Source organism: Engraulis encrasicolus, chromosome 16, assembly GCF_034702125.1.
Source record: "Engraulis encrasicolus isolate BLACKSEA-1 chromosome 16, IST_EnEncr_1.0, whole genome shotgun sequence".
Lineage (NCBI taxonomy): Eukaryota > Metazoa > Chordata > Actinopteri > Clupeiformes > Engraulidae > Engraulis > Engraulis encrasicolus.
The window spans coordinates 27,355,628-27,427,716 of record NC_085872.1 but is presented as its reverse complement, the minus strand read 5'-3'; the positions used below and the strand labels follow the sequence as shown (position 1 = coordinate 27,427,716).

Here is a 72,089-nt window from a genome sequence, read left to right as displayed (position 1 = left end):
ATTGCCCAGGATCGCCAACCAATCACAACGCGAGATTGGGGGTTCCCCCGTTACGCGTCACTCATGTATCGTTACCTCTCAGCCAATGGATCACATTCACGTTTGTTTAAATAGCTGTCACTCATTCTGTTCTCTGCTTTCCAGTTAAGCCGATTTCGAAGCCACCACCACCCCTCCGTCCACCGTCACCAGAGGTTCCCGTCTGTTAGGGGGCAGGCTACGCCCGCCTCCATCTCCGCTGGAGGATATGCTGTCCTATCCCGGAGTTCAACGCGAAGACGGGAACCTTCGCCAAACTGATTCATGCATTTTATCAAGTGTTATTGTTCGCCAAACTTTTATGCATTCCTGTATCATGTCTAATGTTCAATAAATGTTAATAACGTTCGTTTGCCTCTCGAGTCTTCATGGTAGAATTTACCATCCTTTGGGCTCTTTATGTCTTTTCAGATCAGTGCTGAATTCAAAAGAATCACCACAGCCCCCCTGCAATCCAAGCAACTGCTGCTGAATTGGCTGATGTAAGTTTCTGTATTTTTTGCCTGTCTACTTGATGGTTCCTGAGCAGAAAGCCTTTTTTACTATTAAGTTACACCCCTGCATGTTATAACCCCATAGAGAGGATCATGATCTGCCTTAGTAGTCATGGTACCAGTACATTCATATGCCATGTTTCTTTTGGTGGCAGTCAGCTTCCCAATGTTGATGCCATTCATAGAATCTCAAAACAAATCAGTCCCACCACCATTTTCGACCGTAAACATGGGACTATTTTCTTTATACTTCTCCCTTGGCTACTATCACACATGCTTGAAACAATCTAAAGCAAATGTGTTCATCATGGTTTCATCAGAGACAAACAGACTTCAGATATGGATTGCTGGAACCATGTCCTCTGGTCTGATGACACCAACATGAACACATTTTTTCGGATGGTGTCAAGCATGTGTGATCTTAACCAAGTGAGTAGTACAAAGTAAACTGTCCCATGCTCATGGTCAAGTAGTGGTAGTGAGACAGACATGGTTTTAGGCTGGATGCATGGCGTCAATATTGGAAATCTGAATTTCACCAACATGTACCATGACAATTGAAGCAGATCATGATACAGTCTGTGATTTTAAAGGTGCAGAGAGTGATTTTTTCAAGTAATTTATTTCCAGAAGTCATGGTGCACAGGTTACAAATGTTCTCCTTTCTTTCTTTCTTTCTTTCTTTCTTTCTTTCTTTCTTTCTTTCTTTCTTTCTTTCTTTCTTTCTTTCTTTCTTTCTTTCTTCATTTCATTAAGTTGTACAAGATGCACCATTTCTGAGGACTTCTGGCACAGTGGCCTGCACTGTTTAAAGTTCGCAAGGTAAGACATTCAATTCGGATTGTCTTTAATGTTTTTTTGTGAATTACAGCGTTTTATCTCCTTTCTTGAATATGTGTGTGGCTTTCTCCTAATGTTAATGATTTGATTGTTAAATCCTTTGGGCTCTTTATGTCTTTTCAGATCAGTGCTGAATTGAAAAGAATCCCCACAGTCCCACTGCAATGGCCTGCACTGTTCCAAGTCCACAAGGTAAAGCATTCACTTTGGCCACAACCCTACCCAGTGCACCTTAACAACTTGACTCCTGCTTTAAATTAGCTGTTACCTGAAAGGGGGTGACTAAATATTCCAGTGATATAAGGAGCTGCTTCTCGAATTTTTATATTTAAATTTTGTCGTACTCTGACCAGTGAATATTAGATTATTGCTTAGTACTAGAATTGGAGTTATCTGAGACGAGATGATCTGATCTGAGAAGTGTTGATGACTACCTCCCTGGTGTTCCCACGCTCAGTGTGGAGTGTGACACTAGTTAGTTTGTATGCATTGTGCTATGCTCAACATGACATTGAGAAGCTTCAGTTGAAAGTGAGCAAGCTATCCCACGCTTTCCTTATTCCAATACACTTACTACACAATGCATGTGCAGCTAAACAAAAAGAAATATTAATATCTTCTATGTAGAAACAAAATGAGCACTACAATGAAGGATATAATATCTGAGAGCACTTTGTTGACACATGTTTTTCACTCTGATTGGGGGGGGGGTGTGGGGGGGGGGGGGGGGGGGGGGGGGGGGGGTAGAAATCAGAGTCGACAGAGTGCACCAGCTGTGTTACGCATTTCATTATATTGTCCATTGTATGTATGCCTAGAATATTGCACGTTTTATTCATTTATATCATCTTAAGTTATCAGGGAAACTTATTGAGATGGGGAAAACTATAAGAACTTCTTATTTCAGCCCCTTGACAGACAAGCCCTGCATGCCATATTACTGCACGCATGCACAAACGCCAGAGAGGTTCTCAATTCATCTCAGATCAGAGAGCAGAGAAATGCAGTAGACTTTTCCTTCAAAGTCTCCTCGCAAGGAACAGTATATACCGTATTATGCATAATGAAACTTGTTCTCTTAATTGAGACGAACTGATCCTTACATCTCTGTGCTCTGAAACACCTTAAACAGAGGATTGGCATCACTGGTTGTCTACTACAAGCTCCTTGTAGATCCCAGCGAAGGACACAGTAGACCTGGGGTGTTGTTCCATATGAGAGTGAACTTTTTCATTGGCCTGGGCCCACTGGTATTCCTGTGACACACCAAGTTTCATGTCAAAGTCTTGTCATGCTATGCAATGATCTTGCAGGCCACATAAAATTACTTCATGGGTCACAATTGGCCCTGGGTTTGAGTTTGACATCCCTGCAGAATGAAGGCAACTACACATCTTTGGCTCTGGTATTTGACGACCTCAGGACAATTCACACCAGCGTTAAATCATCATCCAGGTCCCACATCAGAATTAGAACTGAGAATCTTGACAGTGAAACAGAGGACATGCTTTGGACTTCGCAGTAACCTACTGCCCAGCTTAATGTTGATTTATTTGTTAATTCAAATGGCTTGGTTAATTTGTGTTTATTTACTTTTGTCTGCAGGGGTGATAGTGAAAAAAAATCCTGAGCCTGAACTTTTTTCCTGGTCGGGGAGGGGGGGCCGGGGGACGACGGGACATACTGCATATGAGACGTAATGTAGGCCTTATTATTATTCAAACACATTATTCAAACATTTAAGATAATGTTTTCATTTTTGCATTATTTCTATAGTGTTATTCACGAAAACACAGATCATTTCCCTGTTGGTAGGCTACAGCACTTGGCTGAAAGAAACTGACCACCACGTTCAATTCTAGCTGTAAAAACGAATACCAACGTATGCAGTTAGAAATGCATTCTAGGCTTGTGATGTTGCACTAAAGTTATTGAGGTGGGTATTGAACCAATGCAACATTTCAACACCAGAATGCATTTCTGAAAACATGGTGCATATTTTACCACATTGAATTAACTGAAAGCTACATATGTAGCAGCCATACCAAGACAGGTCAGTAGGAGGCAATACTACTCCAAAGTACAGTAACTACACTCTGTCCAAAATAGAGGAGGTGATTACCAATTAATTGAGCAATACTTTTAAATGACATGACATTTGCTGCAAGCTGATAAGTTTCATTTTCATTGGGACATTGCTCATATAACTTGTATAGGCTACTGGAGGGACATACGTTTAGATAGCCTACTCGTGGCCCCATGGTCTACCTATAACCACAGATTGTTTAAGGGCTGTGCTGCCTATAACCCCTGCCTTTCCGTTGTAGGGAAACGCCCTTTAATTACCGGTACATGATATTTAGGGCACAAGCGCATGATTGGCTACATGCAGGCCCACGTTCACATCGCATATTTCGACTCCACGGATGACAGAACCAGTATTACGGACAGGACAGTATATATAGCCTGTGTGACTACTGCGCGACTTTCGCATTGGGTTGTAGTCAATTAAAATACATGAAAATCACTCGCGTGTACACACGCCCATTACAATGTACGAGTTGAAAAGATAACAGAAAGCAACAAAAACAAAGACAGGACCGAATTAAGCTACATGAAAATAGCACAGGGCGTGAAGATAAGATGAACATTCACTGCATGTCTAGGTGACACCGTGGTGGCCACATGAACGCAAGCCAAGTATTTGAAGTTCATGAGAGTCTGATATTGACAATTGCCCCCTGCCCGAGAGTAGGGATTAAGTAGCCCAGAGCGTGCAGACAATACAACCTGTGCATCATGCGTGGAATAACTGGATTCGATTACGCAGAAGGGCTACGACAGGGAGCGCGCGAGAGAGAAAGGCTGTGTGAACCTGTGCGAGGCTGTAGAGCGCGTTGGTTTAGTCAGCATAACTAATATAAACATCTCCCTGAAATCAGTTTGACACGTGGTTTGTCAGGAATGACGCAAAACACCATCCCTCAATCAACAGTAGACCAAAACCCACGAACTCAGCTCACACTAGCCTACAAGGGGTGTAGGCTAACTAGGCTTGCCAAACATTAGCGATCCAAGCATTCCATTGTCTTTTGGACATGTCGCAATGGTAGCCGCTATTCCAATGCAGACCACATTTACGCACTACACCTAGAAAAAAAGTATCATGACGGGCATAGCATAGCCTACCGTTTTGAGCATACAGACTTTTTTTGAAAGAACGTCCATCTCCATCAAAGTTTGTCAACATTGCGCAGTCATTTAGCGCACATAAATGAGGAAAATAGACGAACCTATTTCAAACTCTCACTGAGCCCGTTTATGCGCATCAATAAGCCGTTTATGGTCAGGTTTTTGGAGTAACCTGCGCAAGGCAAAATCATTCGGGCCCAAGCCAACATGCCACAGTGGGCAAATTAATAACTAAATGGCCTTACCTTCAAACGTTTTCTTGATCACAGAATTTCACTAGTAGGCCTATTCCACTGACATCCACACGGTTCAACACACCCATCACAACTAGCAAGCCATGTGGATTTGTGCTAACAATAGTTGCTAATTTTTATCGGAATCCAAATGGTCTAGACTTGGCCTATAGTACTTTCTTCCGTTTCTTCAGTATAACGAGATGCCATTTTTGGATTTGCCTCCGTCGACAGTGAAAATATCTGAGAAGGGTAACCAGTAGGGGCCTAGAACTCTCTTTACTGTGCATACTGACAGCCAATCTACTTCTCCTTTCACTAGAACTAGAAGACTGCCGCCAGTGATGTGGTGAGTGACTCAAGAGCAAGACGTAACAAATTGATACATTTTTCAGTAAGATGTCGGGATGATACAAACAATTATGGGCTGCTGCTCATTTGGGTTCCTTTCGCGTCTCTTACAACATGCTGTTGCGCGCTCATTTATTTTCACCATACATTAATGAAGGCCTACGCGATAGTTTATTATTTTATTAATTTTGGGGAAATTATTATTTTATTTTTTTCTACAGCCACGCTACGCCGGATTTCCGGCGCGGCGCCGGACTGCTATCACCCCTGTGTCTGTGTTGAATAGGTCATGGATGAAGTTGCCGTAGACGAAGCAAATGAAGACATCACTATTGGAATCTGCTCTGACAGAAGATTGGGCATCCCACCCTTAGGACATTGTCAGTTTTAGTGTATGTCTGTCACACACGTGACACCCAATCGGAAAGGACTCTTTTTTTCAGCAACTAAAAAACTGTGAAATGTTTAAGTGAAATGTACCTTTTTTCTAGAGATGTATTTGCTTGTATGCACTTCCAGCTCATGGCTGGTTTAAGAATAGCACTTGAGTGTGCATATGTTTTGTACATATTGTGTTGATTTTGACCCAAACTAAAGACAAAACAAAATACCAAGACTTACTAGACTTAAATAAGACTGGGTAATGACACAAATGTGGTCACCAAAGAGGACAACCAAATGAATGGTGGACTGCCAGATGCACGTGCACATGCATACAGTATACGCGCATGAATGCACACACGCACACCTACTAGTGTGGACTAATGCACTTAGTCAATGAGCTAAAAGAACTGTATGTAGAGTGAATTTTATTTGTGTCCGATGTGTTCACATGAATGCTAATCCAGCCAGAGAGCACTTTTTCACAGCAACCAAACAAATCATTTTCTTAAAGGTGCACTGTGTAGGATGGTGACCAGAGTAGGCAACTATGCTGCACATTGAAACGGTGCTGCCTATTACCAACTTTGTCCTTTTCATGAATATTTACTTAGTAATAAACGAAAATGTGTTAGTATGACCAAAGTTCAGTAAGTTTACTAAAAATCTGTATTTCTAGAAATTCAAAATGGCAGCCAGTGGAGAAGATTCCTCTCTTTCCTCCTCCCCCTTTCATGTATGGAAAGAGCAATTTCCCCAGTCATAACGACAACTTAAAGTTTGGTGGTGGTAAATATTCATGAAAAATGCAACATTTGTGCATGGGCAGCATGAAATCTCAAAAATAAACTACTGAAAATAATACACAGTGCACCTTTAAAGCGAATTGGACTTTCTTTTTGTTCACAGACTCTGCTCGTTGTATTTCCTGCTCGTTGATTGGTGTAAGAGTAGCAGTTATTTGTGACTGTCCTTATGTTTTGTATATCTGTGTGCATTTTACATGCGTACAGTGAAAGTCAATACATTTAATCACAGAATCCTTTTTTTGTTTTTGTTTGCACATGCCTGTACATCAAATTGTGATCTGCAATGCATTTGTATAGCCTAGACCTAATATGTTTACCATGTTTTTTTTTTGGGGGGGGGGGGTGGATTGAGACTAAAGAATCATGTTACTGAAATGTAGCTGTATGCATGATTCCATCACCTTCAATAAACATGAAAAACATACTTTCAAACTATGTCAAAGTTTTGTGTTTTTCCAACATATTTTCTCGTTAATGGAATACCAATTAATTGTTTAGGATTAAAGTGATTTCATCACCTCTGATTTAGGTGAAAAAAACATTTTGTGACTATTTAAAAAAATCACATTGTTCCAACACATTTTTATGATGCTGGAACATCAATAAGTTGTGTTAGGTTGAGGTGATCCAATCACCTCCGTTTAAGGTGATAAAATCACTTAAACCTTACACAATAAAAATAGGGGAAGAAATCATGTTGACCTTACACAATTGGATTGTGTGGGACCGATGTACACATTAAAATCATGTAGATCCAACGAATATTTTCTTTCAGTGCTGCGGAGACCAGCGAGAGAGAGAGAGAGAGAGAGAGAGAGAGAGAGAGAGAGAAGGGCTGTGCTTATGGAACCTGCGCGTGTCTGTTCATAGCGAGTCCTTCGACTATGAAAGCAACTATCAAACTATCGTTGTCAAAACTAACCCTGAGATTGAGTTTGCAACGTCCAACAAAAAATAACTGACTTCATGTTAGGTGATGTTATGACCGTGGATGATCACATTGGGAGGTCCCTCGCCAAAAATCTCCTCTCACCACTACTCAGAGTAACATAAGGGCGTGTTGGTCTACATAGATACATGTACAACAAACTAATCAATGTCTCCTCGCAATGTTAACGGATTGATCCTTTGTTAGCGTTTATGCTCAGCAGGATTTAGCATGTCTAGGGTAGCGTTGTTTAAAAAGTTATTTGATGATCGATTCCTCTCGCTCCCCCTCTCCCTCCCAGTAACACAGGCAGGCACCCGGCATGCACACACCGTCTGTCTCGCTCCCCATCTTCAAACTGTCATTCAAACTAAGAATGTCTACGATTATGATTAATAATACAAAAAAGTCTTTAGTTGACTCGGCACGGAGGCATCCCAGAATGATGACTGTTTACGCACACTGCTTTGACAGTTGATATGAAGCATTTCGTTGCGCATTTCATTGATTTGAAAACTTGGTGACCATATAATTTACACATTTTTAAAACAACATTCAAAGAGGAAGATTCGCGACGGGAACTGCTGAAAGACTTACGAAGGATTCAGTGACCAGCTACAAACGTTCCATGTTGAATGGATTTATTGTGGAGAATGAAATAGTGAAGTAATGTGCCGTTCGTAGTCTGTCTACGAGCACAGTCCTTTAGGTGCATGTAACTTGTAAGATTATCACACTACAGCCTTGTGTGAAAGCAAAAAAAGGAGGCTATCTTGTAGAATTTTCTCCTCCGTGCTTTCGCGTGATGCAGAGCATCAAGTGGCAGTGGCAGCGCAAACAGTGGATGGAACATTCGGCAACAAATATTTGTAGAACGACACACGAGGTCAGGTCACCACCAGCAGCCAGTCCCAGTCTGCGCGCCAAAACTAGCCAACAAGGCAACATTTGAGAATGGGAAAAAACTCAGCTGCAGTGGGTTTCATTCTACAACATTTTGAAATTGGTAGTGCTAGGCCTATCCGTTCATCTTGAACACAGGGCATACTTGTTGCCTTTTCCAAACGAAGTTTGAACGGCAGCTTACATGGTCCATTGACCTGTCTGTCTGCCCAGTGCGTTGCTGATAGCAGCTGCCTGAGTCACAGTCATTACGAGCCAACTACAACTCTAGCGTGATTTAGTTTCCTTTTGATCATTGTTCATGTTTTGTATCCCATGTTTAATGCACGACTGGCCAGCTTACCTTCTGAATTTGTCCCGTCCCGTCCATTGGAAGTTAACTTCATCCGCTGCGAGGCTCGCCACAGTCGCCGGTTGATTCTTCTCTCAATGAAGTCCCAGAAAGCAATGCGCATTGCGGGCCTTAACCAATTTCAATAGCAAAGAAAATGGAATCTTGTACAAGAACGACCACTGGCTGGTGTGGCCAGGAGTGGCACTGCAGCTATATCATCCAGCCAAGTAAATAATGAATGGGTGCCAATGGGGCTGTACGCTTCTCATAGAACTATCTGCCCGTGTGATTTTTTCCCTGGAAACAATGAAGTCGCGTTCGATAGATATGAGTAAGTGAAAGCATTTGCCGGCACGTTTGCATCTTGTCAAGTGTTAGATTCGTGAAAATGACCGTTATTTCAACAATAGCAATGACATAACACGTGACAATCGACTTTACGGCACTACGCCATTTGTTTTGTAGTTTTAAGTCTGACTTCAGATGTCGATGTGTTTAAAGTTATGTTAGGATTGTTGCGGACACCTGTTATTTATTGCATTTAAGGTGGTGGAAAAGCGGCATGTGTACATGGGGTAAAGGAAATGACTGCGCTCATCCTTAAGAATTTGGGCACCTTCAATTAACATGTTGGACGGCGGTGGGGGGTTTTGAGGTGTGTGACCGTAGATGTCTCTGCTAGGATCAGTCAGAGTACGTCTCTCGTCAGCTCTGGTCGTGAATAGTCGCAGAGATTCCTCAGCCAGCAGGTATTAGCCGAATGCTAGCGTGTTGCAGGGCAAAACTAACACGTCTTTGGGAGAACAAAGCCATGTCAGGAACCTTTAACTTCACTTCTAATACAACTTCCATGATAAGGTACAGAATGTGCACACACCTTTACAAACCAGAGAACAGAACCGTCACAAATCCCTGCTGAGCCATTTAGCCCAATAGGCTCCCATTCATCTTTTACTTGGCTGCGTTCGCCAACGGGGCTATATGGGAGCCAATGAGAGACGCCTATCTCATAGCTTAGAGAATTTCTGTCAATAGGTAGTTTTGACAGAGACGGTTTGGATCATACTAGCCAATAGTATTAGTTACCGTGTTGGAATGTAAATTGGGTAAAGTTTAGTCATTTATAGGTAGTTTCGACACTAGCCATTAGTATTAGTTATAGCGTATGAATGCAAATGAGGTATAGTTTAGTCATTTCTCACCAGTACTAAGTCCTACTCCTTATTTATAGGTAGAGTGAGTATATTATACCCCTTGCATCAGAGTAACCTCAGCAACCTAATTTGTTGGGGTAAAAAATATCATTTCTTTGTCAGTGAAATGTACTGCCCCTCAAAATCCTTTTTATCAGTGTATACATAGTTTGTATAACTAGGTGTATTCTGGTATATTCTATGTGATTTGTATATTTCATTAGAATAGCTAGCCTGATCAGGGACTGAGGTTGCAAATTAGCTATAAACCTTTTATGTATTCACATCTGCAAGCTGTGTCATGGCCTTGCCTTGTCATGTTTGTAATAATGTGCACTGCATTGTCCCTGTTAAATAAACTACAGATATAAAAAAGATGGCTCATGACGGTCTGCTTTTATAATAAGGTTGACACCTGCACCGTGAATGTTACACTGTCAATTCAACCCTCAGAGACAATGTATCTTTCCCCACGTGTTGAACTAACACTGCAACATTGACCGTCCTTCTCTTTTTTGACAGTTTGATTTCTGATAATGATAACACAGCTTTCAAATGTGTTATTTCAAAACATGCACAGCAGGGTCTTTTGGATTTTTGCTCGTGGTTGACATTTTGCAGGAATGTAATCTCATTTGAATATAAATAAAATGTGTTTGCTCAGTATTTCAACACTTGTCATTGCATTCATTCATGTGTTGATAACTAGGGCTGCCTCTATAGCACAGTCATTGTGGGCATTTCTCAAAACCTAATATGCGCACTTCCAAGTGTATTTAGCCTAATTAGTCACGCCCAGTGATTGGATACTCTTTATTAGTCACACCCAGTGATTGGATACTCCATAGAGTTCACCAAAAAGTATCCAATCACTGGGTGTGAATTAGGCTGATACACTTGGAAGTGTGTGCACTAGGTTTTGAGAAATGCCCAGTGTGTTACCATCTGAGGGGCAGTTGTTGTAAAGGCTGAGAAAAAATGAGAAGCAACATCGACAGGAATACTGCAGTTCAGAGTTAGTTCTGTCCAAAGGGGCATCTTTGAAACTCTATCCAACTGTTAATGTTATATACAGTAACCTATTCACACACCATCCAACTGAAGAGCAATTGCCAAACAACTGCATTGTAATAAACATTATGTAGATGTGGTCCTCAACATTCAATTCAAGTTTGTGCTCCAGGTTTAATTGGCGTTCTGAATGATTTAGTTCGAGCCCTCATACTGTGGTATCTACACATGCTCCCGTTATGGAGTATGCATAAAGCTGACGGTGTGGAAACATTTTCTGTAACCTGTCAGAATATACAGCACGTCAACATAAGTAATGTGCTTACAAAGGCTGGCACAGGAAACCACAACAGCTTCTTGTCTTCTCTCCTGCAGACACACTCACTGCCAAAGTCACTCTGGCCGTTTCATTTTTGTAGATGTTGTAAAGATCTGTTTGGAAAACGAAAGTCAGGTGGTGATAGCCTGCGTTATGCTTTCCTGACACATTTTTCATGACAGTTGTAGTGGTAGGAAATAGTGACTAACTTGGTTAAAACCATGACACTCTAATCCAATGAATTCAATCTATGTTTATGTTCAGTTTGTGACAAAGGTCTTTACTCAATAGAATCGATTCAAGAGAGCCAAGAGAGCACCTTGTATTTCCAATGCCCATGCTCGTTGAACAATGAAATGGAGACATAGAAGAAACATGATTCTTTCTTAACCCTCCCTTAGGCCTACATGTATGAAAAACAACCGTGACAGATTGGGCTAGATGAGCACACAGCATAGTCTTCACAAAACATGAATCAATTAATTAATGTAATTAAAATAAAATGGTTAATATTGGTAGGCACTATTTTGTCTTCCCACAGTATTTGTCATGACATAAGGTTTATCTTTTCCGCCCCTTGGCCTTGCAGTGTATTTAAACCAGAGACGTTACAAATGTTAAAATTAAAGAATCTTAGTTTAAACTAATTCTGTATGAAAAGGGTTATATGGGATTTTTATACAGGTGTGCTATCCTGCATAGTATACAAAAGAGTTGCGAACAGGAAACTGGGGGTCTTCTCATCTCACTCCTGCTATGTCGTCAAAACTGTCAAAGTTCACAATTTAATTTCAGGAAACGACAAACTTGACTCTTTCAAAAACATGAAGAACAGTGACAGGGTGAGTTCTCTGTTACAATTGACAACCGTACATATGTATAGCCTATAACAGGGACATGGTGGTCTCTGTTACAATGGACAACCACACACATTTTAATAAACAGTTGTTTTGGTTAGATGCTGTTTTCTCCTATGAGTCTTTCCTTTGCACTCTGCCATGTAGGCTATTCATATGTTTGAATATTCTTTTTACCCTGTGTCAACACAAGTCATGTACAAAGTGCTGTCATGTCAGGACGGTCACTTCACATGCAAGTCAAATATGATGATGCCCTACAGCTAAGACAACAACAGGAAACCCACAAGCACCTCTGGTCATATGCTAGGTGTGTATGTCACAGGCTCTGGTGCGAACACTTTTAGCTGCTTGGTTTCAATATTATGCAGGCCACATTTTAAGACACTTAAGACTTAGGATGTCAACATTGTACATATAGTTCAAGAATAATACATGGCTTCCCGTGATCTGCACACTCAACAAAATTCCCTGTATAGGCTACATGATTTTAGGAAAATGTGTCTCAGAACAGGGTTTTCTGATTGTGGACACAAGACTGGAGTAAATTCTTAAATTCCTACAAGAAACAGCAACAGTAAATACATATCTAATTTAAATGACATATTGTCCACTCTAAAATGTGTGGCATGTGGGTAGGCCCTACTATTCATTTGTTCACCACAAGATGGCATGATGTATTATCAAAGAGCTTCTTCGAGGTAAGATTACGTTTCCCTCACACATTGTTGTTTCTGATCTGTACCTATAACAAATAGTGGTTATACTTGGTTAATTTAGTAGATTAGATATGGCAAAAGTATGAGAATAATCTGTCCCTCAGAGTAGAGCTTGTATTGTGGGTACAGGATGTAGGCCTATTCTCTGTGGATTTGTATGTGAATCTTTGCAGCTGTAAATGAATGCTAATGAATTTAGACAGAGCTCCAAAAAGGCAACCCGAATCAGAACTCTGCCCTGTCTAATGCAGTTGAGTACATTGTAATTAAGTCATTATTTCATAAATTTCATATCATTGCTCATGTCATTATTAGGACTTTAATTATTTTTGTAATATCGTGTGTGTGTGTGCGTGTGTGCGTGCGCGCACGCGTGTGTGCATGTGCATGTGCATGTGCACCTGTGTGTGTTGGGAAATGGTGCAACATGAATGCATTTTCATTTAGTGATTGATAATTATTAATTATTATCAGTCGTAATTGACGGTTCAATAATGATTAAAAAAAACTCTCAAAGTACATACACTAGGAAGTGTCCAAGGTGCTGAACATGTCATTTAGAAAACACAGAGAAGCAGAAACATTGAGAGGAAAATAGAATATTTGAATTTCACTGGCGATTAACAGGTCTGTAGTAGTCCATTTCAAGTTACAACAAAAACTTGAATGTTTTACTAGGGAAACTTGAGGTGAATTATCACAATAGCAAGAGTGATTCATGCAGACTTCAACAGCCAAACATACTGTCATGTCATTGATGTATGTATGTAGAAGGGAAAAAACACAGATATCTGTATGTGCATCTCTACTTTCACACCAGTGAAGGAAAACATTGCAGGCTACTGATAAGATTTCAAAGAAGCAATGGCCTGTTTATGTGAGATGTAATGGGGAGGGGAGGGGGTGCTACAAAGATACAAAGCATCACGATCGCACGATTTAGGCCGTGCACAGCAGTCATCAACAAAGGGGAAGGGTGTCATTTTGGACAGATAGCCCGTTGCAAGTTTGCAAAAACCACAATGTCCCCTTGCACTTGCAAAACCCACAAATCTTTCCATGTCACTGACACTCTTGATATAGCCTACTGTGTGTTGTGTTGCTCCATGCAATTTCAACATGATCAGAATGATGACAGCAGTTCCATCTGTTGCTTTGCAACATTTCATTTTACTGATATTTGTATTACTTTATTACACAACAATGTACATTACACAAGTTCAATTTCACAGCTTCAAACATTTATTTTTGCACAAAAATGTTACCCACCCCATAAATGTACTACGGTATAGAGTAGTAGAGTATTGAGAGATAGTCACATTGTTCTGAAGAAATGAAGAGAAAGAAAGTCCAACTTGTAAGTGCTTAACAGAACAGTTCTATCTAGACTATGTTAATTACATTTCCTGAATTTAGGCGGCTGTAGTAGCTTCATCAGGAAGATCGCTATAGAGTTACGTAGCCCCATAATGCACGCCGTTCCACCAGTGGAACACTGTAATGGTCATTGATGTCATTAATGCACTGCACTGCCACTTCACTGTCATTGTCATTTTGGTAACAGCAAATTTACAACACTGTGTTTTCACGAGTTAAAGGTACACTGTGCAGAAAATGGTCAAAAAAGGTACTGCAACTATACTGCTCATTGAAACTGGGTTACCTATTGGCAAATTTGATCTTTTCATGAAAGTTTATTAAGTAATAAACAAATATTTTCTCGTATGACCCAAGTACAGTCATTGTTGCAGCTAAAAATGTCTATTTCTGGATATTCAAAATGGCGGACCATGGAGAAGATTCCCCTTAATGTATGAAAAGTGCAATTTTCCCAGTCATAATGAATACTTATAGGTTGATGGTGGTGGTAAGTATTCATGAAAAAGGTAACATTAGCGAATGGGTAGCATGAATTTTGGAAATAAACAACTAAAAATCTTGCACTGTGTACATTTAAAGAAAAAATACAACACAAATACATAATGATCCAAACAATGCATTAACACTAAAAGGGTATGTGCGATATTATGACCATCATTCAGATTGCTCATTGAAACTCTGCTCCCATGCCAAATTAATTCATGAATATTTACAGTACAATACAATACAACCTGTATTTACGTATATATAATAGTGCAATATCACAACTAAAGTTGTCTCAAAGCGCTTTCAAACAATACACATACACATAGAGGCCTATGCTTTCCCACATTCACACACCAGCTCTGGAGGCTGCCGCACGGCGCCAATTGTCCGGGGTTCATGTGAGAAGGTGCATATGCATATACACAAGCAGACACGCACACACACACTTTCCCACATTCACACACCAGCTCGGCTGCCGCATGGCACCAATTGTCCGGGGCTTGTGTGAGAAAGTGCAACATACACACATGCACACACGCACGCAAAATAACAATATCTCTATGAAAGATGATTCTGGAAGTGTTCGTAACATAGCCTAATTTCATAACATCAAGTCCTAGCCTAGCGCAGGAAGACTGTAAGTCTTAATTTTACTTATCTGAAAGGTAAGTAAAATGATTTACTAAATAATAAACTAATATTACTAGCATGAGCAAAGTACAGTAAGTTTTGCAGCTTAAAAATGTGTATTTCTGGAAATTAAAAATGGCATCAGATCCGCCTTTTCATGTATTTCCCAGCCATAATGAATACTTCAAATTTGCTGGTGGTGGTAAGTATTCATGAAAATGGTAACATTTGTTAATGGTCAGCATGAATTCTGGAAAGAAACTGCTAAAAACATTGCAGAGCGCACATTTAAAACACTTCATTCCCTTTGAGTCCTGACCTCAGAGTAGGTGCTGAAGTCAGAGTTTTGATTTCTTTTATTCTTGGATTTTGCTCTGTTTGACTTTCGTATCTCCAGGGAAGCATAGCACAGGTCTTTGTCTTCGTCCTGAAATGAGAAGTGTAGTTTGAGAAAAGGTTATGGCCTAGGGACCTCCATGGCTGACCAAATTTCAACTACACCACTAGAAAGGTTCTTAGGGCCACAACTGACTAGAATTGGTTATACACAAAGGCTAACGCTGTGAACAGTTTCTACTCTAACTACAGCTTGACTGTATTTTAAGGGATTCTGTGGTGTAAAATAAAAATGAAACCATTAAAAGGTCATGGCAAGTCATATGCGCAGTGAGGATCAATCCTGGGCTAACCCGAAGCATTTCAAAGAAACCCCTTTTAGTTTTTCTTTTTTAAAAATATTTTTTTTGGGGTTTTTTTCAACTTTATTTACGGACAGTGAAGAGTGGGACAGGAAGCGGAGAGAGAGACGGGGGAGGATCGGGAAACGACCTCGGGTCGGGAATCGAACCCAGGTCGCCGTTGTAGCAATCCAGTGCCCAGCCATTTAAGCCACAGCCGGGCCCCCTTTTAGTTTTTCTTGGGAAAAAAAGGTAGTGAATTTATACATTTTTGTAATGCTGCGGACTAACACAGGATTGCAACTCACCATGCATATTGACTTGCCATGTCCTCTTTCAACTTTGACTTGACCCCAATCCTTTTGCATGTAAATCATTAGCAAATATTAGGCTTACAAGTAACAGCATCAAACTGAAGTAGATTACCTGTCCCCTTCTCTGGCTCGCTCTTTTATTGGAGCTCTCTGCTTGTTCCGGTGCTGCTGTGGATGGTGGAAAATACCAGTTATAAGGTAAGGAGGATAAGTAACAATGCTGTTAAGACTATTGTTTTTGTTGTTGATGTTCTTGTTTTTCACTCGTACAGTTTGTTATACATTGTGTGTTTTATACACTTTGAACCTCCACTACATGAATGTACAGTAGGCCATGTGGAGACATACCGGTTTTGCAGCATATGCAGTAGACACAGGTGGAGGAGATGAGGGCGGCTAGTAGAGCAGACACAGGACACAAGATGGCCAGCAGCATCCAACACTGACCAGCGCTCTCAGGGACAGCAGGAGGAGGAAGAGGAGGAGCAGGGTCTGTGGAAAATAGAAACACAGAAAAACAATAAGAATAGGGGAACAGGTTACAGTATATGGTAGACTATATGGATTATATCAGTAATTAATATTGGCTGTTCTTTCTGACTACAGCAAAAAAACACCAAAAAAACAATAAACCATTCTTGGTATTTTCAAACATAGCCTAGCTGTTGGGCAAATGGCTTACCTTTGAAGGACAACTTATAGGCGATATTTCCAAATGACTCATTCTTTATCTCCTGAATTACTTTATCTTCAATGACAGTTTTGGAAGTGACAGAGCAATAGTACAGTCCAAGCTGAGATTCAGTGATGTTCTTGACCACCAGATCATGGGAGCGACTTGAAGAGTTCCATATACCTCTGTAACAGGAGAGCGGTGGGTCTTTATTTTCACGCATTAATTGCTTCAAATTTAAGACAAGTGGAGGCTGGCCATCATGAGAGCAGTTTCTGTACCAGGTGATGTGTAATCCACTGGACCAAGTGCAGTCACAATAGAGGACAACATCCTCTCCTGGTTTGACTCGAACATCCACTTCAGCTCCCAGGACTTTCAGAAACGGCATCGCTCCTGACAAATATAGCTAAGTGAAAACTGTGAACATTCAGATTTAGTGATTAATTGATGAAGTATGATTAGCATTAGCAATTATTGATAAGCTGCGAGCGTATTCACTCTTTGCTGAAAGCACTCGACTACATCATAAAAACATTGCTATGACATTAGAGAAACTTAAATAACATACTGTATTAACATTTGGTCATTACAATTTTGTTGACAAAGGTTACAGCAGAGGCTCAGTGGGAAGGGGTTACAAATGACATACAAGTCACCAATGTAATGTAGGCCTATACTAGTAATATAAAATCACATGTATTTGGTTTATATTTTTAAGGAAAAAAAGAATTGCACTCACCGAAAACAGTGAACAGAGTGACCCTCAGGTAAGTCATGATAAAGATGTTCTTAAAGTCTTCAAAGTCTTGCCCTTCTTCTGTGGTTGACGTGAATGGAAAATCTCATGTCTGTGACCAGTTCTTTTCAACGAGAGCTATAGGGAGTGGCTATTCTTCACTCACAGATAATCCAAATATGGTGAACACGTGAGATTTCGAAAGAAGATGTTAGAAATTGTGATGAGGTGAGGAAGCTGGTACATCTTGTATTACATGTACGTTTGATGGTGTTTAAAGTGAAAGTGAAAGCCCATTGGGAAACTCCAACTCCCATTGTCATTGTGACACAGCACTCCACAGCACACAAGTGAACACCACTGCACACAACAAAATTGCATTTATGCCTCACCCGTGCAAGGAGGCAGCCCTCAGTGGCGCTCCATGGGGAGCAGTGCGGTGGGACGGTACCATGCTCAGGGTACCTCAGTCATGGAGGAGGATGGGGGAGAGCACTGGTTGATTACTCCCCCCACCAACCTGGCAGGTCGGGAGTCGAACCGGCAACCTCTGGGATACAAGTCTGACGCCCTAACCGCTCACCCATGACTGCCCATCTTTACTTAATATTACATATTACATATTCTGTAAATTCTGTGGAAACATATAAGACTGTTCTGAGTTTCTCATGGATGTTTCTGTTTGACAGTGCGGTAAGTTGAACTGTGATTACACTGTACATCAGTGGTCCTCCACCTTTTTTGAACAAATGCCCCCTAACAAGCCTCCAACGCCTAACCTGGTTCTCACGCAGATGGATATCCCTTAGTATCAAATAATACACTACAATTGCAAAAGGAAAGAATAGTGAGCGCTCTATAGTCTTTTCTTCAGGTTGATCAGGTGCATTCAGGGTGCATCTGGTTATTCCTTTTAGGGCTTGACAGACTTTTTAAATATATCCAAAGCACTCTCCTTTGAGTCAAGGTAGTTGAAGTATTAAAAAACCTTTATTTTACAACGGGGTAAACTAATAGTACCACCCCCTCTCAGCTTATCCTTCTCAACCTGAAGACGCACTGGTCGAAATGCGTTATTCGCTCCAAAAAATAAAGAGAAAAAAAGAACAGTATCCAGTGTGCAGTGTTTAATGAACTTTTCATATTGATCACGTTGTCCTGCCTAACACCTGCACCTGGACAGCGGAAGGGTTGTGCACAAGGACTTTCATGCACTTCCATCACAACAACATTGCTGTGACATTACAGAGAGCCTTAATATAAGTAACATACTAAGACATAGCCATTACAATTTTGCTGACAGTATGGTTATAACATAGACTGCGCTAAGGGGTTACTGTTCTATTATACGTCATTATTCTGGTTCTATAAATTGAATGCATTGTGTTATATTGTCAAGTCAAGTCAAGTCAAGTAGGTTTTATTGTCAATTTCTTTACATGCACTGCTCATACAAAGAATTTGAAATTACATTTCTTGCTTTCCCATGCAGACATAGACTAATCTAGACAAGGACATAGACAGTATAGACATAGACAGTACTCATACATGGACATAAGACAGTATGGACATAGACAGTGCTCATACAGACATTTAAAGTGCAAGACTGGACCACAGAAGACTTGTAGAGAACATACATTAAGAGGAGGTAGTTGTTGTGCTTTTCCTAAAAGTCCTTTATAGCGTTCTGACATAGTAATAGTAGCATTTTGAAGAAAAATAAATATTAAAATAGGTCTATCAAGTACACCAGCAGCTGTGTGTGTGTGTGTGTGTGTGTGTGTGTGTGTGTGTGTGTGTGTGTGTGTGTGTGTGTGTGTGTGTGTGTGTGTGTGTGTGTGTGTGTGTGTGTGTGTGTGTGTGTGTTTAGTGCAGGTAGAAGGTGCGGTGTGTGTGTGTGTCTGTGTGTATGTTTGGGTTTAGTGCAGAAAGTGCAGTGTGTGTGTGTGTGTGTGTGTGTGTGTGTGTGTGTGTGTGTGTGTGTGTGTGTGTGTGTGTGTGTGTGTGTGTGTGTGTGTGTGTGTGTGTGTGTGTGTGTGTGTGTGTGTGTGTGTGTGCATGTTTTGAGTTAGTGCAGGTTGAAAGTTCAGTCACAAATATAGTAGTGCAGGTGGAATGTTCAGTCGCAGATATGGTGGTGGGGATGAGGGGGGGGGGGGTCAGTGGCCTTGCTGGCTAGAGGCTGACAGGGGAGGGGGGGGGGGTTGAGGGTTCAGTATCTTGATTGCTTGGAGCATTGAGCTGCTTGCCACCTGCACTGAAAAAAGCCATATGTTGTGTATGTTAAATTAATCAAAGGGAAACATGTCACTTCTACCATGAATAATTATGTTTTGTGATTGGGCATAATGAAGTTATGTAACTTTAGCATGATGCCCAATAACCAACGACTTCCCAAATCCAGTAATGTTGTCACAACCTAATTCCTTTGGATAAGATGACCAATGGCTTTTACAACGCCAGAACAGATGGTGGCAGTAATACTAGTGTGCGGATTGTGTGTGGCAGCCGGAAACAACGAGCTTGCCGAGTTCTTTGACTGAATACATATCCGCGGACACTCTGAAGGCGGGTAAGTCAAAAAAGTAAACCACTGTAGGGCTGTTTGCATTTATCATGACTTTCCTAGAATCACATTTATATCACCCGTTTCGTTAGTGTACTTAGTTTTGGCATCAAGGCATACGTTTTATGAGCAAGAGAGTAAGCTTAGCTGGCTAATTCTCACCAATTCAAACTGGTTAGCGGCTAATTATCGATATAGTCTCCTTGTTTTAACTATTGTTGGGAGTTTGGAAGCTGTCACCCTTGTTGTACTGTATGCATGTTTGCATGTGTGACATTATTTTCGGTTACTTTGCGAGTTATAGCGAAAGAAACTACCTGGCAGCCCATAACGGGCAGCTAGCTAATTTATGCTAGGTGACAACAGCTGGTTCATTAACGTTGTATTAGTTCTAATAGCTATGCATTGACGTTGCGAGACCCGTGTGCGTCTGATTTCAAATGTATCCAGGACAGTCGTAGATACCATCAGTAGCTCTACACACATCAATGACACAGGGGAAGTAAAGTTACCGCTGATTTTTGGTATTGCTCCGTCTGACTGTGTGTGTACGGCCACAGTAAATGTTGATTAGCCGGTGGAACTTTTCGGTTTGAAAAAAGACGAGACGTGAGACTGCGTGACAAGGGGCTGTGTGCTTGTGTATGGGTGCGCGTTTGAATGGGTGCGTCGTGTGTAGAACTAGATGCTGCAGTTTGCAGCTGGTTTGATTCATGTCGTGGGTCACTTACCAATGTATGTAGGCCTAATTGGCTATGACCTTTGAAACAGTTGAAAGTAAATCCCAGTAGTATCTAGTGAAACACACATGCAAACGCCCTTCTGTCCCTCATTCCCTCAAACTCGATCTTCTACATTTGTTGTGTAAAAAGGACATAGCAAGTTTTTTGTATCAATGATCACTTTAGGATATTCCAGTGCATTTACATTCAATATATACTGTACCTTGAGTGAGGTAGAAATGCATATTGTTGCAAATATAAATACTGTTAATTTGTTATTTTTTGTAATTAATCATTTACTGAATTTCTTTGTAGAATATGTTATTTGGGTTTTTGTTCTCTGCATAACTGTCTCTTTCACCTATATTAATTCCTCAGCATTCAAGATGTTTGTAGGGTCCTCACCTCAGCTACCTCTCACAAGGTGCCCCTGAAAAAGGTGATGAAAGTTCTTGTGTAGTATCTAATCTATGACTATTAGCTCGTGTGTGTGTGTGTGTGTGTGTGTGTGTGTGTGTGTGTGTGTGTGTGTGTAAAATCTGTTGTAATTATTTTACATTTTTCTCTGCATAGCTGTCTCCTTCACCTATATTAGTTTATCTGTCTTTCTGGTCACAACAGAAATTCAAGACGTTTGGGTCCTCAGCTCAACTGACCAAGACCTTTGCTCATTGAAGGCATGAAGTAATTTGTGATGCCCCCACGATTGCAGTTTTTATCCAGATGGCTTGCTCTTTTTAACATGTGCGAGGTAAGTTATTTGTTGATTTTTGTGTGTGTTTATTTCCTCATTTTAGTAAGACCATCAGGCCTTTTTGTAACCTTTGTCACAAGTCTTAAGTTACAAGTATTTTGTAGGTATGTGTTTTGTGCCCTGTTTCAAGTTAAGTGCCAAGTTCAAGAGGATCATGACAGTTGGTTTGCTGTTGAATTTCTTCTCAGAGCTGCATGGTCTTTCAACAACACTGCTCCGGGTCTTCAGCAAGAAAGGTGCTTCTCATGCAAGGAAGATACAGAGGATCCTGGTGCCCATGACTCAGGTAAAACATGCACACTGCCATGCATCACAGTAATGCTAAAATTTCAAAATCTAATGTAATGGGGAGAAGTAGGGTGTCTTGGATCATATTGCATTTCTCCCACTAATTTCAATCCTTCAGCCAGTTTTGAACTCATTGTCTTCACCTCAGTTCTAACTACAGCTGGCTTTACACACAGCAGTCCTGGGCAATGATATAACAGTCTTTTGCAGGTCAGTTGATGTGGTTGCTGCTCTGTTTTATTATTATTTTATTTTTTTATTTGATTCTCATGTCTGTCTGGCTTGCGATTCCCATGAAATGATCAGGGGAATTAAAGGTACACTGTGTACGAGTTTTAGTTGTTTATTTCCGGAATTCATGCTACCCATTCACTGATGTTACCTTTTTCATGAATACTTACCACCACCATCAAATTCTAAGTATTCATTATGACGGAAAAATTGCTATTTTCATACATGAAAAGGGGGATCTTCTCCATGGTCCGCCATTTTGAATTTCCAGAAATAGTCATTTTTAGCTGCAGAAATGACTGTATTTGGGCCATACTAGAAAATATTAGTTTATTACTTGGTAAGTTTTCATGAAAAGGTCAAATTTGGCAATAGGCAGCCCAGTTTCAATTAGCAGCGTAGTTGCAGTACCTTTTTTGACCATTTCCTGCACAGTGTACCTTTTTAAGGTCAGACGTCACATTTTGGCATCACTTCAGTACGTTTGGAACCAGGGCGGAGTGCTGAAATGGTACCGAGTACTTGGGGCTAATGGAAGAGTGTCAGAGCTGCACCATGCCATATCAAACAGTGACGTACTGTACCACTTCACTGCCAGTACCAACGATACACTACGCTACTAGATAAATGAGATGTGTCCTTTGTTTAATGTGGTTGTACCTGTACTGCGTTTATTCTTCCTGTTGGTTAAAATGTTTTTCCTGCATGTTTGTTTCCTGGCATACATTGACCGGCCCTCATACGCAGACTGACAACATTGATGTGAAGAGGGAGTGCATGCTGAGGAGCTGACGGTCTACCTGAATGAAGAGCCAGACAAAGTGGTATGTTACAACTCGGCAGCTAGATCTGTCTTTTTCGTTATTAGGTGGCATAGGGAGATCGCACACATCAGTGGCCTGCGAGGCTCATTTTGTTGGGCTCTGGTGGGCTCCTCCTGTGCTACCTGACATGTCTCCTGGCATCTCATCCACGTTCTGGACACTGCTGGAGGACACACCAAACCTTCTTGCGTTGATGTGCCATCTTGGCCTCAGTTATGTGTTCTTTGCAAACACGAATCTGCCCAATTCCAGCTTTGCTAAAGCACCCTCACATCATCACAAACCCTTTGCCAAATTTCACGTTCAATCCAACACCAGTCATCTCTGATTTGTAGATCTCTGCTGGTCCCTATCTACCCATGAGGGTGTTGCACTTGCTGTGGCACATTGCGAAGGCTGCATTACTGAAGCAGCAGAAGTTATCTTAGAAGAAAACTTAAACTCAATATAGGTTTTAGTTCTGGAATACGATCATGCTGTAGGGTAATAGTTTTCTCATAGTTTCACCTTAGACAACTCCCCCTTAGGAGACCAAACTTTGAGCAGACTCTTTTGCATTGGATGGGTGGGGTTTGACATATCTTTCTCTCTCATGCAATTTTTGGTTGACAATGTGCCTAAAAGGGCCAATATGTTCAAAATACTAATAATTGTGCTGGTGGGGCAGCCATGTCCTAGTGGTTAGAGAGATGGTTTTTCAATCTATTGGTTGCAGGTTTGAATCTCCCCTGACCTATCACTACATCTCCATCCATGGCTAAAGTGCCTAAGGCAAGGCACCTAACCCCACATTGCGCCAGGCCCTGTAACCAATACCCTGAAAAGTAATAAATGTAAGTCGCTTTGAATACATGAAAGCGTCAGCTAAGTGTAATGTAATGTATTGTAACAATTTTGCACACTGTATACTTAGCTGTATGTGTAAAGTTTCTCACCAACACTCGTGAAAAGATCATGACCCTGTTTCTCAAAAGCACCGTTGTTAGTTAGCGACTTGGTATTTTGCCAATGGGAAATTGCATGCAAGCAACGTTTTTACTGTAGTTACCAATGATGCTGTTGAGAAACATACTCCAGAATGGGGTCATAGCCACACCAAAAACGAAGAGAGGTAATTGAACATCAGTTTGATCTCACATTCAATTGCCTAAACAGGCAGTGTGAGGGCACACAAGTCAACATCCTCCTCATACCTTTCATAAACTATACTAAATATACTACTATACTACTTTTCCCATCTCTGGGTGTGTTAGGGTGGACAGAAATGCCCCAAACTTGCGCCCACAAATACCGCTTACGGCTTCAATCATGGGTTTTGTTTACTGTTTTCCAGGATGTTGATCTGGACGGTCCAGCTGAAACGTATTGTCTTTGTGTGCGTGTGATCGGCAGAGAGTCCTCAACGACATTGGTAACGTACCTGTGGCCATTGCAGTGTTTGTTTTGGTTTATGCTCTTAATCTCTGTTACCTTCCAGAATGGAAGTACACTTTCAAATTTCTGTTTCATTCTAACCGTCTGTTTCATCAGTTTTTGCACTGCTTTTAAATGTACACTGTGTAAGATTCTTAGTTGTTTATTTCCAGAATTCATGCTACCCATTCACTAATGTTACCTTTTTCATGAATACTTAGCACCACCATTAGGGTGCATCAGTTGCCCCCTATGAAAAGATATGGCCTTGGCCCTATAGTAAAAATGTTCTACAAAACACCCAGTAAAAAACACACTGTGTAAAATATTTTGAAATTTGGATGAAGTCTACCGGGGCCACCAGCCCCATGAAAATAGAAAATAATGGTGATAGTCAAAATCTTGAATAGAAACAGGGCTGGACTGGCCATCTGGCATGGCGGGCATTTCCCGGTGAGCCCCGCACCCTCGTGGGCCCCCATTGTTTTATTTTTTACATTACTGAAAATAGGGGCCCATGAGGGTGCGGGGCCCACCGGTGAGTCAGTTCTCCGGCACTAATAATAATGAGGGGGCCCCCTTAAATCCGAAAGTGCCCGGGCCCTATTTATCGCCCAACCAGCCCTGAATAGAAATGGACATTTTGCTGCATAAAGCTACCCAATAAAAACATATTGCCTCAGCTGTGTGATAAAAAAAAAATTCTATGCACAGTAAAATCACTCTGTGGAAAATGTGTTGAAATTTAGATTAATTCTACTGGGTCCACCAGGCCCATGAAAATACAAAACAATGGTGATAGTGATGGGCAACCTGGATTCCAAAGTCCAGTGCCACATATTCCAAATATAGCCAATATACCGTAACGAACCAGCTGACCCACTGCCAGTATCAAGCAAGACATTGCGAAGTTGTATGACTTTTGTGTGCTTCACCTGTGGGCCTAGGATTGTACAGGTAGCTGTTAATACCTGGTGGAACATCTGTACTAAAGCTGTGAATGCTCCTTGGAATGACTTAAGTTTTTTCAAGAAATCCCTGCAGTAGTTCAATAGAGTACATACAATACAACTGTATGTGATGTTGGAAAGAGTGGCTTCCCAAAACCTGTACTTAAGTGGGCAGTCATGGGTGAGCGGTTAGGGCGTCAGACTTGCATCCCAGAGGTTGCCGGTTCGACTCCCGACCCGCCAGGTCGGTTCGACTCCCGACCCGCCAGGTTGGTGGGGGGAGTAATCAACCAGTGCTCTCCCCCATCCTCCTCCATGAATGAGGTACCCTGAGCATGGTACCGTCCCACCGCACTGCTCCCCATGGGGCGCCACTGAGGGCTGCCCCCTTGCACGGGTGAGGCATAAATGCAATTTTGTTGTGTGCAGTGTGCAGTGTTCACTTGTGTGCTGTGGAGTAATGGCACTCTTCAATACAGTTGTATTGACTGCCTTGTAGCCTAGGCATTCCAAGGAACATTCACAGCTTTAGTACAGATGTTCCTCCATGAATTGTAGGCCCACAGGTGAAACACGTAAGGGTTAACGTTCGGCGAGAAGGTCGCTACCGTGGAATAGCAGCACGACAGAGAGAATCTTTAGACCCCGACGCGGAGCGGTGTGCTGCTATTCCACAAAGCGACCGACTCGCCGAAAGTTAACCCGCTTATTATATGGATATACTTAAATGATTCACACATGGCGGGGACATTTCTTTAGGCCTATTTAATGTTAAGTCTATTATAGTTTTTAATGTTAAAAGATTGTTGCTGCGCAAAACAAAACAGTGCCGTTGTGGAACACCGCTAGGCAACAGCTAGGTAGCCAGGACAACAGGTGTTGTCTTTCGCAGCAGCTGATTAGAGTCTTGTTGAAAAGTCGCTTTAGCAGTGAAAAGTCTTGTTGCCATTGACAGCGGTCTGTTATAGACCAACCCGTCCGTTATCGAAAAATAACAGACGTGTGAACGTTGGGCAGCCCCGTTGAAATGAATGGAGCATTCGACCGATGACGTCACACCATATAATAAACAAATATAACAGTCATGCAGCTTTGCAATATCTTGCTTGATACTAGCACTAGTAGATACTAGTGGTCCAAGGCAGCAAGGAATTGATATTGTGTTGCAAAAGAGCAAATTTGCCTAAATATAGCAGTTTGACCATCAGTCTGTCCTGAGACTGAAGTCTGTGTAAGTGGATCGACTGAATACACAACCTGCTTAGATATTCCTTCTGTTTGTGCTCCCAATACAGGTGATTTCACTAATTACCTCATCAACCTGGCTTAAGTGGTAATTAGGCTCAGCTGGTTCATTATATTGGCTGGGGCAAATGTGTCACACGGTTTGTCCACCTCTGTTTTAAGACAATGGCACACCTAGATTCAAAAGCTACAATCCAGTGCCACAGATTTCAAATTACCTGGTTTTACCTGTCCAATGGGGCACCTAAGTCTCCACCCCTTCCGGGCGGCTTATGGGGCTGGCAACGCAAAAACTTTTGACTGGGCTGTAATGGACTGATCAAAGCTATTTTCCGACCCACCTCGCATTTCCCCGTCGATCATACATATGCTGTTCCTCAGAATTAATAACAACCAATGGTGTGCTTGTTGACTTCACTTGGCAAGCGATTTTTGAGTTGTGTGTGTGCAAAAATATACAATTATTTGGACTACACAACAGACGTCGCATGTCCGACGTGCAGCCACTTAAGCCGCAGTGCAGCGGTAGGGTTGGCTGTGCCTCGGTTCACGTCAGATATGCGAGGCGCACGTGTAGTCTCTAACATAGTTTTGCACAAAAGCTAAAATTACGTTTCTTGTGTGTCGAAAATGAGTGGTCTTACGACGCAAATCCAAACCTTTCAAATTCACTGTCATCATATGTGAAATCCGGAGCACATGCCAAACGGGATGAGGATTTAGCTTGACTCGCTCCATTAACTCTCATTCAAAATTTTGAGAGCTCCAGCCCCATGGATCGGAAGTAGAAGGGCGTGACTTAGGTGCCCCATTGCCCTAACTGGAAAGGTAAAACTAGGTATGTCATTTGAAATATGTGGCACTGGACTTCAGCTTTGGAATCCAGGTTGCCCATCACCATCACCATTATTTTGTATTTTCATGGGTCTGGTGGACCCGGTAGAATTCATCTAAATTTCAACATATTTTACACAGTGATTTTACTGTGCATAGAACATTTTTATCACACAGCTGAGACAATATGTTTTTATTGGGTAGCTTTATGCAGCAAAATGTCCATTTCTATTCCAAGATTCTGACTATCACCATTATTTTCTATTTTCATGGGGCTGGTGGCCCCGGTAGACTTCATCCAAATTTCAAAATATTTTACAAAGTGTGTTTTTACTGGGTGTAGAACATTTTTACTATAGGGCCAAGGCAATATCTTTTCATAGGGGGCATCTGATGCACCCTAACCACCATCATATTCTTAGTATTCATTATGACTGGGAAAAAATTGCACTTTTCATACATGAAACTGGGATCTTGGCCATTTTGAATGTCAAGAAATTGCCATTTTTAGCTGCAAAAATGACTGTATTTGGGCCATACTATAAAATATTTGTTTATTACTTAGCAAACTTTCATGAAAAGATCAAATTTGGCAATAGGCAGCCCAGTTTCAATGAGCAGCATAGTTGCAGTACCTTTTTTGACCGTTTCCTGCACAGTGTACCTTTTTTTCAGAGTTTTTAGAGAAATTGAGAAATTAATCTTTCTCATTTGCACTTGAAGAGGTACCCTCATTTTGTATCTTGCTTTGATCATTACATGTGCAATGAAAAAATAAAGGCAACTAATTCTTCAACTTTATCGCGGTGTAACTTTATTGTAGTTGGTCTTATAGGCTCAACTGGAACCAACTTACAACTGACGAACTTGGCTGACATGCATATTGGTAGATGCGTGTGCCTTGAGGTGTTTTCTAGCTTGTTCTGAACTGATAAGGACAACAATGAATGTTTAATTAATTAAGGTATATTGATTTTATGATTGACTTTTATTATGTTTGATGTTCATGTGGCTTGACAAGTATTGTCTTAATACAGTTAATTAGATGTGTTGAACAATCCAAACAATATTTTGTTGTGGGAACATAAATATATTATGGAAAGTATTTCCATCCAATTTGATTATGCTACCATAGCAAGATGTTGCTTTGTTGAGTCTATCAATGTAAATACTGCTGTAACTACCCCATGAAGTTGTTTCATCCAGACCTAAACCAAATATGTTGGAGCAACATGTAAAAGTTATGATGGATTAACCCTTTCTATTAAGGTTGAAATAACCTTTAAAAGTTATGTTGGCTGTACCCCTTGTACTTAGGTCACAGTTACACTTACATGTTATGTTGATCCAACATATTGACCTTAGTGTGACTCAACAAAAACATTTCTTGCTAAGGTAGCATAATCAAATTGGATGGAAATACTTTCCATAATTTTTTTATGTTCCGCCAACAAATAATTTGTTTCAGTGTGGTGGTACGGGAACGGAGGCGCCTGTACCTCTCTCCAGAGGGCAGGAGGCTGAACAGTTTGTGTGCAGGGTGGCTTGTGTCTTTGATGATCATCAGTGCTTTCCGGGTGAGGCGTGTGGTGTAAATGTCCTGCAGGGAGGGGAGTGGTACTCCAATGATCTTTTTCGCTGTGTTCACAACACGCTGGAGTGTCTTCCTGTTTTTCTCCGTGCAGCTTCCTCCCCACACTGTGATGCAGCTGGACACGACGCTCTCTATGGTTCCTCTGTAGAATGTTGTCATGATGGAGGGTGTAGCACTTGCCTTCTTTAGTTTGCGCAAGAAGTAGAGACGCTGCTGGGCCTTCTTCGCCAGTGATGTAGTGTTGGTGGTCCAAGAGAGGTCGTCGCTGATGTGCACTCCAAGGAACTTGGTGCTGCTCACTCTCTCCACAGCATCGCCGTCGATGGTCAGTGGTGGCAGTTGTTTTTGGACCCTCTGAAAGTTGACAACAATCTCCTTGGTCTTGTTGACATTCAGCAGGAGGTTGTTGTCTTTGCACCATCTGGCCAGCAGGTCTACTTCTTCTCTGTAGTGAGTCTCATCGCCCTTGGTGATGAGGCCCACCAGTGTTGTATCATCCGCAAACTTCACTAGATGGTTAGTGCTGTGGGTCGTTGTGCAGTCATGTGTCAGCAGCGTGAACAGCAGGGGGCTGAGAACACAACCTTGCGGAGCCCCCGTGCTCAGGGTCAGGGTGCTTGAGGTGTTATTCCCTACCCGTACTGCTTGTGGTCTCTGCGTCAGGAAGTCCAGCAGCCAGTTGCAGAGGGAGGTGCTGAAACCTAGTTTGTCCAGTTTTCTGATGAGTTGTTGTGGTATTATGGTATTGAATGCTGAACTGAAGTCAATGAACAGCATTCTCACATATGAGTCTTTTTTGTCCAAGTGGGTGAGGGCTGGATGGAGGGCAGAGCAAATTGCATCCTCCGTGGATCGCTTGGCTCGGTATGCGAACTGGTAGGGGTCCAGGGTGGGGGGTAGGGTGGCTTTGATGTGTGACAGGACTAGCCGTTCGAAGCACTTCATGATTATGGGCGTCAGTGCTACAGGACGGTAGTCATTGAAGCATGATGGTGATGATTTCTTCGGCACGGGTATGATGGTAGCAGCTTTGAAAAGTGATGGGATGACTGCTTGCTCCAGAGAGATGTTCAAGATGTCTGTGAAGACATCCTTCAGCTCTTCTGCACAATCCTTCAACACTCGGCCAGGTATGTTGTCTGGGCCAGCTGCTTTGCGTGGGTTGATGGTGGCCAGTGTCCTCTTCACACTGGCAGAGGACAGGTACAGGGGTTGATCATGGGGGGGGGAGGGGGAGTTTTCTGTGGATGAGTGTCATTTTGTGCTTCTAAACGGGCAAAGAAACTGTTCAGGTCGTTTAGCAGAGAGGTGTTGTTGTCACAGCTTCGTGGTGCAGGCTTATAGTCCGTGATGGCCTGTATGCCCTGCCACAGGCTCTGTGCATCTCTGCTGTCTTTGAAGTGTGTTGTTATTTTGTCAGAGTATTCCTTTTTTGCTTTCCTGATGCCCTGGGACAGGTTTGCCCTTGCTGTTTTTAGGCCAGCTACATCTCCTGCTCTGAAGGCTTTGTCTCTGGCCCTCAGCAGTCGGTGAACGTCTCCTGTGAACCATGGCTTCTGGTTGGCCCTGGTGTTTTATTTCTGTAACATCATCGATGCATTTTGTGATGTAGGAGGTCACGGTGTCTGTGTACTCCTCAATGTCAATGTGGTTGCTGTGGGTGGCAGCTGTTTTGAAAATGTCCCAATCTGTGGTTTCAAAGCAGTCCTGTAGTCGTGAGACGGCCCCCTCTGGCCATTTTCTCACCTCCTTCAGAACTGGTTTGGTGAGTTTTGCCCTTTGTCTGTAAGCTGGCAGTAGCAGGATCGTTATGTGGTCTGATAGTCCGATGTGGGGGATGGGCTTTGCCTTGTATGCTCCCTTCTGATGGGTGTAAACAAGGTCCAGGGTGTTTTGTCCTCTTGTTGGGAAGTTGACATGTTGGTGAAATTTTGGAAGTACTGTTTTGAGATTTCCGTGGTTAAAATCTCCCAAGACCACTGTGAAGGCATCTGGGTGTGCATCTTGTTGTTCACTGATGCCCCGATGCAGCTCGTTCAGTGCCTCGCTTCTGACGCTGTTGTTGTTGCTGGGAGCGAGATACACTGCGACTAGTAGGATAGCGGATATTTCTCTGGGTAAATAGAAGGGTCGGCACTTGATGATCATGAACTCCACTAGTGGAGAGCAGTGCCTCTGTACCACCGTAGCATTATTGCACCAAGCATCATGTGTGTAAACACATATTCCTCCCCCTCGTTTTTTCTCTGCAAGGGCTCTGTCCGCTCGGTGGCACGTTAGTTGTTCCAGTTGTAAAGCCGAGTCGGGTATGCCGTCGTTCAGCCATGATTCTGTGAACACCGTCACACAGCAGTTCCTCACGGTTTTGTTCGCTGATCTTAGTAGCCGTATGTCATCCATCTTATTGCCCATAGATCTTACGTTTGCCAAGAGAATTGATGGTATTGCTGGACGAGTTGGGTTGGCTGCAAGCCGTGTTTCGACGCCACCTCGTTTGCCCCTTTTCCTAGTTCTGGAGCATCGCTTTCGGCGTCTCCATGTAGGCGAGGCAGACGGGTCCGATGTAGGCCTATGCCGCCGAAGTATTCCCAGTTCTTCCAGCGTCTCTGTTGGTATATCCAATACATCGCTTAAGTTGTCCATTCTTATCTGCAACAGCTGTTGCCGACTGTACGTGCGTTCCGACATAGTTTCCGACGATAGACATTTCGAAAGACACATTTTAACACAAATAAACACTGAAAGTTGGGAGAGCAAGGGGCTGCTGCAAACTGCATGCGCCGCGTCCGGAAGGTGTATTGTATTCAATCTACTGAAGAGATGAAGTAATCTATTACCGCCATACATGGACCACAGGTGTAATGTTTTCGGCAGGGATTGATTGGTTTGTCAGCCTGAATATGATAATAATGTATGCCTGCTTCGCTTCAAAATGAAACTTTGGAATGGAATGTCATTTTGAACTAGTCTACTTATGCTTCTATGACTGAAAGACTATTAAACCATGACAAACAGAAGTTTATAACAAGATGGCAAGATACCCCAAGACGAGATGTTTAACCTGCCTTTTAAAGCAGCATCAGGTAGTTATCTGGGTGGCTACCAAGACACCTGCCTGAAGATCTACACCAGGGGTGTCAAACTCAAAGGGGCCAAATTCAAAATATGGAACGAAATCGAGGGCCGAACTCAAATTATTATTATTATTTTTAAAACAGGCTGAAATTGAGCATGCACACAATTAATACTCATATTTAACTTTCACAATTTTCCATCATAGTTAAAATGTGTCTACATTCTGTAGCACATTAGTGTGAACTGTTTCACAATTACATTCCTGTGACACACCAAATTTCATGTTGAACTCTTATTACACTATATATTACTGGAATGGTGTACTGTATGCGGATCAATTGCAATACACATTTGATCTGCAATACACAATGATCTCGCGGGCCAAATAAAATGGCTCCACGGGCCAGATTTGGCCCCCGGGCCTGAGTTTGACATCCCTGAATTCTACACTGTCATAGTTTCCCCCCTCTTGCTTTGAATGGTTTTCATCCCAATGTGCCAGAAGTTGAACATAATTATGTCTACTGAGGGATGAATGTTAACTACAAACGTTCCCCAGTTCAACTTGTTTCTAGATGTATTGATTAGATCATTGACTAAAAGTCTGTCCATACTGTTGTAAGAGAACTGGGCCTCCAACTCTACATTGAATCACCTCTGCTCCATCACTGAGTTGTGTTCCTTGTGTGCATCTTTATTTTTAGTTCTGCTGTACAGTTGCGGTTTTGAGCAGAAAAAGAAGTTACCGTAAAAAATGTTGAAACTTACCTGAACCTATAGAAGACCAAGAGAACAACAGGAAATCCACAATCACCTCTGCAGCTCAGGCCTGCTCTGTGCAACTCAACCACACATATAACCTGACCTGCTACTGTGGTGGACTTCACATGATGTGCACATACGTGTTGCTGGCATTGTAATTGCTCAACTAAAATTAAATATACAGCATCTAACACTGTGCAGTCCGGTTCTCGATTCTGATTGGCTGATAGCCGTGTTCAATTGAGCGTAAACCTATACCTTCCACCTGAAGATTCTCTGCCTCCGCTTCGTGTCGTGCCCCACTCCCCTTGCCCGCCATCAATTGAGCATAACCCACGGCCTCTCGTGGTTTATTGCTTAAATGACACATAGGTGTGCACAGATAGGGACAAGGTGGTGCTTAAACACCTGCCCTTTTGCCCCACTGGACAAAAAATGTCCTTTTTGAAAGTTATTTTTTTGTATTTGTTTTGTCACTGTCAGGAATCTCAGTTGGGAGCCCAAATGCAGCACGCTAGCACAGTGGTCAAAGGTTCAGGTTTCTTTTATTTCAACTTTCTTTTATTTCACCAGAACAAAAACAGAGACAAGATAGAACACTAGGAAATAAGGAACTACAGGGAAACTACGGGTGAGGATTGACATGTAGCGCCTCTCTAGTATTTATGACTATTATGAGAGAAGCTAACCTGAGTCCTTATACTGTTATTATAATGTGTGTGTTTCCCCTCTGAAAAGGTAACTTGTTAAGTAACCTGATAATTGTGTGTTTACCTCTGAAAAATATATTACTCCCTGTAATACAAGGGTTACAGTTAATATACTGCAGGTTTACCTTATGTGCAATAACACCTATGGAATAAACCCCAGACAGATATGACACTGAATGACACATTCACCAGAGTTTAAATGAAAACACAAACTATTTACTGAATATAGAATGCAATAAAGTCACTTTGAAAAGATTAAGAATAATGCAAGAATAGTAAAAATGTAAATATCAACACAATTACCCACCTCAGGGTTTCAAACAAAAAAATGCACAGACCAATATTCTTCTAATGGGCCCAAAATAAAAAGATTACCTTAAAGCCGGCAGTACTAATAATGTTCAATACAGTTCAACCCAAAGTCTCACAGAAACAAAAGGTCCCCACCCCAATTCTCTCGTCGCAGGCCTGATAGCAGCTTGAGTGCGGTGTAGCCGTATAAACAAACAAATGGCTTCTTCACCACGAGGGCATTGAAAATAAAATACCGGTACCTTACTCACTCGTCGATGACGCAGGTTGGGCGGTGTTATGCAGATTCAGCAAAGTCCAGTCAGTTGCATTTAGTCGCCCCTTTGACACTGCTGCAGGGCTTCGTTGCAGACACGGCTCTCGTGGTCTTCCCTCTGCTCGTGTGGACTTCTCAGCTACAGTTGGCAAGCCGCTAACTAATTAGCAAAGTCCATCACGCAGCCACTGGATGCACGAAGCGCGTGAAATAAACGGCGATGCAGTCTTCCTTCTGCCTCACGTTAAATTGTCCATCTAACCGGCAGATAACTATCTCACACAAGTTACACAAAGTCTTCATACCGAAAGCTTCACTTACATGACAATAGTACCTCAAATTCAACTTCAGTGAATCAGATTGATAACTCAAACTGGGACAGACTTAATGCGTGGCTTCTTCACAAAATGCATTTTTCCTTCTGACCCACGTACATCTCACGTATCACTTCCTCCCCTTTGACCCGTCTCGTGATTGGCTAATCACAGATTATACAGAAAAGAAATAAATTGAAAACAAATACAGACATCATTTCACATACTTCTATGCAAAACTTAAGCATTTTAACAAGTGTCCATACATAGGAAATATAAGAAAAATAACATGACATATTGAATTAACATGCCTATTACCCATATCTATGTTTCTTACAGAAACATAGCCATAATGACGTCATTGCTGGCCAATGAATTTTAACTTTCTTCTACTTATCAGTATTTATTGCCATGAACTAAAATACCTTTTAAGCTATTTATAACCTTATGAAATGCATTCACAGATATTTTTAAATACTTAATTACAAATCCCAACCGGGTTACACCCTCCCCCTTTTGAATGTCTGAGTGTCCTCATCAGACCTATTAAACTACGGAGTTGCATGGGTGCAGTAACAAGCTAAGTTCGCTCTTAGTATTTTTCAATTTTGATCACTATGCCTCTATGGAGAATGGTCAGAGGCTGATCTTTGGATCTCCCTAACTTATCATAAGTGAGCCTAATGGTTGGCTTTATAGTTCTCTTTGGTCTGGGCTCAGTATTATTTGGTATAGCTTCTCCAAGCTCATCATCCTGGTCAGAGTCGGAGCTGGTGCCATCTTGTACGGAGTCTTGGCCATTCTCACTATGACATTCAGCATCCGGTTCCTCGCCCCCATCCTTTTCAACCTCAGGACAGTCAACGGGTTCCATTTCAGGTTCATTGTCATGGGAGGAACTGTGGCCCCCTTCCTCACTGGCCAACGGTAAGTGATCATCATCATCCAAGTTTGCGGGCGGCCTGTCAGGATTTGTCACTCTGGGTATGAATTCTCTCCTGGGGGAAGTGTCATGCGGAGAGGCACAATATCCCCATTCAGAGGATGAGTCAGAGAACTCCTGTAACTCTTCCCTGCTTGGACTGGGATCTCTGTTTTGGTTCTGCCGAGTGGCAGCCCTGGTTGTACGTCTGGCAGGGAGTTCTTCCATCTGCTTCGTAGATGGCATCCTCACCAGCTGTCCCACAGGGAGAAGGTGGTCCCTATGCATGGTCTTCGTTCCAGGACTTCCATCCTCCCGCTTAATCTTGAACACCGGTAAGTTGGGCATCTTGTCCACTATGATGTATGGGTCATGGCACCACTTACTCTCCAGCTTGTGTTTGCCTCTCAGACCCAAGTTCCGTAGCAGAACTCTGTCACCTATCTGCAAGGACTGAAAGGTGACACGCTGGTCATACAGCCTTTTGTTTCTCTGATGTCTTTTATTGGCAGCCTCAGATGCCAACTTGTAAGCCTGCTTTAAGTCTTCTTTCAGCTTTGTTACGTATCGAGTATGACTCAAATCTTCAACACCATCGGGGGATGTGCCAAAGCACAAGTCAGCAGGAAGCCTTGCTTCTCTCCCAAACATGAGGCGATAAGGTGAGTATCCCGTGGCGTCCGACTTGGTGCTATTGTACGCATGGACCAAGTGAGCTACATGTTGGCTCCAGGTGCGCTTTTTCTCGCGGCCCAGTGTACTCAGCATGGAGATCAAGGTTCGATTAAATCTTTCCGGCTGTGGGTCTCCTTGCGGATGATACGGAGTTGTTCGCGACTTCCGTATACCCATCAAGGTGAGCAGCTCTCGGATAAGACGGCTTTCGAAATCCCTTCCTTGATCAGAATGGATCCTAGATGGTAGACCATAATGTACAAAGTATTTCTCCATTAAGACCTTTGCTACAACATGAGCCTTCTGGCTTGTTGTTGGAAAAGCTTGAGCGTACCTTGTAAAATGGTCGGTGACCACCAAGACGTTGCTGACACCTTTAGAGTCGGGTTCCAAGGACAAAAAGTCCATACACACCAGGTCCATAGGCCCTTGACTCACAATCTGGTGTAATGGAGAAGCTCTCTTTATTGGGGTCTTCTGGGCAATGCACTCCCCACATGTCCTGATGTGTTCTTCCACGTCAGCCGCCATCTTATGCCAAAAGAATCTTAGTCTCATCAGTTCAATGATCCTTTCTTGACCCAGGTGGCCTAGGTCATCATGCATGGCCCGTATGACGATATCTCTGAACACCCTTGGCAGGACGAGCTGGCTCAACTCTTCCCCACCTGGCCTTTTACTGAAACGGTAAAGCAGCCCATCTTTCATGCCGAGCTTTCCAGCCTCTTGTTTCAGTCGTGACAGTTCAGGAATGATGTTCTCATTTTCCGGCCAATGCCCATGTTTTATGGCCTGAATGGCTGGGCCGATGACCTCATCCTCCTCCTGAGCTTTCTTCAGATCCTGCCTTGACATTAACTCCAGAGACTTAAGCTCCATGCTAGATGGAAAGGCGTAGAGGTCCGGAACACAGTGAGAGGTCGCCCCTAGTTGCACAACATAAGCTGAAGAGAGATAAGCAGACTCTGGGCGACAGACGCGCTGGCACGTGGTCTTCACTCCCGATTCTGGAATGGTCACGTATCCCTCGTCATCCATCCTTGACAGCAGGTCAGAATCGATGTTCAGTCGACCAGGACGATATTGGATGTCAAACTCATAAGTTGATAAAGCAGCCAGCCACCGGTGGCCTACAGCATTGAGCTTAGCCGTAGATAGCACGTACGTGAGCGGGTTATTATCAGTACGTACAGTAAATCTTGCACCATATAAGTAATCATGGAACTTGTGAACCACCGCCCATTTAAGAGACAAGAATTCTAACTGATGTACAGGATAATTTCTTTCTGATGAGCTCAATTTTCGGCTTGCAAAGGCAACTGGCCTTAAACCTTCGGGGTGCTCCTGGTAAAGGACAGCACCAAGACCCCTCAGGCTCGCGTCAACATGCAAAATGTATGGCTTTTGAGGGTTGGCAAAAGCCAGAACAGGGGCATGGGTCAAACAGTGGATAATCTTGTGGAATGCCTCAGTGCAGGAGTTGTCCCACCTCTCGCCAAAGGGCGCTGACTCTTTGAGGTAGACTTTTTTCACTTTCTGGGAATCTTTTTTGCTTTTCTGGGTGGGAGCGTAGCCCTTTGTGAGCTCAGTCAGTGGTCTAACAATGGCAGCATAGTTTTGAACAAATCGGCGGTAATAACCGCAAAATCCAAGGAAAGATTGTAATGTCTTCAGGTTTGTGGGCATTGGCCAGGTGGTAACGGCCTCGATCTTGTCTGGATCGGGAGCAACCCCTTCGGCCGAGACTATGTGCCCCAAGTACTTCACCCTTGGCAAACAGATCTGGCACTTGTCCACAGAAAGCTTAAGCCCTACCTCTCCCAGACGATCTAGGACTTTGAGCAATCTCTCCTCGTGTTCCTCAAGAGTTTTCCCGAAGACAATTAGATCATCCAGGTACACTAGTACTTGTAAGAGGTTCATATCTCCAACCGCCTTCTCCATCAACCTCTGAAAGGTAGCTGGAGCCCCTGTGATGCCCTGTGGCATTCGTTCAAATTGGAAAAAGCCCAACGGACAAATGAAAGCCGTTTTCTCTTTGTCGTCCTCAGACATAGCTATCTGGTAGTAGCCTGAGCGCAAGTCAAGAACAGAAAACCATTGGCTCCCCGTTAAAGCATTCAGTGCATCCTCAATGCACGGGGTCGTGTATTGGTCAGGTATGGTGCGGCTATTTAACAGTCGGTAATCGATGCACATCCTGATGGTGCCGTTCTTTTTCCTGACAACCACTATTGGTGATGCATAGGGGCTTCGTGACTCGGTTATGATACCAGCCTGTAGGAGTTCTTGCAAGTGTTTTCTGACATCTTCGATGTCTGCCGGAGCGAGTCGACGAGACCGCTCACGGAAGGGTCTTGAATCAGAGAGCCGGATTCGGTGCTGTACACCTTTGGCTAATCCCACATCCCACTCATGCATGGAGAACACATGAGACTTTTCCCCTAGTTTCTGTCTTAATCTGCTTTTCCATTGCTCTGAGATCGGGGACTCTCCAAAGTTAATCAGCTTTTCATCAAACTCACTGGAACGTTGCCCCTTAGGTGGAATTGTAGTGACTGAATCAACGTGGTACATATAACCGATCACGGTGCCCTCGGGTATGGTTGTCTCTCTTGTGCCCTCGTTCTTGACCAACACTCTACAGCAGCTGACATCCAAAGCTCCACTGGGTACAACCATCGGATGGAGGAATACACCAGTAGGTAGGATAGCTGTTGGGGACGCATCAATCATCAGTATTTCGTGTTTCACAGGCTGTTTTAGTTCAACTTTGCACACTACATGTGTGTCACAATCAGGTGGGACATTCAAAGGGCCTGGACCTAGCCATCGGACGCATCCCACCTCATCCTCCATCTGGGTAGAGAGTGCAAAATCCTTGCGAACATACTCATTGTTCTGGACATGGACACGAAGACCCAGGGCCCGCTCAACATCAACACCTTTGTCTTTGCATTGTTCCACTAGGCGTCGGACATGGCTAGCATTGGTGCCAACAATGACAGCTATTGGGTCATCAGCCCGAGGGCTAGGGCATATAAGGGCGAGCACAGTTACGGTCTGACTGGTTCCCAACACCTCAGCTGGATACTCCAAATCAACCACCACGTAACCCTGATAGGGATAGCTGACACCAGTTTCACTCAAACCCCACAGGGACAGGCCGGACACAGGTTGAATGGGGACATTAGGCAGGTATTTCTTGTACCAGGGCTCGAAAATGATCGTCACCTGGGAGCCGCTGTCGAGCAAAGCTGTGCAGGGATTTCCATTTATCTTCAAGGGCACTACACTGGGTGGGCCAACCAGTCCATCAGGAATACAAGCAGTTTGCAAAACACTGGCAGAACTCTTCTTGATATCGCAGTTAACAGCATTAGTTGTGGCCTCACACGTGGGTGGATTGTTCTTTGACACTTTCAGAGCTTGAATTAGCCTTTTAATGACTTTGGATTGGTTCTCTGGATTTTGGCATTTTGCCGCAAAATGACCATTCTCCCCACATCGGTAACAGAAATTCTCATCTGAGCTCTTAAATGATCCCTGTCGAGAGGTGGCAACAGCAGAAGCATCTACAGCTGCAGCAGCAGTCTGTGTCTCAGGCACTTTGTTAGTGACTTTTTGTTGCAGACGCTTTAGTTGTTTCTTTAAAGCCGTGATCTCACTGTCATGACAACTTTCACCTGACACTGCACTAACTAGAGTTCTTTCAGTGCTGTCTGGCATGGCTTGAGTTGGTTTTGACACTACAGCAGCAACTAGGGACTTGAGCTCTTTTATTTCAGATTTCAGGGCCTGAATTTCAGTCTGCTTTGTTTCACTTTCTTGTTTAACAAATGCACTTTGCACAACAGTACCAAGTTTTTTCCTTGAGGCATCATACTCCTCTTCTTCACGAATCTCCTTCAACAACTGAAGAAAAGTGGGCGGCTTCGCTTTCTTTTCTCGCAGATGGAGATTAAGCAATGTCAAATCAGAGCAAACAGCACCTCGCAACAATTGCTCCAAACGTGCTCTGTCTGCACGCTCCTGAGGGAGGCCGCCTCTCTGCACCACCTTATTCAGCGACTGTTCTAATCGCCGAAGGAAGTCGGAGAGCTTCTCACCAGCCTGTTGCTGCAACAAACGAAAAGCAAAATATAAATCTTCCCCTGATTCAGCTGTACCAAAAGCATGCTCAAGCGCCTCTAAGCAGTCTTCTGGGCTAATGTCAGGATCCGCAGCTCGGGCTGCTTTGACAATTTCCAGAGCCGGACCCCTCAGGCTTTCCATCAGCCTTCGCCTCTTCTCTTTGACAGAACAATCACACTCTTGCACCATGAGCCGTGCTTGCTCCATCCAGTGGTCGAATGGCTCTTCTCCTGATGGGGTGGGCAACAACCCAGATAGAGGGCGCAGGCGGCGGTAACTGTTGTCATTGGATGGCTTACTGGTGCTAACTAAATCACTCACTGCTTGGAGGATGGCAACTGTTGGGCTAGCGGCTGACTCTCCTGGTGAAAACAATGTGTGAACATCTTCCATAGTCTTGCCCTCTGCTTGCAACAGCCCCTTCAACTTCTGACTAAACTCTTGGGCATCGGACTGATTCTGAGTATCTGATTGCTTCTGAGTAAATTCTTGTGGATTCTTGTCTGGTGTAGTGACTACTTGGCTTTCACCTGTTGCAATGGGTACTGGGGCTTGAAATGCTGTAATGACTGGCCACGCCCCTCCATCATCCACAGCAAGCACTTCCGAAGGGACTGTCTCTTTCCTTACAACTTCTTTACATTCACACAAGACGAGGAATCTGTTGTGCCGCATGCTGAATATCCGGCCTCGGACGCGCACGCGTCCTAAACATTTCACTGTTTGCATTGTCTCTTCGACTGCAGTGATGTTGACTTCATGGGGAATAAGCACCATGACCGCATGAGCCTCGTCCAACTCTTCGCCACGGCACCAGCCCTTCAGTTCTGATATTAGTTCTGCTTGGCTATCCATGATGCTATTTTAATTGCAAACGCTCAATAAAATATAAGAAACCTACACTATCGTCACGGCGGTGCCTCCAATTTATGTAGCGCCTCTCTAGTATTTATGACTATTATGAGAGAAGCTAACCTGAGTCCTTATACTGTTATTATAATGTGTGTGTTTCCCCTCTGAAAAGGTAACTTGTTAAGTAACCTGATAATTGTGTGTTTACCTCTGAAAAATATATTACTCCCTGTAATACAAGGGTTACAGTTAATATACTGCAGGTTTACCTTATGTGCAATAACACCTATGGAATAAACCCCAGACAGATATGACACTGAATGACACATTCACCAGAGTTTAAATGAAAACACAAACTATTTACTGAATATAGAATGCAATAAAGTCACTTTGAAAAGATTAAGAATAATGCAAGAATAGTAAAAATGTAAATATCAACACAATTACCCACCTCAGGGTTTCAAACAAAAAAATGCACAGACCAATATTCTTCTAATGGGCCCAAAATAAAAAGATTACCTTAAAGCCGGCAGTACTAATAATGTTCAATACAGTTCAACCCAAAGTCTCACAGAAACAAAAGGTCCCCACCCCAATTCTCTCGTCGCAGGCCTGATAGCAGCTTGAGTGCGGTGTAGCCGTATAAACAAACAAATGGCTTCTTCACCACGAGGGCATTGAAAATAAAATACCGGTACCTTACTCACTCGTCGATGACGCAGGTTGGGCGGTGTTATGCAGATTCAGCAAAGTCCAGTCAGTTGCATTTAGTCGCCCCTTTGACACTGCTGCAGGGCTTCGTTGCAGACACGGCTCTCGTGGTCTTCCCTCTGCTCGTGTGGACTTCTCAGCTACAGTTGGCAAGCCGCTAACTAATTAGCAAAGTCCATCACGCAGCCACTGGATGCACGAAGCGCGTGAAATAAACGGCGATGCAGTCTTCCTTCTGCCTCACGTTAAATTGTCCATCTAACCGGCAGATAACTATCTCACACAAGTTACACAAAGTCTTCATACCGAAAGCTTCACTTACATGACAATAGTACCTCAAATTCAACTTCAGTGAATCAGATTGATAACTCAAACTGGGACAGACTTAATGCGTGGCTTCTTCACAAAATGCATTTTTCCTTCTGACCCACGTACATCTCACGTATCACTTCCTCCCCTTTGACCCGTCTCGTGATTGGCTAATCACAGATTATACAGAAAAGAAATAAATTGAAAACAAATACAGACATCATTTCACATACTTCTATGCAAAACTTAAGCATTTTAACAAGTGTCCATACATAGGAAATATAAGAAAAATAACATGACATATTGAATTAACATGCCTATTACCCATATCTATGTTTCTTACAGAAACATAGCCATAATGACGTCATTGCTGGCCAATGAATTTTAACTTTCTTCTACTTATCAGTATTTATTGCCATGAACTAAAATACCTTTTAAGCTATTTATAACCTTATGAAATGCATTCACAGATATTTTTAAATACTTAATTACAAATCCCAACCGGGTTACACCCACAACAAAGTTACTCACGAAGGTTCGACAATGACGCAGCCAGGACAAAGAGACACACCAAGGCTTAAATACACAGAAAGCAATAAACAAGACTCAGGAAACTAATCAAACACTAACCAGAACTAATTACATGGGACACAGGCACAGGTGACAATGGGGCACGTAAGTCTCCACCCCTTCCGGGCGGCTCATGGGGCTGGCAACGCAAAAACTTTTGACTGGGCTGTAATGGACTGATCAAAGCTATTTCCCGATCCACCTCGCATTTCCCTGTTGATCACACATATGCTGTGCCTCGGAATTAATAAAAACCAATGGTGTGCTTGTTGACTTCACTTGGCAAGCGATTTTTGAGTTGTGTTGGTGCAAACATACGTAAGTATTTGGACTACGTGCAGCGACGTGCAGCCACTTAAGCCGCGGTGCAGCGGTAGGGTTGGCTGTGCCTCGGTTCACGTCAAATATGCGAGGCGCACGTGTAGTCTCTAACACAGTTTTGCACAAAAGCTAAAATAACGTTTCTTGCGTGTCGAAAATGAGTGGTCTTACGACGCAAATCCAAACCTTTCAAATTCACTGTCATCATATGTGAAATCCGGAGCACATGCCAAACGGGATGAGGATTTAGCTTGACTCGCTCCGTTAACTCCAATTCAAAATTTTGAGAGCTCCAGCCCCATGGATCGGAAGTAGAAGGGCGTGACTTAGGTGCCCCCATGCTAGACACAAGAGAACAAGACCAAGGAACGACACACAGGTGAAATCAATGACTGAGAACTAGGGGAGAGCAGAGACACGAGTGGGTACGATAATCACAAACTAGAAACAGAAAGGAATAACGAGCTACAGCTAAACTACCAGACAAAAGAACATGGGGAAACAATAATCAAGAGACTAGAGACAGGTGAAAACACTGGGGACTAGAGACAAGAAACAGGTGAAATCAGAAATCTAACTAGGGAACACAATGAACACAATGACTAGGAACAGGTGGAGTAAACCAGAGCCATCTAATATCAGAGTTACGCCACTCCCATAGACCTCTATGGACCAATCTTTCCACAGCAATGGCGGCTCTCATGGAGCCTCACGGAGCATTAACATGGAAATCCCCATTGACTTTAGTTCTATTAGAAGTTACTTAGTTCCAGGAGGTGGCCGTAGAACACAGAAAATGTGGTAAAGGTAATGTAATTTGTTTGTACTTAATCTTTGTTTGGTATGTGATGGTTCTGGTGTAGTTTCCAAGGAACAGAAGTTTACTGTTAAGAAACATTTTAATCTACGCGAATCACATCACCAACCGACTTCCTGGTCCCCGGTTTGCGCAACTCTGTTATTAGATGGCTCTGGAGCAAACGACGGGCAGGGGCAGACACATGACAGGAAAACCAGGAAGCAAACAAAAGCACATGGACTTAGCAAAACAATGGGTCTTTCTCAAAACCTAGGCCAGTGTCCTACCAAATGTATCAGCCTAATTAGTCAAGCCCAGTGATTGGATACTCTTTATTAGTCACACCCAGTGATTGGATATTCTGTAGAGTTCACCAAAAAGTATCCAATCACTGGGCGTGACTAATTTGGCTGATACACTTGGAAGGACACTGTCCTAGGTTTTGAGAAAGACCCAAGGAGTGAGACAGGAAGTAAACACAGGCTCAGAACATTAGGCAAACACCAGCAACAGGACACTATGAACTAAAAGCACAGGAAACATAACAGAAAAGTCCAACACAGAAGACACAAAGAGTCCAAAACCCTAACAGTCACAGTGTACTGTGCTCCATGTTGACATGATCACCTTCAGTACAAATGCTTGACCATCAAAAGTGTGTCAAAAATGACCAAATACATAATAGCCTTTTTAGCCTAAGGCAGCTGGAAGTTCTTCATTGGGGCTCGAACCCGCACGTTCCATGAAAGGCACAGCACGACACCACTGAGCTAAAGGTTGAGACCGGCAGCTCAGTGCTACTGATGCTGTATGAGGCTTCAGGAGGGAGGTTTACAAACCTTGTACTGCCGTACCCCGCTAGTTGGGATCGGTTATACATGTAAACGTGTGAGAACACACACACACACACACACACACACACACACACACACACACACACACACACACACACACACACACACACACACACACACACACACACACACACAGGGTGCGATTAGGATGGGGGGATTGTCCCCCCTTCTGGTTTCGCTATTACCCTATTACCACTTTTTCTACATGATTTTAATCACAGTTCAATGTAATTCCATTGATATTGCAAAATCTGAAACACATCCCCCCTTCTGGTTTTCCAAAAAATCGCACCCTGCACACACACACACACACACACACACACACACACACACACACACACACACACACACACACACAATACATAGAGTGCAATGTAATGAGGACCCATTGCTACAGAGTGGGAGAAATACTCAATTCCTGGCTCTTTTTACATTTTACAATTAAATACCATTTTTGCAATGTGTTGTCATGCCTCTATTGTAACCTTGTTGTTACTAAATGATGATGGCCTTAGTCTTAACATGTGATTAATATAGGCCCAATATAAGTATTATAATTACTTAGGCCTATTGCAACTGTTATCATGTTGTTAACTCCTGTTATCATGTTGTCCCATCTGCAGGAAAGGGCTAGAGGAATATTACAATAAGCTATCTACTGCATTATAGAGTTAATGTACTTTGGATACAAAAATAAAAATGACAAAAAGGCCTGCAATTGGTATCTGGTCTCATTTTATTGTAAATGAATTAAGATTATTAAAAGAGAAAGCTACTACGGAAAGGTTTATTGCAATCCAAATAATATCTTTACATAACACAGCAAGTCATTTTAAAAGCACAATTGTTTTCAGTATTAATCTATCACATTTTTTAAAACTAAGAAGGCACATTCATGGTATTCAGCTCATAGTTGCTTGTAGATAACTTCAGTCAGGAGATCGTGGTCCAGACTTCTCTGGTAATTCTTGGACAGCAATGGACTAACCTTCATGTGCCAACAGAGTAATATACACAGTTAAAGGACCAGTTCAGTCAATTTCAATATGCTGTTTGTCAATATGCATTATTTTGCTCAGCCCTTTCCGAGATATGAGCTATTCTAATGGGGGCAGCGTTTGTTTACATTTTAAAACAAATTAACATAGGCCTACAGTACTCCAAATATTTTCGCAAAAGGTACCGCTGTTTGCTAGTTGTCTGCTGATGTTGTATAACCTTTTGGGTGTTTTTGGGAATAAATAAAAATGTTTTTTTTTTTTTTTAAATGTAAATAAAGCGCTGCCCTCAATTACAATGACCAGAATCTCGGAAATGGCTGAAGAAAAAACAAAAAAAACTCAGGTACTGACAAATCCAGGGTAGTGTGGGCATTACAACTGCATGTTGAAATTGACTGAACTGGTCCTTTAAGACAGTTCAAGATATGAGTGATTCTACGATTCCCCTACGCTTTTGGCAAAAGCAAAATGTCAATTATCAGTATTTTTTTCAACTAAATGACCTAGATGTTTACATAGAATATATATTTAAGTTTCCAAACAAACAATCATTTGATAAATACTCTAATGAAAGCGAACATTTGCTTAATTATTTTGTCAACAGTGTTATGGACAAATACTATGTCATTTCAAACATATATAAAAATACTACAGAGTTGAAACAATATATGTTTGAAAGTGCTTATGTCCCTTAGCAGTAATCTTGTCATGTCAACTGATATAGAAAATGTGATTGATGAGCTTCATAAGTAGGATTTTATGAGTCACTGTGATACAGACTGACACATTTTTCATCATAAATCCCTGTAACGTCTGATTTGAATATAGTCACCCTCCTTACACAAGACTTCCTTCTCCAGAGATAATCCCTAGTGTATGTTCATAGGATTTTTCCAACACATAAGGGATCAATAGCACAAAAACACTTTCAAAGCAGTCAACCGTGTTACTCAACTGTGTACGGTCAACAGTGCAGGGGAACAAGTCGGCACATTTTTAGGAGAAAAAACAGAGCAGACAAACCCATCTCCCTAGAACACAAATTATTTTGTTTGTTTGTCTGTCAATATGGATATAAATTGGCAAAAACATACTCCTCCTCAACTGTCATCAGTGTTGCCAGATTGGGCTGGTTCCTGCCCAATTGGGCTGCTTAGGATGGCCGTGTGCGGGTAAAAATGGCATCTATCAGAAAAACCTTCCCACTGCCATATAAATCAATAGAATTGGGCGGGTTTTTAGGGAGGATTTTGATCATTTTTTGGGCTGGAAATCATCAGCCTCATCTGGCAACCCTGACTGTCATACTTAATTGTAACACCATTGACGGTAACACCGTTGACATTTCAGCCATTTTTATGGTGTTGTGCTAACTGAGGACCTCAGAAGTTCCACCACAACACCTTAATCAATTCATGTATCTGTATGCTTTATCTGTGTTTTTCTACATGTGATTTCTAATTCAGATTCTTATGAATATGTTGATAACACAGTTGATAGGCAATTTTCCCGCTATGAGAACATGAAAAAGAATGGATTAAATTATGGAAGGATGGAGCTCAAAATTTACCAAAAAGTCTTCCCGTATCCTGCCAAAGAGGTTATGATATCACGTGATGTTATTCGTATGGCCTAAGACCAAACCATTACTGATTTATGGATGAGGTTTCAGACCGTGACACAGTTAACACAGTTTTCGTGGACACACACAAAATGGCAAATTTCATGTATAATGGAAAGGACAGTGGTCTTTCTGACAGTTTTGTCATATTGTGATGATTACTGTGAATCAACATTTGCAATCGTCTTGGGCAAAACAAGTTTCTTTACATGCTAATATGAAGACTGAATCTGACATTTGGAAAACAGGACGGCATGAAAACGCCCAAAACCAGTATTAAATATTCATTCTTGCTGAGGGAAATAATGCTATGTCTACACTTTCTGTATTATATGAAAGATAAATGTTTTCTAATGTCCAAAACATCATTGGATGCAGTTAATAGTTAGTGGAATTGCCAAATAAAATCCACGGACTTAAAAGTGTAGGCGAATTAAAGAATCAATCATATAATGTGAAAAGTGTATAGTCAGTTGTTAAACTATTAACATATGGCCCCTGTTATAATTTGGCTATTACCAATGCCAAGGACTAGGTCATAATTCACTACTTAATTCATTGTATAATGTCATAGTAGTGTAATATTTTGGTAGTAAAATCTATTGAGTGATTATGAAAGACACACTGACTGACACTGCAAGTGTCGTGCTCCCGAGGTGGAACAGCATGCAATATGAAGCTACTGTATAAGACATAGGCCTACCTGAAATCCATCTCCTTGGCCTTGGTCTGGTCCTAAAATCAAATCAAGTTGCATACAGTGAGTCCAATATGTATTTGATCCCTTGCTGATTTTGCCGGTTTGCTCACTAATAAAGACATGATCAGTCTATAAATTTATGATAATATGTATTCAAACATGGAGAGACAGAATATCAAAAAGAAATTCCAGAAAATAACTTAAAATGATATATTTTAATTTATTTGTATTTAATTTAGGCCAATAAGTATTTGACCCCTCTAGCTAAAGAGGATAAAGTGCTTTGTGGCAAAGCCCTAGTTGTCTAGCACTGAGGTTAGATGCTTCTTTTAGTTAATGACAATGTTTGTGCATATAGTAGAAAATATTTTTTGCCCATTTTTCTTTGCACATTATCTCTAAAACATTAATAGTTTGTGGCTGTAGCTTGGCAAATGGGAGGTTCAGTTCTCTCCATAAAATTACTATAGGGTTAATATTTGGAGACTGTCTAGGCCACTTCACGACTTTAATATGCTTCTTATTGAGCCACTCCTTTGTTGCATTGACTGTATGTTGTGTATTATTGTCATGTTGGGAGATCCAAAAATGGCCCACCCTTCAGTGTAGTGTTGGAGGGAAGGACGTTTGCACTCAGGATTGCACATTACATGTCTCCCTCCATCCATTCATTGACGATGCGAAGTTGTCCTGTGCCTTGGCCAGACAAACACCCTCAAACCATAATGATACCACTTTCATGCATGATGGTGAGGAGGGTGTTCTTGGGATCATAGACAGCAGTACTCTTTCTCAAAACACATTGAATTGTGATAATGCCAAACAGCTTGATTTTGGTTTCATCTGACTACAGCACCTCCTTATCATATCCTAAACCCGTCTGATGTCTGTTGGCAAACCTCAAGTGGGACTGCACAGGTTCCTTCTGAAGTAGAGGTACCATGTGTGCACTACAGGATTTTAAACCTCTGTGGCATTAAGTGCTACCAGTAGTTTTATCAGTGATTTTGGTCCCAGTAGCTTTGATATCATTGCCTAGTTCATCCCGTACAGCTCTAGGGTGATTTCTTTCTGTTCTCATGATTATAAAATCCCTACAAAAGGTCAAATCTTGTATAGAACCCCTGACAGGCTGATGGATAGTCATTTTGTATTCCTCACATTTTAGAAGAAATGCATCAACAGCTGGGCCACTAATACCCAGTCTCTTTCTTGTGGCTTTGCAGCTGATATCATTGGACCACTCTTTGGTCTTTCCCATGCTGGTGAGGTTGGAGTGTGACTGATTCACTCATACTATGGACTGATTCTGCTGATTCAATGTGTCTTTTATGCATGTTAGTATGTACAGGTGTCTTTAATTCAAATGACAAGTTGATCGGAAGTGCCCATCTGGTCTGTGGGCCCGGAACTGTAATCAGTTGGCAGGGGATCAAATACTTATTTTGCTCGATGAAATGGAAATAAATTAATATATATTCTCTTCAGTTAATTTCTGGATTTTCTTTTTGATATTCTGTCTCTCCATATTAGAATACATATTATCATAACATTTATTGACTGATCATGTCTTTTTTAGTAGGCAAACCAACAAAATCAGCAAGGGATCAAATACATATTGGCCTCACTGTATATAAAAAGAAGAAAAAAACACTTAAAGAAGTCAGTATTGCAGCACAATCAATCCACTTAATCTTCTTGTGATCATTGGAATCGTTACAGTGATAATGTTTGTTTATTTTAGTTCAATGACTGTTTGTTGAAAACGGTAACTAAGGCCTACCTGTCTTACAACAGTAGAAGCAAGCGGAGGAGATGAGGGCGGCTAGTAGAGCAGACACAGGACACAAGATGGCCAGCAGCATCCAACACTGACCAGCACCCTCACACTGAAGAACAGGAGGGGGAGGGTCTGTGGAAAATACCTCAGGCTTTTACAATTAGCAAAACAGGAGGAGGAGGAGGAGGAGGAGGAGGGTCTGTGAAAAATACCTCAGGTTTTTACAATTAGCAAAACGATAAGAACAGGGGAACAAACAATAAATAATATCGGTCATTGATACTAGTTGTACTTTCAGAGATGTTCTTCAAGATGCCAAAAATATTTTATATTTTCCAAGCGCTCTTGGGCTGCTAGAAGGAATATTACATGGGAAGAGTAGAGCAGACACGGGACACAAGATGGCCAGCAGCATCCAACACTGACCAGATATTCTTCAAGATTTTATAATTATTAGGTTAATCTTTTCATGAACAGGACACATTAACTTGAAGCCCAGCCATTTTGGTGTAGTGGGTTGAGCACTGCATAGCAGCATCCTCTTGTGTCAAAGGAAAATGGTGATCTATTTTGAATTCATATACGTATATATAGACATTTATTGAAATATCCTTAAGAAATGTGCAATAAATTCATGTGTAATATTCCATGTGTGTTGTTTATGTCGTATTTCTGTCGATAATGAGATTGTGATCAAAATTTGAACTCAATAAAACTAATGTTCTGATGTCAGGCATTTCCAAAGATGACAAAGAATATGAAATACAAAAAAAACTGTTCCTGGTATATTCCAATAGTACTTCAGATTCAGATTCAGAAAACTTTAATCCCATCAGTGGGCAAATAGGGTTAATTTGTTTACTTGTTAAATGGTCTTACCTTCAAAGGACAGCTTATAGGTCACGTTTCCAAATGTATCTTTTTTTACGATGTGAATTACTTTACTTTCAATGACATCGTTGGAAGTGACAGAGCAATAGTACAGTCCAAGCTGAGATTCAGTGATGTTCTTGACCACCAGATCATGGGTGCTGCTCGAGGAGTTCCATATACTTCCATACCAGGAGAAAATTGAATTTTTGGACCTTTCTGCATACATGAATTCTTGGAATGACATGACAAGTGGAGGCTGGCCATCATGAGAGCAGTTTCTGTACCAGTAGATATGTAATCCATGGGACCAAGTGCAGTCACAGTAGAGGACAACATCATCCCCTGGTTTGACTCGAACATCCACTTCAGCTCCCAGGACTTTCAGAAACGGCATCACTCCTGAAAATATCAGTAAAAAGTCTGTGAACTTTCAAGCCTTAGTGATTAATTGCTGAAGTATGATAAGTATAGTTTGATAAGCTGTACTTTATTTAGTATAAAGCTTAAAATGATATCTGTCACCACCACACATGTATTTGATTTATATTTTAAGAACTGCACTCACCGAAAGCAGTGAACAGAGAGACCCTCAGGTAAGTCATGGTAATGGTGTGCACAAAGTCTTCAAAGTCTTGCCCTTCTTCCGTGGTTGACGTGAATGAAAAATCTTGTCTGTGACTAGTTCTTTTCAATGAGAGCTTTAGGGAGGGGCGGCTTTAAGAGAAGGTTGAGCGGCTAGTGTTCACTCAAAGATTATCCAAATGACAATAACATGTGGAAAGAGCATATTTCCCATTTGTTGGGGTGAGATGAGGAGGGTGGTACACATACATATTTACAACATTATTCATCAGAATAACATTTGAAATGTGATTACAGCTGGATACAATGAATCTTATGATGCTGTCAAGATGTTGCCTTAAAACATAGAACTTATCCTCTTGATGCTTTTTACAAGTGGGCAGCAAGAGAAACAATGTTTTATTGTCCATTTAGATTTTAGATTTAGATAGAAGACAATTCATCTCCTTGATGGACCAAATGCACTTTTGCTTGTGAGATTCCTAGAAAGCAGAGAGAATAGCAGTCACATTTTGCTTAATAATAATAATAATAATAATAATAATAATAATAATAACTAGATGGCATTCTCACAGAAAATGCTGAAATTGGGCTTGCCTTTTGGGCCAGAGCTGAGCAGTTACAGTATATCACGAAAGTGAATACACCCCTCACAGTTTTGCAGATGTTTGAGTATATCTTTTCATAGGAAAGCATTACAGAAATGTAACTTTGACACAATGATTAGTGACCTTTTAACAACATATTTAACCGCTTAAATTTCTTGTTCACTCAGAAAAAAACAAAATACAGCCATTAATGTTTGAACATGTACTCACAAAAGTGAGTACACCCCAGATTAAAATCCGGTAGAGAAGGGGCTATGTTGGCTCGAATCGTCTCGAAATGAAACGAAATGAAAAGGGATGACAAGGGAGGTCATCAGTGTGCGTTTCAACCTTTCTTTGCATTGAACTTTTACATTTTGAGTCTGCATCTGGCTTAAATAGATTGGTGTGAGATTTGAATGCAATCCTATGGAGAATATCATGATCTGCTTCAGTAGTCACAGTGCATGTTGACATGTATGTTTCTTTTAGGTGTATTTCAGATTGCCAATGTTGACAGCATTCATGCATCCCCAAACCATGTCAGTCCCACTACCATGCTTGGCTTATGACAGGATACACCTTTTTTGTACAACTCACTTGTTTACCACCACACATGCTTGACACCATCTAAAGCAAATGTGTTTATCTTGGTCTCAAGAGAGATGAACAGACCAAGGATATGGATCACTGGAACCATGTTGTGTGATCTGAAGAGACCAAGATAAACAAATTTGCTTTAGATGGTGTCAAGCATGTGTGGTGGTAAACAAGTGAGTTGTACAGAAAAGGTGTATCCTCTCATAAGCCAAGCATGGTAGTGGGACTGACATGGTTTGGGGATGCATAAATGCTGTCAAGGCTAGACCACTCGCAGCTGAAAAATGTTGTCAATAAATTGACCTCTTGAGGCAGATGGGCTGACCTCTCAACAGAGACACTTCAAAACTGCCATTGGGTTTTTCACGTCGCTGTCAATTAAAAAGTAATGGGACATGGCCTTTTTACCATTTAAAGTCATATTCCAGAGGTCTCTAACGAAGTTTCAACCAAGTTTCTAGGTGAAAGTGTTGATGTTTTATGAACGAAAAAGCTTTGTCTCACTCTGGTGTTTTAAGTGTTGGAACCTTGCATCTGAGCATTCCACCATTGTTTTGGGGACCCAAACTTGCACAAAATGACAAGGGGTATGGGCACAAATAGCATTTTTTGACATCTTCAAGCCGAGCCAGTTGCTTTAGTGTTTGAACGGTGTCTCTATCTCGAAAGGCCTAGGAGGAGATACGTTTTCGATTTTTACTGACAAGCGGGACTTGCTATAACAAGCCCTCTTAATAATAATAATAATAATAATAATAATAATAATAATAATAATAATAATAATACATTTTACTGAATTTAAGTCCATTGGATATTCAGCACCTTACAGTCTGTGTTCCTAATATCCAGATCGCAATCTTGGGGATCTTCCAATAACTTTTAGGTTCTGCAGAGAACCTCTGGGGTCCTCTTGGAACCTTTTAGATCAGTGATTTTCAGTATACCAAGTGGGCCTTGAAATGATATTCTAAAAATGCTAATCACATTTTGGTGTGTGTTGCTGCTGATTTATGTGAGTTTTATTCGTAATCGGGTCAGAGGTGGGCCCCGAACATTTGTGACAATTTCGAGTGGGTCCCAAGTTGGAAAAGGTTGGGAACCTCTGCTTTAGATTACTCCAAGAACCGGTTCTTTGATGAGCACTATCTAAGAGCAGGAAAATGATGGATGACACCACACATTAAACTTTATCCCTTAAACTGGTGCAAACACACAAATTACATTTCCATGTCTGGTTCTGATGAAGCAGATGTAGATGAGCAGTGAAACGTCACTTGTGTATTTGTAGTAAATGTTGTTCGTTGGTGAAAAAGCAGTGTTTGGTTTGTAAACCTAGCGTCTAGAGAATATACATATATTTTACATTTACATATCACCATAAAAATCTTGTGTCTTTAGGCCTATATGTGAATTAATGAATGGGCCTGAAGGCCATAGAGTGCACAGCGGCCATTATGGCCATTATCTACAGTGAGTCCAATATGTATTTGATCCCTTGCTGATTTTGCTGATTTGCCCACTAATAAAGACATGATCAGTCTATACATTTATGATAATATGTATTCAAACATGGAGAGACAGAATATCAAAAAGAAATTCCAGAAAATAACTTCAAATAATATATTTTAATTTATTTGTATTTAATTTAGGCAAATAAGTATTTGACCCCTCTAGCTAAAGAAGATAAAGTGCTTTGTGGCAAAGCCCTAGTTGTCTAGCACTGAGGTCAGATGCTTCTTTTAGTTGATGACAATGTTTGTGCATATAGTAGAACATATTTTTGCCCATTTTTCTTTGCAGATTATCTCTAAAACATAAATAGTTTGTGGCTGTAGCTTGGCAAATGGGAGGTTCAGCTCTCCATAGAATTACTATAGGGTTAATATTTGGAGACTGTCTAGGCCACTTCATGACTTTAATATGCTTCTTATTGAGCCACTCCTTCGTTGCTTTGACTGTATGTTGTGTATTATTGTCATGTTGGGAGATCCAAAAATGGCCCACCCTTCAGTGTAGTGGTGGAGGGAAGGACGTTTGCACTCAGGATTGCACATTACATGTCTCCCTCCATCCATTTGTTGACGATGTGAAGTTGTCCTGTGCCTTGGCCAGACAAACACCCTCAAACCACAATGATACCACTTTCATGCATGATGGTGAGGAGGGTGTTCTTGGGATCATAGACAGCAGTACTCTTTCTCAAAGCACATTGAATTGTGTTAATGCCAAACAGCTTGATTTTGTTGTCATCTGACTACATCACCTCCTTATCATATCCTAAACCAGTCTGATGTTCGCTGGAAAACCTCAGGTGGGACAGCACAGGTTCCTTCTGAAGTAGAGGTACCATGTGTGTGCTACAGGATTTTAAACCTCTGCGGCATTAAGTGCTACCAGTAGTTTCCTCAGTGATTTTGGTCCCAGTAGCTTAGATATCATTGTCTAATTCATCCTGTAGGGGTGCTTTCTTTCTGTTCTCATGATTATGAAATCCCTACAAAAGGTCAAATCTTGTATAGAACCCCAGACAGGCTGATGGATAGTCATTTTGTATTCCTCACATTTTGGAAGAAATGCATCAACAGCTGGGTCATTAATACCCAGTATCTTTCTTGTGGCTTTGCAGCCCATTTAATCTTTGTTCAGGTCTAAAATCCTGCCCCTGATATAATTTGACCGCTCCTTGGTCTTCCCCATGCTGGTGAGGTTGGAGTGTGACTGATTCACTCGTACTATGGACTGATTCCGCTGATTCAATGTGTCTTTTATGCATGTTAGTATGTACAGGTGTTTAATTCAGATGACAAGTTGATCGGAAGTGCCCATCTGGTCTGTGGGCCCGGAACTGTAATCAGTTGGCAGGGGAACAAATACTTATTTTGCTCGATGAAATGGACATAAATTAATATATATTCTCTTAAGTTAATTTATGGATTTTCTTTTTGCTATCTTGTCTCTCCATATTAGAATACATATTATCATAACATTTATTGACTGATCATGTGTTTGTTAATAGGCAAACCAACAAAATCAGCAAGGGATCAAATACATATTGGACTCACTGTATGTAGATCCCAAGTGGTCACAACAAACCGAAGCTTCATCCACATGCTCTTTCTTGAGGTGTCTGACATATTACCTAAGTTGGTGTGTATACGTATGTGTCAGGGGAAAGGCCACTTGTTTGATCAATAAAAGTTATTGTTATTTACTGAAGTGTATGACGAGTTTTTTCCCCTTAGAATCTAAGATTTGTATTAGTAATAAACTACAAAAAATATTAGATTACATTTATCAAATTTTCTAGAGCTTAGGTATCAATGCCAAACATGGCAGAGATATTTTATAAAGACATTCTTAATGCAAAAAATTGCTTTCATTCCTATAGCATATTATAGTACTCTATAGACTTCAACATTTCTTGGAGGTGTGTGCTCATTTGTCCATATACTTAAACTGTAGGCCTACTTCTAAAACCTTTCTAAAATTAGAGTCTCGAACAGGAAACACATAACCCACAACTAGGCTGCTACTGTGCTGCTGTGACTGAGGGGGAAGTTCACTTTGCAAGTGAGGATGCAAGGTACCGTGTATATATATCATTTATCATTCCAGACATCAAGGGCCTGTCCTATAGGGCCGGGTGACATGGTAGGAGTAGAATCATCATGAAACCAGACGGAGGGTGGAGGGCAAAGGGTGTACAAACCATGAACAACTGCCACTGCAGACATCTACATATCAACAGAGAGATCTAAATCTCCCCCTCACATGGTTGATTATAAACTATTCATGTTCTCAACTCACATGTCCTGTGTTTAACCCTTAATGATTATAGAAAGTGTTAATTATGTTAATAAGTGTTAATCATTCTGAGAAAAAGCTTGTCAAGTTTCCGGTGGCAAAGAGTTTTCATGTCTATACTGAATAACTTCTTCACCGCAATTACAGTTGTGTTTCCTGTTCACATCCTTTTTGTTTGGCCCCTTTTTTATAACAGTTGTTTTCTGTAAAAATTTTAATGAAGCAATATCTTATATGAAAGTGAATTTGTAGAAGACAAAGACAACAGGAGAACAACAGGAAATCCACCATCTCCTCTGCAGCTCAGGCCTGCTCTGTGCAGCTCAACCACACATATAACCTGACCTGCTACTTCTGTGGTGGACTTCACATGAAGTGCACGCAAGTGTTGATGTCAATGCAATTGCTCAGTTAAAATAGAATACAGTATATGCACAGTATGCCAGACTGATAAATGAATAGATTATATGGGGCATGGCGAGATAACTCTAAGTTGGTAAAGACATGTGTGTGTGTGTGTGTGTGTGTGTGTGTGTGTGTGTGTGTGTGTGTGTGTGTGTGTGTGTGTGCACGCGCGTGTGTATAGAAGCATGCTGTCGCAGACCGGGACTCAGCCCCTATCCTGACCTGGAGATTGTACCTGGATGTGACAACTTTATGAAACCCATTTGGGACTGTTCAAGAAACAAAAGCACGATATAGCATCTGTGTACAGCGTCAAAATAAGGCAAAACATGACATAGTAAGCATATGACATTTCCATAAAAACACAGATCCCAAAGGTTTGTCAAAGCCGGCTCTTGTGTCCTCAGTGGGTCATTAACACCTCTCCTCATCCTCGAAGGAGTCAATGGAGGTAAATTGTCACTGAACCTTGGAGTTGGGGGATCATCAGTAGGAGACATGGCAGTCTTTTATTCTGCTAATTCCATCAGCAAGCGCCCTGGAACATGGAAGTCGTATTGGCATGGCAGACGTTCACTCTTAGTTCTGTCTGATTCTGTACCCATTTAGCATTCCATTCCATTACACTTAAAGGGACAGTTCTGTCAATTTCAACAGGCAGTTGTAATGCTCACACTACCCTGGACTTGTCAGTGCCTGAGATTTTTTTTTCTTCTTCTTCAGCCGTTTCCGAGATCCTGGTCATTGTAATGGGGGCAGCGCTTTGTTTACATAAAAAAAAAAACATTTCTATTTATTCCCAAAAACATCCAAAAGGTTATAAAACATCAGCAGACAACTAGCAAACAGCAGTACCTTTTGGGAAAATATTTGGAGTTGGCCTATGTTTAATTTTTTTAAAATGTAAACAAACGCTGCCCCCATTAGAATTGCTCATATCTCGGAAAGGGCTGAGCTGAAAAATGTGTCATCACCGGGTACTGACAAGTCAAGGGTAGCGTGAGCAATACAACAGCATGTTGAAATTGACTGAACTGGTCCTTTAACTGGCACTTTTAGCCAAATCGACGTTCAGTTATTTTACAGTATTGGTTACAGTCCCTGGAGCAGTTTGAGGTTAGCTACCTTGCTCAAGAGCACCACAGCCAGGAGGTGAAGCGAGGCTGTGGAAGGGTGGGATTCGAACTGGCAACCCTCTGATCTGATTGTATGTGCTTTGTGAGCCACCAGGGGGCTCCAGAGCTAAAAACACACACACACAGAGGTCAGGTAGAAACCAGGCTACAGATCTGAAGCCTATCTCTCTAACCATTAGGCCACAACCCCCCTCTCTACTTTACAGGACATACAGTCTGAAACCCCAACAATCTCTGGTCTACATCACAAACCGGGCTCTAAATTAACTTTTCCCACCACCAGCCAATTTGGCTAGTAGACATTTTTTCTTACCAGCCAAACAGAAGTTCAACTAGCCATTTTTTAATCTTGCCGAAATAGGCTATGCATTAGTCTAGTTGTGTGTTTTTAAAAAAAAATTATTATTATTATTATTATGGTTATTTTATTCAAATTTCCACAACACATAAACACTATAGGCCTACATACTAGGTCTATAATAAGCATATTATATATACTTTTTTAACTTCTGCTTTATTTTTACCTTATTTTTTACCTCTGAAAACAATGAATCACATCACACAAGCCACACACACAACAGACCTTTAAACCAAACACACAGCCAAACACTACAAAACCTCACACTCCAAGGAAGGAGAAGAGTTGAGAGGAAAAAAGGAGGAGGAGAGGAGAGGTCCACACACACACACACACACACACACACACACACACACACACACACACACACACACACACACACACACACACACACACACACACACACACACACGTTGTGCAATAATGGATATGATGTCGTGTGTGCCTATTGTGTGTTCATGTGGCCTACAGTATGATGCTATAGGCACCATTATTTCCTCCAGGAGCTCTTCTCTACCATGCGCGACAAAATAACAAGAAGCCTACGCTATGTTTAACTAAAAGCAAATAATATCACGGAAAAGTTCACTTCCTTTGTTACTTCCATAGCGTACGTAGCGCACGTAGCCTTCTCGCACGGGCATAAAGTCTGCCCTTCTTTCCGATGGCGTGGGCTTTCCAACTTAGTTGCGCCAGAATTTAAAACATTTCAGACGACAACTGACAGCTACGCTCACACTACTCTGACAGCCCGTTCTCCTCCTCTGCCCTTGTTGCAATTTCGTTCCACAACACTCCTGTTATTGAAACTCTTCGGTCAGGTCCTCGCAGCTTAAAAGGGCAGCCTGTTAGAGCAAGGTGTGTCGTGTCGGTGAATGCTAATAGTAACAGTAGGCATAATAGTGACGTTAAAAGTGGTGGAGCGAAAGACAGGAGCAGGGGAGAGTTGCACAAGAGCGCACAAGAGCTCTGAAATGCTTTCTCTCCTAGCGCGCGCAACAGCAGCATGGAGTGGCTGCTGCTTCGGAAAGCTCACGGTGGGGTGGGGTCATGACGGGAGTGTTTATGGGTAATGTAGGAAATATCGCCGTATCGTTGTCATACAAGCCGTCGTTTACCGTTCACAATTTACTGTAGGCTACTCGGGCGCTACTAGCCAAATGGGCGGGTAGGATTTTTTTTCTACCCGCCAAAATTAATTTTCACCCGTGTTTGGCGTGTTGGCGTGTGTTAATTTAGAGCCCTGATCACAAACAAGTATACGATCCACACCTCACTCATAACCCCTCCTCCCTACCGTACCTCACACGTAGTCTATGCTGCCCAACATTGTATTATCGCACAGTTCACAGTCCTCAAATAAACAACACATAGGCCTAGCACTTTTTGCACTTTCAGCACTATTGCACTATTGCACTCCCCTCTCCAACCTGCAATTTGGACGTAATCACACACGCTTGCTCACCCTTTGGCACTATTGCATTGTAACCCTCCCCCCCTCTCTCTCTCTCACGCACGCACACACACACACACACACACACACACACACACACACACACACACACACACACACACACACACACACACACACACACACACACACACACACACACACACACACATGCACACGCACACGCACACGCACACACACACACGCACACACACACACACACAGTATAGGTGAACAACTCTAATTTTACTGCATGTTTTACTTTGTAATTATGTAATTGATGTGTGACAAACTGTTTGTGTCCCTGTATCCTTGTACATCATGTTGCTGTATGACTTATGGCAACATGATGTATAAGGATACAGGGATACAGTAAGTGAATAGGGGGCGTAAGTGGCAGGCCTACTCACAGCTTCCCTGTGTAAGAATTTCTTTTGCTTACTCATGACAACACCTGGAAGTGGCAGTGCACATAATACAAGAAATACAAGACATTTGGAACCATGCATGTTTCTGCTTCATGTAATATAATGTAGGCCTATAGATCAAAATGGCTGAGGAGCACACATGTGTGAGTGTGTGTACCGTGCATGCGTGTGGAAGTGCGTGGGTGCATGTGTAAAGTGTACTGTACTTAGGTTTCTTTGCAGAAAGCACTTCAAATAAACCCTTCACAGGAAATATATCAAAGGGCGCTGCTCGTAGTGTATATGCTGGTGCTTGTTGCTTGCTGTCTGGTTACAGTTTTCTATGTTTCGAGGTAATAACCACATGCCACTTTGTGAGGACAGATCACAAACCACCTTGCCCTGAATTTGAAAAAAAAACTGAAGTGAAATGCTGTATTATATTAGCCTGGTCCTGACCATCCCATAATACTACCATTTCATTTCGTATTCATGGTCTGGCATTTGTTTGCTCTGAAGCTATTGTAGGAAGCAGGAAGTTTGCACTCAGTTGGCTTGAAATTATTGGACACCTCTCACCCAATCGCTGGCAGTTACTCAACAACAACATAGCGCAGACCAATGGCTCTGGCGCAGATGTGTATGTCATTGTCACGAGCGTCCTCCCCCTTTCGTCCCCACGTGGGGGGTGTATTCGATTATTGGCTGTTTTCTGGGGGGGGCGTTGCGATCAAAATTCTACTGCTCCAGGCACTCCACAGAGAAGCACGGCCAGACTACAGTGGTGGAGCCAAACCTTTGGCGGAAGTACGCAGGATGGCTCGCGAGGCTGTATGATATTATATTATCAAAGATTTTCTAACTAGAGAAAGATATCCCAAACTACGCCCACTCCGCAAAGGAGTGTGCTCAAGTTCAGTCTCCTAAGGGGGCGTTGTCCCCTCCTTCTATTTCTCTTCTTGTGATGTTTGGTGGTGGCTTGCATAAGATGTGCGCTACCACCATCTACAGCGCTAAGGGAGCTCCATTTATGTCTTCTCCCATGGTATTTGACTGTCACAGACACACTCGTGCTGCCATATGAAGCCATCAAAGACCTAACATTTTGCCAGAGGTGTCAAAAGTGAAAGTAAAAAAAGAAACAGTTTCCTTCCAACACAACTTATCTGTAGACCTGTGTGCTTGTCTTACAATCAGCGGACTCTGCGCTGTTTGGATCAAGTGTGTGGTGGGTTCTTATTAGGTTTTTAGTGTTTTTCAGTGACAAAACAGTCTATTTACCTCATTAGGTACAATGTAGTAAATTATGTAACAGCTATGCAATATCATGTGGTAGTGCTGTTCTTACCCCATGAATTTACTTCAACTTTTCTACTTTTCTACTTTTGACACCACTGCATTTAGCTCCAGTACCCCGTACACTCCAGTGAGCTTTTGCAAAGATGGAAATCCACAAATCAGTATTTCTCCACAGGGGGTGGTTCAAGGTTCTTTTAAAAGGCTCCCTTTCTGTCAGTAAAAGACATACAGACCGGTTTATGCTTATACTGTATCTGTTTTCCATGGCCTCTGTGTGTTGAGGGGTTTCAGGGGTGTGTTAGTGCATATAGCCCAGAATTTCAGGTGAAGCTACTCAGTCAGGAAGTTGTCAAAGCTGTAGGCCTCTGTGCTACTGCCACAGAGTGGCCAGAATGGGTTTTACAACTGTGCAGCTGGTTATTAGTGTACCATAGCTCAATGTGATGGAAAAGAATTTGGTGGCGATGGGGTGACATTTGAAACATTATCAGAGGGGCAAAGGATGGGAAGGTCATATATTTGAAGTGTTGATGATTATGTGTCATTAACCGTCACCCAGGTAGCTGCACTGCCACCAGAATGGACGTCTGGCACACCAAACCGGTGATACAGGCTTAGTTGTGGTGTTACAATAGTATTCAATCCTACTCCTCATCTCATCGTATATTGATGCATTTCGTTGAAATAACTTTTTAGGTGCTTGCCTGAAGTACCACGAAATAGCCCGTCAGTAGGCTATAGTTGTGTGCATGGCCTTCGCATGAGCTCAGAGGTGATTGTGGTTTTCCTGTTGTTGTCGTGTTCTCTTTGTTCAGCCTTGGACCTCTCACCTTATTGTAAACTGCCCTATGACTGCCAGTAGTATCTAAAAGCAGCAGCCTTTTCTACTAGTCACCGCAGAATAGCAGCAGACATGGCATACAACCAAGCAAGAATTCATATGGTGTAGTTATGGACATGTATATAGAATTAACCTAAATCATGAAGCTTTGTGCTGTCCAGTTTAGAATACAATTGTGTTGGTCTATATATATTTTTTCTTTTCCGTTTAATCTCTGGAGGATGAGGGCATGGCATCATTTCATTAGACTACTGTATGTGCAAGCATGTACATAGTATATTCATTTATGCATATGTGGTGGCATATGCACGCATACATGTATTTGACCATAACATCCCATACCAAATTGTATTGGCTTTTGTTATGATTCATTTTCCACTGTATGCTTCACATTTCTACCCAGAAAGACCCTATAGACAAAATGACATTTATAGTATTTATTGACAACACGGAAGTAGGCAGCAGTGATTGTCTTTGACGCAGGCCCTTGTCTGATTCAAAGAATTTCAATGAAGAGAGCGCACATTCTGCCAATAGAGGGGGGGGCAAGAGCCTTCCCGCTTCACAGGATGGGGACCAACTGGTGACAGTGGCCGGAAGGCGCGGAGGTGGTGACAACCACACAGACTACCGGAGTGAACCTTTGACCCAGGGCCTCGACGACTGTCTGAAGCAGAGACCCTCTGCATTACTCTCGGTGGCGAAGGCTGGATAGAAGGAGCCAATACACCAATTCTGGGGTGCGATTCTGGAACGTTAGCTTTGAACTACAGACGTACTTTGTAGTTATCTACTTACTTCAAGGCGAAATCCGTGCATTTCTCGAAACCTTACTATTCCCACAGTAAGCCAAAAGTAGTGCGGCTGCTTTCCTGAGTCCACACCGCTACTTACTTTCTTGGCATTGCAGTGCGTGACCAAAGAAGCAACAAGAGATATGCATGATGGCTGAGTCATGATTCAGCTGTTTCCTCCTAAATTCAGTGCGTGAAGTAGAAAGCAATAATGTACAACCACCACCAGCACATTTGATTGGATGTCACGACACCGTGACTCCGCTGTTTCCTCCACAACACACCTTGTAATTTATTTGTGAAAAAACACGGCCGTGGCATTACAATCTGACACCGTCCGCACCAATAATACAGTATTATCTGCATGCCGATTGGATTTCGTTTCATTCCGAGGTGTAATTTGTAAAATATTTGGACAATAAAGCTGTGGTTACTCCCAAAAAATCGCCTGTTGAAGTGTCATATCTCTAAAAAAATCGTGCGGATTTCAGTACATAGCCTAGTGGTATTCACGCTTGCATCCCAATGGGAAAACAGAAGTCACGCCGGTTCGAATCCACATGGTTGCAGTGCCACAATTTAGGAAATATCTGGCAGAAATAGATCATTTATGTTGTGCATTACCAACACACACGTGCAGCCAAGGGAAAATGTGTTACACTTTAGGGTCCAAAACACGATTTCACGAGTTGTTGTCAACATGCTGCACACTGGTTTCGAACCTGCGTGGCTCGCGTCATCCCATTGATAGGCAAGCGTAAATACCCCTAGGCTATGAAATGAAATTCGCGCCAAAAAAAATTAAGTACTTCACACGTAAGGCAGTGCATTTCCGGGAGTAACCAATACTTTCTTATCTAAATATCTCACAAATTACACATCGAAATGAGACGCAATTCAATCGGTATACAGCTAAAAGTATATTATTAGTCTGGGATTCATCAGATTCCAAGGATATGACGTTTTTTTTTCACGAACAAATGACATGACGTGAATTTGTGTTCTGAACACTCTCGCAGCTGTATCATCACTTTGTGTGCATGTCGATTGATTTTCATCGCTTTTGCACCACAGGATTAAAAGATATTGAGACATTTGTGGTCAAATATGTACTACAAGTTTAGCTAATGGGTGGAGTCACGCTCTGAAGTAGACTAGCGCTGTGTGTTACTTGGGGTGGCTGAGGTGATGTCTGGACTCAATGGATCTACTCCAGCTGTACTTCAACTTCATTGTCGAGATACGGATAGGAGGCGCCTCACTTTCAAAGTCACCACTACTTCAGAGTGCACATTACTCCGAGCAGTAGTTACTTTGTGTGCTAACGTTCGAGACACAGGAGTTAGCAACTTTTATAGTATCTACTCTGCAAAGTTGCTAACCGACTAGCTACTTCGCCCTTTGAGAGATGCACCCCTGGACCGTAGGCCTCCACAGCTGAAGCAGAGACCCACAACATCTCCCCCTATAGGACAGCGACCAACCTCCAAATGAATATGCAGGCATCCTATTGGCTGCAGGTAAATACGTAGATGAGAATGTGATGAAGTGGGTATGCCCAAAAACTCTAAGCAATGAGTGGTTGATTGTAAATGGTTAAATATAAATGGATAATTGTGCTTACGGTAATACCATCAAACCTTTACGCCTAGCTTCCAATTCTTCTTCTTACCCTCTCTCTCTCTCTCTCTCCCTCTCTCTCTGTTTCACAATGCTATTTCTTTCTGTAGCCTATCACCTTCTGTATCTTTCATGAGTGCACACATTGCTTTCCTAGTTATAATGTATACTATGTATACGTGTATATACAAACAGGACTCCAGATGAACACCAGCCAACCGGCCAAATGCTGGTGAAATTTCATTTGGGCTGGTAGAAAATACCAACTTACTAGGCACTTTGACCCATTAAGCGTGTGTTTGGTTCATAAGATTAGCATCTAGCCATTTTGGCTGGTGAGTTATAATGTGTTCACATACATAGAGTAGGCTATATATTGCTCACTTTATGTCCACAGATGTTTTTGTTACTTTTTTTAACTTTAATATGTATTTCATGACACAAGCCTTGTGTATGCTTTCATCTCCTTCTTCTTCTTTTACGTTTTAGCAGTCCAGAGTAGAATAATATATACATTTGACTAGGCGTGTCACGATAACAATTTTTGCTAGACGATAACGATAACAAGAAATTATTGCGATAATCGATAATATTGTCTCTCTCGCCATTTTCAAACAATATAATGTGCAATAAAAAAACACTGCTATGCAAGGTGCGGCCTCCTTCTTGAAACATTGAATGTAACATTTGGGCCAGCAGACTCAGAGGTTTAAATAATTAAGATTGACGCCTGCTCCAAGAAGAAATGTGTCAAACAATATAATGACGTAAAAATGCAATAAAAATGTGACTACACCCCTTCACATTTTTAAAGCATCACGGCGGGGGATATATATATCTTTTTAAATACATCCTCATGGAGCACAATAGGCTCTAAATGGGCTTTTTTTGTATTTATTATTACGGTAAGTTATATAGTCTTTCTTTAACATTTTCTGTTATTTATCTTTCTCAAGCACACTGAATGGCTTATAGGCCTATCCATGGTGTGATGTAAAATTGTTAATTCACAAATTATTACTTAAGTTAGACAGCTTATTTCAAACAAATGCACGTTGTTACTAGCTAATTGTCAGTCAAAACCCAAATCAGCCCTGTTAAAGGCATTTCAACATCAGCAAAAAACAAAAGAGCATGAACAGATGCAGAAGTTCCAGCTCTCTCTCTCTCTCTCTCTCTCTCTCTCTCTCTCTCTCTCTCTCTCTCTCTCTCTCTCTCTCTCTCTCACCCTCGACTGGAACAAGTTGCAATTCTGCGCACTTTAAAGTCCTTTATGAACGCCCATACATTGATTCTTATGAGTTATGAGTCGCCATGCCTGTTTCCTCTGTAGCGCGCTCAACCGTTCACATTCTCCTGGTGTGACAGATTTAAATCCACAAATCTTATCTTCATGATTTGCTTGCGGACTGCCTACTCATATTGTTAGGTCTAAATAAACAAGAAATATAGCGAAAATCACAAAAAGAACAGACAACGAACGTCGGGGTAGGAGGCGCATTGAAATAACAGTGGAAACTCGGCGAGGTTTGAAATAACAGCCTCAGAGCAAGTTTGTCGCGACGGCACCACTATTTCATGTTTGCACAAACATGTCTTCGTCGTGGATATTGGGTTGCTGAGCATGTTTCAAAATGAACATTTGCCTCCGTGTTGGAGCTGTTCATTCCCCTCTCTGAGGAACTTGCAGATGCGCTGACTGAGACTGGAAGAATATTGCGCTCCCAGTCTCTAGCGCTGATTCTTTGTCGAGGCTTAAGCGACGCGCGGGAACACCAGCGTTCTATTTCAAAGACGCAAGTAGCCAGATCAATGCACTTTTTTCCAACCAGAACTGCACTGAAACTTAAAATTACACCAACATTTAAGCGTCATTGGGCTGCGTTGGCCTATAACGCGCCATCAGTAGTCTTACGGCTACGGTAGAGAAAGGGAGAGAGGGAAAACAACTTATCGTTACTTATCGGGGCCAGAAAAGTGATCGTTCTTGTAAAACGTTATCGTCCGATTTATTGACTTATCGTAAATCGTGACAGGCTTACATTTGACTAGTGAACACTTAGTGTTGACAGGCAACTGGTGTGCCTATAATGCCCTCTTGGCTAATAACTCTTGGCCAGACTAGGTATACTTTTCAGAACAGAGCAGAGCAACGCTTTAACAGCTTTCAGCAACAGGGCCAGAAGTGAACAGTAGAGCAGACCACTGAAGACTGAAGTATCAGGCACCAAATGCAGAGAACTATGTGAGGAGGTTGAGTTGTGGTACTGGGTCTTACCAGGCAACTGTGGTGGACAGACAAGACCTCTGCACGCAGTTGTTAGGAAAAGTTTAAGGATATCTGCATGGTTGGCTTAACACCAACTGCAGAGAGGAGCTAGGCATCGTCAGTAACAAGTTTCAGGACCGGGTGGAAAGCTCCATGCTTCAGACCCTATACAGACAGGTTGCCTTTGACACTTGCTGCAGGCGTGTGTGTGTGTGTGTGTGTGTGTGTGTGTGTGTGTGTGTGTGTGTGTGTGTGTGTGTGTGTGTGTGTGTGTGTGTGTGTGTGTGTGTGTGTGTGTGTGTGTGTGTGTGTGTGTGTGTGTGTATCTGCCAATGGCTAAATGTTTGTAATTGTGTGCTATATGAAAATATTCATGGGTGTGTATAATATCTTGAGTATTGTAGTATTTATATTATGCTACGAGACATCTTCATTTCCTCCGGGATTAATAAATGTTACTCTATACTCTTCTTGCTGGGGAGAGCAGGAAGTATTACCACTTTTTAATGACAAAGTAACAAGACATGACAAAGGAACGAAAAGCTAAACAAAGCACTAGCATTTTCAACTGCAGGAGTAGCCATACAAAGCCCTGCCATAGTCTACTGCACCCCACCTACCACTATCCTCAAATAGCTCGAATGACCAGACCCATGGAAACATGTGTGGTTAGTAACGGAAAGTCTGACAATAGCTACAATAGATGCAATGCCAATATATGAAGTGAGAAATTAAGCTGTGCATAAAACACAGGAAACCCACAATCACCCCTAGCACCAGTGTGGTGCAGGCCTCTACTCTCATAGCACGCACAAACAAAACAGAACGTCCTGTCTCTCAGTAAACTATTGGTCAGATACTGGAAAAACAAGTACTTCTACCATGTTAGCTGACAGAACTGACAATGTCCTTTTTGAGCACTGAAGAAATTGGGTAAAGGCTAAATAGCTTGAGCAGTGAATGCGTTAAATGCAGTCATATTTATCGGCTTTAAATCTTTAACGTGACCACCCATGTGAAAATGACACATGGCCATGATAAAATTAACATTTTTGTTTTCCTTTAATAAAGACAGTGGTTGCGTGTCTTCCACAATGAATGAATTATAAAACATCCTAATTATATTGATTTGTTCAGTGATTGAACAAATAGTTTGTTTGAAACATCCATTTTGTTGTACACATTAAGATTAAGATTTAAAGTTAAGATATAACATTTTCTGTGACTCACAGTTTTTAGAATCAACACTTCCTTGTTGATGTACCAGATGTGCACAGAATCATGTCGTATCTTAAACTGCATTCTAATTGTGGCAATTGTTGATGCAAATTCAGCAAAACAGAAATAAAAACAGCTGAAACAATCAATATTACCAATAAAAGTATTGCAACGATTGTAGTCAGGAAGGTGTTATATTTCTCCAAATCAAGTGCCTTATATAACATCCAGTCTTATTTTGCTCCAGATTGAGTTCCTGGCCATCATTTTTTGACTGTCCCATCATAACCTTCACCATGACATAATCTAACGCTGCAGCATCCCTTGGCTTTCTGAGTTGTTGTAATACCAGAGACGGTCTATTGTTAGAATTAAGAAAATCTTTGGTAATACCATACCAAAAACTGTGCTCTTAACCTGTGGAAGTGTTTGTTGCTAATGTAGTGTATATATACTATTGCAGGTTATAATCATTTCAAATCAGTTCTAATTCCTCACGTCGGGTACTATGGGATCTTGATGAGCAGTGGTGTAGTCTACTTTTTTGTGGTGGGTATACTGTATATTTGAGCACTTTTTGTAGGTGGGTAGGTCTATACTGTATATATTTGTGTTATTCTAAATAATGGATCAATCAATTTTAAGTGGGTATACTGAAATCCCTATAATTTTGAGGTGGGTAGGCCTATACTGCGCACAGTATACCTGCGTTCTACACCACTGTTGATGAGCCTTCACTGTTCGTGATGAGGTCATGGTTTAATGACACCTCACTAAACACATGGTAGCCTATATGAGCACTAACAGCCAATGGCTTTAACTGAACCACCCTCTGACTTCTGCTCGGTATTCTTTCAAAGACCGCCTCTGCTCATTCACAAGCGCAGGCCATAACGATGGGCATCACGGCTACTACACTACTTTGTAAGTAAACTTTTATGTAATCGTATTTTCTTCCAAAAACCTGAGTATTACAGCATATTACAATGTCAGACTTGTTGATGACTGGTGCATTTTCACACATAATATAAACATGCAAATGCATATAAACATGCAAATGCATTCCTTAGGTCTGTTAAGCTGCCTTCCTACACACCTTGAAGGATGGGGAGTGAAAACAATAATGTCAAGACCAGGAGAAGACATCACTCTCAACTGCTCCAGTAACGAAACCGGTAGAAAATCAGTTTGGATACAATACTGCTCTGATGGGCTGTTTCGGTTCATTACAAATGAAAACAGAGACCCTCAGAAAATTCAGTTCAACAGGAATGAGGAAAATAGCTGCTTTGATTTAATCATCCAAAACATCAATAATACATGTTCCTACGCTGAGGCAATCAACGCTGCCAGTGATCCCTATACATTTGGACAAACGTTCAAAGTGACTACAACAGGTACGATTCCCCTTACCTTAATTCAGGCCTGATATCAATAAGCTGTAAGTAGTACTTTGGATCTCATGTGCAGTATTTCCACTTTGGATTTCATCACAACAGTCAAATGTGACTCCCCCAAATCTACAAAGTACTTATCTCTGATAGGGCTGTGAATGTATTCATACAGTACATACAGTGTATTTCACCCATCACTGACATTGTAGGCCTGCTATTGTACAGAAATGGTTCAATGTTGATTAGTTTTGACAGCATTGGGTTGGCATAGTTTTACATCTCAACCAAACACATCAATTCACTATGCCTGTTTAATATGTTACGTAAGACACAGCCCCAGTCGTTTATTACCAATGGCTATATGTAGAGACTTTCCTCAACAAGTCAACAATTATGCTAAGAGCTCTACAAATACAAATAGCATAAAATTAGATGTTCAACTCTCTTTGCAGATACAGACAATATGTTGGGTGGTTGAATTTAAATTCGGGGCATTGATTGCTGGGGTCCCTTCACTGATCCACTTAGCAACATCACATAAGGGAAAACATAGTGAATGAATAATAGGCAGTAAGTTGAATGTAACACACATCAACAGTAGTGTAGTGGTACAAAGATTATACAGAATTCCCAATCGTGAAATTATCCAATGCATGTACTGTATCATTCAACACATTCTGAGGATACACAATACAATGGAACATTAAAAAGTACACCAACATCTCAGTATTTATTCCGTAAAACAGCTCTCTGCCAAATGAATGGGGTAGTTGGATGTTGGTTGGTCACGAGTCACCAGGCTACTATGTAAGGGAAAATGGCTGATGACGAGGCATTCCATGTTAATAATGGTATGTTGTGGGTTCTCACCTCTGAATAATTATTTCTGTGAAAGGAGTTGCCTTGGCTTGAAGGCACTTATCCACTGCACATCCAGAGAGAAACATTTTCATCAATAAGTCTCTGCATGGGCCACGATGCATGGCCAGACTATGACAAGAATAGTCTCACACTGCTTCATCAAGCTGTGGAACCAACGGTTGGCTTCAAACCAGTTTTAGCTGCACATAATAGGCCAGTGCAGCCATGCTATCACCCATCATCACTGACATCTGACATATAACAACTGACATTGACATCATCAAGATTTTGTGCCTCTCAAAGATTATCTCCTTTGCTGCACTGCTAAAGGCAAAAATACTTTCTGCCATTAGGCAGGTTTGTCTAGATTATAGTATAATGATACAAATAAAATAATAATAATAATAATTTTAATATAATACAATTGATATATAATAATGTATAAGCAATAATAGTATAATATAATACATACATATAATACTATTTTCACTTCATTTCAATCCACTCATTACATTGAGAACAGTGCAATGACAATGTATCACTTAATACTGTTATTGTTCTGGTAGGCCTATATTCATGATCATTTATAATTAACATACTGAGAAACTTATCATACAGAGAGGGAAAGATACTCTTGATCTGTCATATCACCATTGGATAAATACATAGATCTGGCTGAGCCAGAGAAATCAGTATGCCTGGTGCTCAAGATAAGAACCTGAATTCATGGTGATCTTCTATTGCAGTGGTTCTTAACCTGGGGTGCGGGCACCCCCTGGGGGTGCACCAGAGATTTCAGGGGGTCCAGGGAATTTTGTGTTGAGGTTGTGACCAAATTTCTGCTTGCGAGCATTATAATTAGGCCAAATCAAAACCAAATTGAAACATGTTTTTATCCCCATGTTAAGTCATGGTATTGATTAAGAATCGTGTAATTAAGCACTTAAATCATTTTGTAGTGCGTATACACGTGTAGAAGTTTTGATTGGGGGTGCGCGACTTGTCTCTGGCACAGGTAAGGGGGGCTTTAAGAAAAAAAGGTTAAGAACCACTGCTCTATTGGTCTAAGGTTGGGATCATAGCTGAGACTTAGCGCTTTCTTTTCGCCTTTCTATTCTCCTTTGTTATATCAATGTATCACCTCTTCTGAGCTATCTGTTATGAACCAATTTCCTGTTTTCCTTTTTAGGAGTGGGGAAGTAAAATAACAAAAATAACATGGGGGGGGGGGGGGGGGGGGCATAAATTGGATAAGGAGATATATTTTATTGTTACGAATATATAATATACAAATATGTATATCATGTTGAGGTCATTGGCTGTTTAGCACAGGAGCCACAACAGGGGCTGGGAGGAAAACAGGGGCCCTGGCCCACCCTGGCCCCCGTCTAGAACCGCCCATGGGTGGACTCGTCAACCAGGTCCAGTCGTATCAAATCAGAACAAAAGTTGTCCAAACAGATCTAAACGATGTTGAAGATTTATTCACTCAAGATACACAAAAGACAGTACACCATAAATATAGGGATACAATCAATGCATAAGTCTGATGCAGAGTTTATGCAAACATTCATCCTAAAGGGGCTCCAGGATTAAAAGTTTATTTAATCATGGTCCCGTGTCAGCCGATGCTTATTCGAGTCATTAGTAAGTGAACGATGGCACCCGCGACCATTTCCACGGTCCACTGTCAGAAAAGCCCACATGCAACTTTTGACAGCGCGGTCCGAACGAGTGTCGTAACGTATTCAGATTTGTATCAACTGCTGCCGTTCCGTGGTGAAAAACAGTCTCACCTCGAGTTTATTTGAACTGCATTTTTTCATTACGGTGTACATTTTAAGACAAGCATGCCACGGGCACCGCATCCTACCTTGTACCCCTTTAAAGGGGAAATCCGGTGTAAAATTGCTTAAATAGTGTTAAAACATGGTGCTGAGGGCTATATTCTACCTGGAGCCCATTTAAGGTGGCTGTTTACAGGAACTCT

At 41.8% G+C, this 72,089-nt stretch overlaps 1 protein-coding gene and 1 long non-coding RNA gene across 2 annotated transcripts; one reads left to right on the top strand and one right to left on the bottom strand.

The window, feature by feature from the left end:
• Positions 1–463: 463 nt before the first annotated feature.
• On the top strand, positions 464–5,604 carry LOC134466450 (uncharacterized). Its single transcript, XR_010038305.1, has 4 exons — positions 464–521; positions 1,290–1,355; positions 1,497–1,565; positions 5,436–5,604. It is a non-coding gene; the product is annotated as an uncharacterized LOC134466450 (long non-coding RNA).
• Positions 5,605–34,473: 28,869 nt separating this feature from the next.
• Positions 34,474–41,975, bottom strand: LOC134465509 (uncharacterized). Its single transcript, XM_063219199.1, has one exon. It carries the CDS (start codon positions 40,936–40,938, stop codon positions 34,945–34,947), a length of 5,994 nt encoding a protein of 1,997 aa, XP_063075269.1. The 5' UTR covers positions 40,939–41,975; the 3' UTR covers positions 34,474–34,944.
• Positions 41,976–72,089: the final 30,114 nt, after the last annotated feature.

Coding starts and splice junctions, on each gene's coding strand:
- LOC134465509 (XM_063219199.1), bottom strand. CDS start 40,938: ATGGATAGCCAAGCAGAACTAATATCAGAACTGAAGGGCTGGTGCCGT.